A 72,089-nucleotide genomic window follows, 5' to 3' on the forward strand; every position below is an offset into this window, starting at 1 on the left:
GATCGATCCGTCCGATAGAATTGATTTCTGACTGGATATCTACGATCACAGCAACGAGTGCTCCGTTTGGAAGTAAGTATATCTTAATTCTGAGAAGTTTGAATTTTTGGACATTGTTTGAATTGATTTATATTCGGAGAGGATGATTATGAGATAACTGTGATAGTATATCTAAGACGGTTCGAAGATCTAACGACGATCGGAATTGATATGAATTTTCTAGTTATTTTTGAAAATTGGAGTTTTAAGATTTGTTGGGATTGGATTGGAAATGATATGAATTGATTTAATTGAGTTTATTGAAATGATATATTGTTGTCTGCGTTTCCGGTTTGATCAGTTTATAGCCGTTATGCCGTCAGTTTGAGTTTTGGATATCGTTTCGATGTTTTGATCGTATCGAGTTTGATTGAGCTTTTGATGTCGATATTGATCCTTATGACTTCTTCTGATAGATTGAATTGAAGTCAGCAGAGTTGTGAGATAACAGCTTTGGTCAGTTTGGAAGATTGAAGTCGGTACAGTATCGATTTTCTTTTTATCGATTGAAGAAATTGATTGAGTTTTGAATGAGTTTGATTGGATATTGATTATTATCCTTATTATTGATTTTTAGATTGAAGTACCTTCGAAGTGAATAAGGTAAAATACGACTTAGACTTGAATGGAACGATTAAATCGAATTAGACTGGATTCGAGTGTTCCAAAGAAATTACATACTTGCATGATTGAATGCTTATTTGAAATCATGATTGAATGCTTAGTTGAAATCATGATTGAATGCTTATTTGAATTGGTTATTGAATTTATGATTGAATGCATGAGATGACATATGCATTCATATTGAGCCGAATGATTATTCGTTTTGAATTAGACGATCTGGTGATTATAGTTGAGAGGCCTTGTAGGCGAATTACTACATGTGCGGAAATAACTCTCTATAATGCTCCGGAGTCTAGAGGATTAAAATATGCCTTGTCCACCTCGAGAGGGTAGTCAGTGTGATTGTTGGATATTTTAACCTCGGGATCCCAAACCGAAGAAAGAAAGAAAGAAAGAAGAATTCCATTTGATTATCTGAGTCTGATAATCCAGAAGTTTTACAGACATGCATATCATTTTAATTCAGTACTTGAATGAATTACTTGAATTATATCTGAAGTTGATATCTTTGTTTGTATGTGTACTTGGCAACAGGTGGGGCAAGATCGAGTCAGAGACGATAGGGATAGAATGAGAATGAAGATTAGAAGTGAGACTTCGAATTAGAATTGGAAATGCATGTCAATCTAGTTTATTTTTTGAAATCATGTTAGAATTAGAATGTGTTGTATTTGATTTTGAAGTATTGAATATTAGAACCGATTTCGATTGATGATTATCGATTATCGAAGATAGTTTGTATGTTGATTGCATGTTGTTGAATTCAGAATTGAGCATGTTAGATTGATATTAGATTGAGTTGAATTGTTGATTTTGAGATTGAAAGCATGTTCAGTTTTCTGAAAAAATTTTGATCCCAGGGTGCGCTCGATCCCATGATTTTCTGAGATCGAGCGCAGCCCCTGAAAATATTGAGGCAGAGACTTGCACAAAATGGTGCGCTCGATCCTGGCTTTTTGCCGGATCGAGCGCGGCACATATTATTTTCTCGGCAGAGAGTTTCAAAATATGGTGCGCTCGATCCTGGACTTTTATAGGATCGAGCGCAGCACTGTTCATCAGAATTTTTTTTTTGTTATTTATTAATGTCTTATCTTTTGGCCTTTGATTGATTATCGATAGGACTAACTCTTGATTAGATGATTAGAATCGGGGTCTCACATTAAGTGGTATCAGAGAATAAGTTTCTGGATTTTATTTCTAGAAGTGAGCGGGGTAGATCGAGTCCGCTTGAATTTAATTTCTCGCATGTGATTGATTAATTCTGTGATTGAAGAATATGTGAGCATACTTTATGATTGAGAATTATTTGAATTACTTGGATATGTGATTTAAATTTTAAAGCATGAATTAATTGAGATACGAACTGTTTCGGGTTACTGGTTACATTGGATACTCTTGAGATCGAATGAGTATGTCAAGCTGAGGTTGTTGGATACCGGATAGATGTATTTGAGATGTTGTGTCCTAATCCTCTTGAATAAGATTTTCTACTCGGCAAGTTTTGAACATGATTCAACTAGTAGCGAACCCGATTGTACAGAATTGTTCTGTGACTGAACTAATGGATGTCACTCCGAACTGATGGGAGCATTACTGATGAGATTTCAGTCTTTTAACCCTTCAACTCTGAGGAGTTCTGAGAATGAGTTTGGGTGTGAAAGCTAATTAGAATAGATCGATTAGTTGTTTGATTCTTTAGACTACACCGACGAATGACAGATTCAGTTAGTTGGTTACCAACTGCAAGACATTGCAAAAAGTTGGTGGATATCAAAGAAGAAAGCCTTAGAGAAACAAGGTTTGGTCGTTTCGTAGAGTTTGTTAAATCCGAGTTTCTGCGACAGACTTTAGTACTTGCTCTTATCGAGGATTCACAGACTCTAACTGCTCATGATGATGACGAAGCAGGGCAACCGAATTTGATTTCAGACAGTTGCCAGATTCAAATCCGAGACGATAGACAAATGGATTTCCTCCAGTAAGAATTCCTGAATTAAGAATTCCTTTCTTATTGTTTGTTGATTACCGTTTGTTACAGAAAGGTACGGAGGAATGTTAGATGTATGTAGATGATGTCTTCAATCATCCCGTGTTGGTTGATTTAACAGAGATGTTAAGGTTGCTGATGTTGTTCTAGTTGAGATTCCAGATTTGCCTCTGAGTCGAGAGGATGAGTTCAACATTAATTTTTAGATCAGACATCATCGACTGATAATCTGAAGGGAAGAGGTTTCAGAGATTGAATTCGGAATGAGGTACGACCGATTTGAATTTTAATAGTACAGATTGAATTGGAATTGCATCTGCAATGTTTATGAGTCCTTTGAACCGAATCTTCTAGAGATTTGTAGATGAGTTCTTGAGTATTCTTATCGATGAATCTCTTATCCTTCGAAGAGCTATATTGATCTTTCAGATTATTTAAGTATTGTTAGCAGATTTTCATGTCGATCAATTATGCTATTATTTTGACCTCTGAATCTTGTGAGACCGAGTTGTATTTTCCTCGATCTTTTATCTAGGAAGATGAAATTTTATTGAATACCTCAAGACTAGAGCTGTTATGAATTGATCTGGATCGACGTCCTTATCTAAATTTTAAGATTTTTGGATTTAGCGAATTCTATCGCGAATCCTTTGAAGAATTATTGTTGTTAAGAAGATGATTACTCAGAAGATTATGTTCTTCTGTTTAGTTTATATCTTTGAGACCAGTTCTTATTGAATTGAAGGAGAGATTGACCAGCACCTCAGTATTATTGATTTCTTCGGTATTGATGACCTTTCGGTGCTTTGCACTCCTTCTTATTGAGAGTTGAGACTTATTCTTGTTCAGAAGAACTCCTTGTTATCTTGAGCATCGAAGAAGTTGAAGACGCTCGAGATGCAATGTTAGTTTCCGATTTGAGTCTCACAAAGATCTTCTTGCTTGGAATATCTAGCATCTTTTTATTTGCTTGGAAGATTTCAGTAATCTGTTCTGATCTTGGAAGATAGAAGTTTTGATTGTCGCAGTCCGAACTGATTATGAGTTGGGAAAGAGAGTTATAGAGGACGATTAATCTGACTGCAAATTCTATTGTTATCCAGAGAACTGATTGTAACAGCTAAGATTTTAGGCTGAATGATCTGATCTTATTTTATCTACTTCAGTTGTCCTCTTTGATAGGTGATTGCTGCACTTCTGATAGAGTCTGGAACAGATGGAACGTTTATCTTGACTCCTTCATTCGACTTCGAACCAGAGTTGATTGAGAAGATTGAGAACGCTTTGAAATCTGATTCGACCTTTCAGAATCCAGTGAAGATAGATAAGATCTGAGTATAATCTGAGTTTCAGGTTTATATTGATGCCTTATTAGCGAATAACTTTAGTTGTGCCAGATGTTTCGGTTTGAGACAGAGTATCAGGAGATTGGCACTTTGAAGTTTATTCAGAGTTCTTCCAGATGATCGGAAGATGTTTGAGAATTGAGGAATCAGATCGAATAGAGGATGAGGAAGCATGAAGTTCGAAGTATGGATTCTGATATTTTGAACTGTCAGCAGTCAAAGAGAGAACAATCCAAATTTCTGTTGTACAGTCTATTCTGATTCAGAATGGAATTGGGATCACAATTCGATGATTTTTGTAGCAAGGCTACTTAGTGAGTCCGAGATGAGATGTCATCTGAGTATCGTTGATCGAGTGATGGAATATTCTGTTAAGAATTCTCGATTCTAAGAATTCTTGATTTATTCTGTTGAATTACTGTTGTTATATAATAGTATGAACGAACTCTCGAAGCTTTACAGTTGATTTATTGGATTGTAACCTGAACTGGTTGATGTGCCAGTGGTTATTGAACGACTGAAGTTGTTCGGAATGAACTTCTAGATTGGTCCTGATTATCAGAACGAGTTCGACACTGAATGGGGATCCAAATTTTATCTTCAAGAAGTTCGTGAAGAGAACTTTCTCAGAATCGTTTCCGAATTGAGGTATGGCCATTTTGAACTTTTGACAGGCCATTTGATTTGAAGAATAATCCTGTATTGTTGAAGAATTTTTTGTTGACCAAATCTCTCAGAAGTATTAGTTGAAATTAGGAATTGTTATTGATGAATTTCTTGTTTTCTGGTTATGAGAATTGTACTAATCGTACAGAGCTTTCTACAATATTTTCAGAATTGTACGCCGATCAGTTGTTTGCTAAATTCAATGTTTGAATTCTGATTGGACCGAATGAATTTCTTTGATCTTATTATCTGATGATGGAATTTTTGATTATCCGCTCTCGTGTATTCTGATTTTCAGTGCTGGGATTTCTTCTTATTGAGATTTTGGAATTATTCTTATTTCATCTACTGTCTGATTTTGATTGATTGATTGATAGAATCCGTTACAGTTTTCTGTACAGAATGATTTTTGATGAAGAACAGAGGATTGATATCTGGTCAGAGGTTTTCAGATGTCATGAATTTCCGAAGTCTGTCAGTCTAGACAGAGATCCTTGATGTAATTGTTCTTTCGGCATAGACTTAGAAGAGAATTTTTATTGTTGATTCAACTATTTTTGATTTGATACCCTCAGAACGACGTACAACTAGATCAGTTGAATCGAACTTTAGAGGAATTGCCATGAGTTGTAGTGCTCGACTTAGAACTAGTTGGCAAAATTCTTGATTTTTTTTATGGAAACTTCGTACAACGATAGCGATCAGATGATTATTGAAAGCACTTTCTAGAAGTTGTACGAGTAGAGATGAAGATCTCCTTCCTTTTGATATGAACTTTCTGTGTCACAGGAGTTAGAACGAAAGAAGATTCGAATTGTGACTGAAATTAGAAGGATTTTCTGACGAGGATGAGTTGACTTTTGATAGACGGATGGAGTGTTGATGAAGTAATCAACTAGAGTTTCTGACTTTCTCTATTTTTTTGAGATACCGAATTGATTGAGATGAACGATTCAAAGTTAGATTGGAAGCAGATTCTGGAATTAGTTCTGAGATGTAAATTCTTATTGCAGTCCTTGATTCAAGCCTCGACCTTGTGATAGAATCATGTTTGATTTCGAGGACAAAATCGATTCTTAGAGGGGGAGAATTGTAATGCCCCAAAACTATCTTAATGGACTTTATTTGAGATAATCAAAGATTTTAGAAGTCGAGGGCCGATTCGATTATGATCAGGGACTAGAATGCAATTTTTGGAATTTTCAGGGACTAAAACGCAATAAATGGATTTATTAGATATTTAAGCATGTATTTGACTCATTCTTCACTTCATCCCCTTCCTCCATCTCGCCTCCCACCATGGAAATCGCCCCTTTCATTTTCCAAGCTTTGGGATTTCCATTTTTGATCGATCCGTCTGATAGAATTGATTTCTGACTGGATATCTACGATCACAGCGACGAGTGCTTTGTTTGGAAGTAAGTATATCTTAATTCTGAGAAGTTTTAATTTTTGGACGTTGTTTGAATTGATTTATATTCGGAGAGGATGATTATGAGATAGCTGTGATAGTATATCTAAGACGGTTCGAAGATCTAACGATGATCGGAATTGATATGAATTTTCTAGTTATTTTTGAAAATTGGAGTTTTAAGATGTGTTTGGATTGGATTGGAAATGATATGAATTGATTGAATTGAGTTTATTGAAATGATATATTGTTGTCTGCGTTTCCGGTTTGATCAGTTTATAGTTGTTATGCCGTCAGTTTGAGTTTTGGATATCGTTTCGATGTTTTGATCGTATCGAGTTTGATTGAGCTTTTGATGTCGATATTGATCCTTATGACTTCTTCTGATAGATTGAATTGAAGTCAGCAGAGTTGTGAGATAACAGCTTTGGTCAGTTTGGAAGATTGAAGTCGGTACAGTATCGATTTTCTTTTTATCGATTGAAGAAGTTGATTGAGTTTTGAATGAGTTTGATTGGATATTGATTATTATCCTTATTATTGATTTTCAGATTGAAGTACCTTCAAAGTGAATAAGGTAAAAGACGACTTAGACTTGAATGGAACGATTAACTCGAATTAGACTGGATTCGAGTGTTCCAAAGAAATCACATACTTGCATGATTGAATGCTTATTTGAAATCATGATTGAATGCTTAGTTGAAATCATGATTGAATGCTTATTTGAATTGGTTATTGAATTTATGATTGAATGCATGAGATGACATATGCATTCATATTGAGTCGAATGATTATTCGTTTTGAATTAGACGATCTGGTGATTATAGTTGAGTGGCCTTGTAAGCGAATTACTACATGTGCGGAAATAACTCTCTATAATGCTCCGGAGTCTAGAGGATTAAAATATGCCTCGACCACCTCGAGAGGGTAGTCGGTGTGATTGTTGGATATTTTAACCTTGGGATCCCAAACCGAAGAAAGAAAGAAAGAAGAATTTCATTTGATTATCTGAGTCTGATAATCCAGAAGTTTTACAGACATGCATATCATTTTAATTCAGTACTTGAATGAATTACTTGAATTATATCTGAAGTTGATATACGAGGTGAATTGATGCATATCATGTTTGATATGTTTATTTGATATAGCATGTTGTCTCTTTTACTGGGAATTGTATTCTCACCGGATTATCCGGCTGTTGTCTTTGTTTGTATGTGTACTTGGCAACAGGTGGGGCAGGATCGAGTCAGAGACGACAGGGATAGAACGAGAATGAAGATTAAAAGTGAGACTTCGAATTAGAATTGGAAATGCATGTCAATCTAGTTTATGTTTTGAAATCATGTTAGAATTCGAATGTGTTGTATTTGATTTTGAAGTATTGAATATTAGAACCGATTTCGATTGATGATTATTGATTATCGAAGATAGTTTGTATGTTGATTGCATGTTGTTGAATTCAGAATTGAGCATGTTAGATTGATATTAGATTGAGTTGAATTGTTGATTTTGAGATTGGAAGCATGTTCAGTTTTCTGAAAAATTTTTGATCCCAGGTGCGCTCGATCCCATGATTTTCTGAGATCGAGCGCAACCCTTGAAAATATTGAGGCAGATACTTGCACAAAATGGTGCGCTCGATCCTGGCTTTTTGCCGGATCGAGCGCGGCACATATTATTTTCTCGGCAGAGAGTTTCAAAATATGGTGCGCTCGATCCTGGATTTTTATAGGATCGAGCGCAGCACTGTTCATCAGAATTTTTTTTTTGTTATTTATTAATGTCTTATATTTTGGCCTTTGATTGATTATCGATAGGACTAACTCTTTATTAGATGATTAGAATCGGGGTCTCACATATATGCTATTCAAATTAGTCGACTGCTGGATGTGTTGGGAGTTAAGCTGCTAGAGGCATCTACTCTTCATAAGTATCGAGTATTGAATACTCCATACTTAAATGACTTTCGATCAAAGTGAAGACTGATGCACCCTCCAAAAAGACAAAGACTCAAGCAAAGAAGACCACTAAGAAGAAGAGGAAAGTGATTATTGATGATAGTGAGGACACTGATCAGGAGGAGATCATCAAGCCTTTGCCAAAGAAGGCAAGAACTACAAAAGCTAAACATGTCACCTCACTCACCAAACTGATCATCTCACTAGCACCAAAATGAGCAGCCACCACAGCCCCAACTGCTCCAAGCTCTTCAGATGAAACACTCAAAGAGCAACGCACTAAAGCCAAATCCTATCCCAAAGGAAAACAACCAATGATGGTGGAACCAATTCAAAGTGTTAATACATCTAAGGAACTCCAGACTGATGAGAATCCAGAAGATATAGTCAAAGTTCATCAATTGGATGACTATATTCCTCCCAGATCGTTGAATATACTCACTCTGGGCTAGACATCAAAACTGGGCTACTTAATTCTTCAGTTTCTTCATCTTCAGATGTTGACAGACCATCCAAAGCCATTCAGGTTCAAATTGATTTGACTATGGTTGAAGTTCTGGAGTATGCTGAGCACTACACTGATACCATATATAATGAATGGTACAAGTATCGAACTTCCACTCTCGCTAGACATCTTAAGAAAAAAGGAGAATTAAGCCATTTTGTGAGCTATGAGGAGATAATTCTGAGAATTGTCAAGACCGTTGATGTAGTAACCCGTATCCAGAAATTTTGATTAATTAATAATTAATCAAGTGATCATGTTTAGATTAATTAAAACATGATTAAAGGGTTTCTTTAAAGGTTTAAGGAGTTCTAAAATGGATCCAAAACACTTGAAATATCCAAGGAGGGTCCCGAGACTTTGGAGGGATCGGAGGCTCCGAACAAGAGTTCGGAAGGTCCGAACAGACTGGAGCCACTGACCCAAGATCGGAAGCTCTGATGAGTTCAGAGGCTCCGATCAGCTATAGGGCCAGCTATTCGAAACATTATGTCATCAATGACATCACTAAGGGGACTTCGGACGCTCCAAAGGGAGATCGAAGACTCCAAACAGCTCTCGGCAGGCGTCCTCTGGAAGCTAGACACGTGGTTGGCTGAGGGAGTTCGGACGAAGGGATCGAACGCTCCGATCAGGATCAAAGGCTCCAAACGTGAGATCGGACGCTCCGATCTTCGTCTATATAAGGGGGTGCCAAGCTCATTTTCAAGTGCACCATTTCCTTTCCTCTCTTCTTTTAGTTAGTCTTTTAGCTTTTAGGGGCATTCTAGCGTCCTACTGAAGGGCCGGAAGTGGTAAGGCGCTACGGGGATAGTAGCAGAGCTGTGCCTAAGTCTTGGGGGCTATCGCCATCAGCGAGCTGACGATGGAAGCAGGTATAGCTTTGGCTTCCTAAAAATATTTAGGAGTATGCAATAGCTTAGTTAAGGCTTTGAGCATGGTTAATGATGCATGATTACTTTGTATTGTAGAGTTGATGATAGGCTTGGAATCTAGAGAGATGCTTCTAGAACTGTCTTTAGTAAGGTACGGACGTATTATCCGAGATAGCCTGGTAGAATATACAAATTCTATGTTTGCATGTTTTATGTGACATTGATTATATGTGCATTTGTTATGCCATGGATATTATGCTGCATGCATGGACACATTGAGCTTTATGCCTTTATTGCATAGCCGTAGTAGGGGTCGCTCAGCCCCGTATATGTTAGTGGATGGATTCCATGGATTTGGATCCGGTTATATCCACGGTTTTTATGGTATGGGATCCACCTCCGGATGCGATGGCTCAGCGTGCTACATACCATGGCGCCTTTGACTGAGCAACGTTCTATCTACGATAGGTCACTGGTACCTGTAAGGCCCGTGATTATTTAATTTTAATCCGAGAATATTTAATTTGGGAATATTTAGAGTTTAGACTTAAATTCTAATATTCTTAAATTATTTAGGATTGAAATTGAATTAAATTGCTTGTCCGGGACTGATTTGCAATTATGCTAAAGTCAGGGACCAAAGTGAAAATATTTGAAATTGAAGTATACACATGGCCTTTTTATACATATAAACATGTATACATATCATTTTATCATATTTCTTGGCCCAAGAACGTGAACATCAGATTTCCATTCCATTCTTCATCTTCAAACTTTCATTTCGCAAGATCCGACCATCTGATTTTAAATCCGAGCATAGTTCTGAAATCCTTGCGACAAGAGCCTCAACGTGATGTAAGTATTATCTTGATTCAGCTGGTTTCGCAATTGAGATGTCGTAGGAATATGATCGTATATATGTGGATATGTGGTTGGTTTGAATTGAAGAAGATTGATATATTGATATATTTGAGTTTCGGTTATCGATTTTGATACTGTCACGCCGTCGGCTTGAAAATTATCAAACTTGAATCCAATTTTTTGAGTTGAGCTTGTATAGAGTTTGAATGTTAATCTTGAGCTTCCTTACTTCTGGTTTTCAGAATTGTAGTGAAGTTGACGAGCTCGAGAATCCAGCCTTCGAACCGAGAAATATTGGAGAAAGGTTTGAAGTTATTTCTTTGAAGATTGAAAGATGAACTTCAGAAGATTTTGATTGATATGTGTTCTTGTTGTAGTGTTCAGATTTGAAGCACTCAAGAACCGAGAAAAGAAAAGGTATAAGATGACATCGATCATAAGGGGTTTGAAACTCGAGAACGATGATTCTTGAGTTATCCCGAAAAAATCACATACTTGTTTAGATATATGTTCTTGAACTTGAACTTGAATTGTTTAATCCATCTTAGGTAAATGGATATTTGATTTATAATTCACTTAACTTTGATGTCATGTTGGATACGAATTACGAAGAACGGATATATCCAAGTCAAGATCGGATACGAATCTTGAATACCAAGATCGGATCGAATCTTGATGCCGAGATTGGATACGAATCTCGATGATCGATTCAGTTTACAGATTTTGCTTTGCTTTTACTTTAGAATCAGAATTGATATGTTATCGTTATTGCATGTTTGTGTCACTTATACTGAGAAATATGTTTTCACCGGAGTTATCCGGCTGTTGTCTTGTTTTGTATGTGTGCATGATAACAAATAGTGCATGAGCTAGTCAGAGATGACACAGGTAGCTTGAGAGAGAGTCTTAGCATGTGGAACTCAGGTTGTAGCAGAAGTTACTTAATATAAACCTTTTCAAGTATGTTAGAAGTCAAGAGACTTGTTACAAGTTGAAGAGCATGTTGAATAACTTGTTTAGTTTAGCTCTTTTGTGTACTTTAAGCTACTATATGGATGTAATAAAGGCATGGGAACATGCTAGGAACTTGATATATATGTATGTGCATGTTTTAGACGTAAAATATCATGTATTGAAGGAGATAGAAGATCATAAAATGAGCTGCAAAAAAACAGAGCAGAAATCTGCTACAGGCAGCGCTCGAGCTGCATTTTCTTGCGCCCGAGCGCAGCCCCAACCCGAGAGTTGGGTGTTTTGGCCGCGCTCGAGCGGCAAAAAGGGGCGCCCAAGCGCACCCCCTTTTGAAAAAAAAATTTCTTGGTTAATTAAACTTGAGTGAAGTTATGTTCAACTATTATTTGCCCTAAGATTTGACTAGCAACCCGAGCCCCCACAGTACCCATTCATAGGCATTTGTATTTGCATTCATAGCATATGTATATTCGTACTCTCGTACTGAGCTTAAGTGCTCACGTCCAGCATTTTCTATGTTTTTTGGACACCCCATTCGACAGAGAAGTTGCAGGTGTTCCACCAGGACTTGGGGATTAGGTGGTGACCAAGAGGAGCTACAGAAGTAGTAAGCTAGGTTGAATATGGATTTATTTTTCATTGGGTTGTATAATTGGGATTTGTTTTATCGGTTTTATTCTGCTGGTTCAGTATTTATTTAAGTTTCCGTTGTTTATCTCTGATTATGTTTATTGCATGCTTAATTAAGCTTTAAACTCTGATTAGTAGTGGATCTAGGTTGGGTCGCTACAGTTGACATTCAAGAAGCTTTAAACAGAAGGCAATACTTCTTTGACCTTATGAGGATAAAAAAAGTGACTCAAATTCTTACTGAGCGTGAGAAGAATTACGATCCTTTGGCTCGAACTGCCTATGAGGATAGATCCGTCCTCACTCAGTTGGATACCAACTTGAATACTTTGAATCTAAGAGTTAAAATCTGAGAAGAAGATAAAGAACTTGTCATTCCAAAGCCCTACATTTCAAAGAAACATAAATCTAGATCCAAATCCAAATCTAGTCACAAGAAGGGCAAATGTAAGGCCCGAGATTATTTAATTTTAATCCGAGAATATTTAATTTGAGAATTTTTAGATTTTAGAATTAAATTCTAATATTCTTAAATTATTTAGGATTGAAATTGAATTAAAAAGAAGTTTCAAGGGCCAATTTGCAAATAGTGAAGATCTTGAGGGCCAAAGTGCAATTTTGGAATTTTAGTGGGACACATGGCTTGGATATAAGAATCAACGTGTGTGTATGTGTTTTTGCATCAGATTTACTCACATTCCATCAACCAAGAATCAAGACTTTATCTTCTTCCCTTGAATTTGATCTTCAAACTTCATTATCTCAAGATCCGTCCGGCCGATTTCAATTCCGGGCATAGTTCTGCGACCCTCTATTCAAGAGCTAAGATTTAATGTAAGTATTGCTATGATCCAGCATATTTATAAAATGGGTTGATGAAGAACTCAGAATTTGATGTTAGATATATGTTTTAGAGATGATATGTATTGTTATATCGAAACCGGATCGAAAATTGGATGTCGTTTGTATTTGATATGAATTTTCAGCATGTATGTCGATATATATAGCTTCTGATATAGCTGATGTTTGAGCATATGCTGATGTATGAAGGTGATTTGAATGTTAAAGTTGATATAGATGCGTTTCGGTTTGCCAATTTTGTACCGTTACGCCGTCGGTTTGCAAAACGATCAAGTTTGAATCTAGATTGCTTGAGCTGGACATTGTTTGAGTTCCTGCTGATGTTCTTAGACATATTTGATATATTTTCAGATTGAAAACAGGGGACGTCAAGTTAAGAATCCCGACTTTGAAACCGATCGACAAAAAAACAAGGTTTGTGACTTGTTAGCCTTGAAGATTGTGAAGAGTATGAGAAGATTTTTGATTGAGGTTTTGTTGTGCTGCATTTTGTGAAGATTTGAAGAGTTTGAAACCACGATAAGAAAGGTATAAACCAACATCACCAAAGTGGGACAATATACTCAAGATAGACTAGTTCTTGAGTTGTCCAAAACCACATACTATATTTGTATTCTAGTGTGTTGACTTGAATGTTGTTGCTTGTTTACTAGATTAGTATGCTTATATATAGTTGGTTTAGCTTAGATTACAATGTTACTAGACTTTGTTGCATTCATATTGAGCCAACTATTCCTTGAGATTTTATTGGCGAATTTGACGAAGAAAGACGGATGTTTGGAAATATATCGAAGAACTCAGGAGATAGATCGACTCCTATGGTTAGAAACTCGATATAGTGGGCCAAAGTCTGGGAAAAGAGCTCAACGCCACCTTGAAAGAGAGAGTAGGTGGGAGATTTGTTGTGTTCTTCTTCCCCGGGATCCCAAGAACCGATATAGAACTTGATAGCAGATTTTTAAAAGCATGCATTGCATTAGATTGGATTTAATACCTATAAAGATGTTTATATGGTTATTTCTGTAAATGTTATGCTATGCATGTATATGTTGTTTATACTGAGAATGTAATTATCACCGGAGTTATCCGGCTATTGCTTTGTTTGTATGTGTGCATGGCAATAGGTGGGGCTTAAACGAGTCAGGGACGCCCATGAGAAGAACAAGATCGAGTTAGATGTGGTGACTTCGGGTTTATGGAGTAGAAAGGATATCAACCTTTGCATTTGATCTTGTAGATGTCTTGTATTTAGAACTCGTGAACATATAGACTTGTATTTTTGTCAACAATAAGAGTATTGTAAGATCTTTTGAGTTTATGACATGTATCTTGTTTAGTTACTTGTTTAGCCCGTGGTTTGGCATGTTTTCTTCTAGATTTTGAAGTTTGTAGGTTGATATATGTTTTAGATGATGTTTGAGATTCAAAACAAAGGCAAAAGTTATATTTTCAACTGGTTTTGGAGGTAACCCGAGCCTTAGGCGCGCCCGCGCCTAACCATGGCACCATGGGTGCCATGGTCCGAGAGGGGCGGGCGCCCGCGCCCTTAAGAGGCGCGCCCGCGCCCTTCTAAAAAAAAATTGGGGTTGCTTCTTACCTTGTTGCCCGACTTAGATTAACATATATTATATGTTAAGAATTGAGATTAGCACCCGAGGTCCCCACACCAAGACAGTTCATCAATCAACTGAATCCTCAGCCCATACCGTTGATCAAGTATTTTAAGAACTTGAAAAAGAAAATGCCAAAGCTCAAGACTCATTTATTTCCACTATCCCTGAACAACCACTTCACAATCCATAAAGCGAGTTAGCTCTGCCCGAGCTACTTCTTATGAATTTGGAAGAAGTTGTTCATCAAGTGATCACCCATATTGAGTCAGAAGAACCACCGATGGAACAACCAAAAGAAGAACCCCAATCAGTTGATGCCATGCAAGATGCTTTAGAACCAATGTTTGATATACCTATTCTAAATGTTGAAGCATTTTAAGGACAAAATACTGAAGAGCAAAGTCTGGCTCTCATTATTTATCCACATTCATTGGTCAAGCCAGAAATCGTGTCAATACCTTCCTTCTTCTTCAAATCACCAGCTCCTCAGTTCGAGTGCACCTCTTCATCTCTTCAGTCTATCAGCAGAACCAGCAAGACCAGCAACAGCACAAAAATTGATGAATACATTGAGGTTGGATCAACCCCGCAGTCCTCACAAACTGTATCTTATTCTGCTGCAGTACCATCATCATCTCCAAAAAAAGGCAAAACTAAGTTTGATTCGGATGATCAGGACAATGAAGCAAGCACTATTGATTCAAATATTCACAAAGCTTCAAGGACCGATTTCTTGAGCACTCTCCTCCACAAAATACCATTCATACCTACTAAAGAAATTTATGCTCCAAATCAAGAAAGGATCAAAATGTCTGATCCTAAATTGGACGATGATTTGAATCACGCATTATCGGAAATGGAAGAATCTTTTATCACTCTAACCAAAGATCTCCAAGAACTCAAATCCAAATAGCATTAGTCTGGTAGTCACATTATTGCCCTTAGAGATTCGTTGACCAATGAAATGGCCAAGCTGCAACAAAAGTTTGTACTGTTGAATGATCTATTGCATAACTTCAGTCAAGTAAATTCCTCTCTGTCTCAGCTCCAACATTCTCATGAATCTCTGGAGAACAAAGTTGACCCTTTAGCTGCAAATGTTCAGTCCCTCCAGACATATGTAAACACCAACTTTCAAGGGATTTCAAGACAGATTGAATCCTTGACAGAAATTTCAAGACAAATTTTGCATTCTCCAGTGCATACTAACCACTCATCTCCAAGACATCAGGTCAATCTAGTCGTCCTCAGTCATCCAGCTATAGTCCCTACAATCAAAGACCTTCCTCAAATCAAAGATAGATTTTGTTCCGCTTAAATTATTTTATCTAACACTAATTTGCAGACCTATTTGATTGAAGCTCTCCATACTCTATTAAATCTTTTATCACGTGTGTTTCTCAAAAAGGGGGAAATGAGTCCAGTATATCAGTTCAGTTCAATGTCTTAGTTTATCAACACAAATCGGTTTATTACAATCATTTCAACATATCAAAATCGAATTTTAACTGATGACAAGGTTGCGTAATATATGTTTTGACAAACACAAAAAAGGGGAAAATTGTTGGAAATTAAGTTTTGGTGTTTTGCGAAGAAAAGAGCTAAACTGATTTTACGAATAAAAAGCTCTAAACTGATTTTACAAAGAAAAGTACTAAACTGATATCCTGAAGAAAGACAAACGCCGGAGTACTAAACTGATATCACGAAAGAAAGGTACTAAACTGATATCGCAAAGAAAATCACTAAACTGATGTCACGAAGAAAAGTGCTAAACTGATATGCTAAAAGAACTAGACTGATACGCAAAGAAAATCACTAAACTGATGTCACGAAGAAAAGTGCTAAACTGATATGCTAAAAGCACTAGACTGATACTGTAAAAGAAGGAAGAATGGAAGTAAACCGATAACAAAGCACTACTCTAAACTAAAAAAGCGCCAATACAATTGGAAGTGCTCAGGAAGTAAACTGATCGATCAAATGCCCCTCATATTACATAAGTCTACTATCGTGACTCTAAATGGATAAGATTTTCCGTACACTGACACCACTGTAACACAACGCCACAATCTTAGAGAATTTTGGATGTAGAGAATGTCGGTGAAAACGAACGAAGAAACGGGAATAATTCAAAATTTATCTGATACAATTCAAAATTATGACCATTGGAATTTGAGCCTATAAATAGGCGTATTGATCAGTAGATGAATAACTTTTGCTCGCGCGATTATTCAAAAATTCTAGCATTCAAAGTCCTTCAAGCAAGAACCTGATCAAGAAACTCGAAGCACACAACTCTTAGAGCTGTTATTCTGATCAATCAAGGATCACCTTGTGCAATTTCAAATCGAGTTGTAATACTTATTCATTTCATCAGTCGATGACTGATATTGTATTGTAACTAGGAGTTCTAAGATAGGCGATTGAGTATAAGTCCTAGTCTTGGAGTGGGATTTTGCAAATCGAGTTGTAAAATTCAAAGTCTTCTTGTGTATCCTTCCAAGTGAAAGAAGGGGTAACGTAGGAGTAATTGAAATCTCCGAACATCCATAAACATCTCTTTGTGTCTTTCATCAGTCTATCTTCACATCATCGATCTTGCATACAAACTTAAACAAAGTGTTTAGAATATGCATCTTGACATATTTCTGCACATTCATTGTTTTTCGATTTGCATAAGACATCAAGATAAGATAAGAATTCAATCACTAATCCAATTGAATTCAAAGTTAGCTCAACCGAAAGTTTTTGAAGTGTATTCACCCCCCTTTACACTATGATACCGATCCTATCAGTCTATAAAAATGGATCATATCTCAACACCATTAGACATCTCTCTTACAACCATACTATTCTCTCTCTCAAACCACTCTTCAAAATTCCTTCAACTTTTCTTCCAAACTTTTCTTCCACTTTTTTTCTCACTTTCTCTCTTTCCTTCTTCTCTTCTCTTATATTCTTCCTTATTGATTCTTTCATCTACTTTAAATACCTTCAAAGCTTGTTTATATTATACATTAAGTTCTTCAAGTAACTTGAAGAAAGTTGTAAAAACATTGAAGATTCCAAGAGTTGTATAAATTCTAAAGGTTTGTAATGAAACTTTGATTTACATTACATGGATGGTTATACCGCCTAAATATTATATTTATATATATATATATATATATATATATATATATATATATATATATATATATATATATGGCCGGTTATACCGCCTAATCGAGTCCGTTAATATTCGTGGAGTTATTTGCAAAATTATGCTCTGCATATAATCTTTGATTATATGTATCAAAAACAGGAGGAACCACGTTATTATATGAGACGTTTAAATTCTGCACTTTAAATTTCTGCAATTTAATTTCTTGCAATTTAATTACTAAAGTGGTGTTATTAAACCCACTATATTTAAATTCCTGCAATTTATTTTCCAGCATTTAAATTCCGCAATTTAGCAATGGTATTGTAAAATCCACTATATTTATTATTTTGGTGTCCTTTCAAAAGGAACCATCATTATATTCGTTGCTTTTTATTTTATGTTTCTTTATTAATCATTGTGTTCTCTATTAATTGTTTACTTTCAATATCTTTTATTATTATATTATTTTGGTGTCCTTTCAAAAGGAACCATCATTATATTCGTTGCTTTTTATTTTATGTTTCTTTATTAATCATTGTGTTCTCTATTAATTGTTTACTTTCAATATCTTTTATTATTATATCTTTGTTGTTCCTTATCCTCTTAGGATCCTATTCACGGTCTTTGGTTGATATTTTAAAATGAAAATACAGCCTTCAAATTGGTAAAAAGATAGAAAATGTAAATGGTGAAACTGTTAAAATTTAAGAAAAAAAAAAATATCGTTTTCGATTCAAGAATTTGAAACTAGTTAGGTTATGTTAGCTTATGAAAATATTTCAATAAATTAAAAGCAAATAAAGCCCAAAGATGTGCATGTACTGAAGTTACAATGGCAATGGAGACTACTCTAAGCAAAACCTCAACATTCAGAACTATCTTTTTCGTCTCGTCGAATAATTGAATAGAGAAACCTAGAAACTGGTTAATAATTCTAGCAACGGACAAGGAGTCACCAGGCTCATACGCTAAAAGATTCTCGGTGTCCATTTCTGAAATGGTGTTAAAAATTGTCTGACGAGGAGCACAGAACAAATGCTTCCTTTCCGCAAGTTCTTTTGCTAGCTCACTATGATGGTTGTCCATTAGATCCTCGTTAACCACCATGATCAGAGGTTTTCTCAGTCTCTGGGTCTCGAATATGCTCCCTGAGCCTGTCCAAATAAAGGAAAACTTGATTTTGAAAAGGTACTTCTATGATCAAAAGAGATTATTCAATTTGTAAAGCAAAACACAAAAAATTACTTACCTGCATGACTGAAAACAAGAGAGGCTGATCTCAAATGATCAGCAATACTTGATGAAAATGTGAAATAATCTACCGAGACAAACCCATCTTCTCCATCAGACTGAAAATAAGTGTCATTATTTCAAAATCGTAAATGATAGCAGGGGAAGATAACTATGTTTACAAAATAAAACACATGCACTAGACTCAATTTGGCATGTCCAAATTCTACTTTTCTAGATTCACTATGGAAAATTGAACACATAAAATTATGAAAAGTACACCTTCAAGAGTGAGGTGGTGGATAGCTCTAGCAGATGAGTAACTTAAATATAATTATTTTTCACTTCAAAATTGTGACGTCAAATTCAAGACGAAATGGACTCTTAGATCATTTTATGTGAGGCTAAACTTAAAGGAAATGAGATGAGATGACAAAGGGCTCTATCACATTGAATTGAAAACCAAAATACAAGAGGGGTGCAGAATAGATCATTCTCAAACACAAATATTAAAAATGACTCAGAGATCAGTTGTTGCAGGCATAAGATTGAAAGAATGGAAAACGTGAAATATGATGAAATGTCCAGAACAATAATCACTTTCAAAGTAATAAAAATTTAGTGCTTAAAGTGTCTCCTATAGGATATTTTCTGATATTAACATTTCATATTTAAACCTGGTAGCTACAAGATCAATGTTTAAAGGACAATTAATTAGAACTGGATGGCAGAGACATCATAAAATTTATCCACGAAGATCACCATGTTAATTAAAAAAAAAATCAATAGAAAAAACTTAATATTACCTTCATGGGGATGTACGAACCGCGCCCCATTTGAATGAGGAGATGGGTGTATCCCTTTTTGAACAGTGCTTCACTAACTTCTCGAGTGTCTACGGCTCTAACCAAGGAGTCAAAAGAATAGTCCCAACAGTCTCTAAGACAATCCTTTGCAACTGCAAACTATCATAAATGTCGCCCATTCTATATCCTCCAACACTATCTTTCACTTTCTAAAGAGCATAAGAAAATGGCTTGAACTTTTGGACAGAATCGATGCACTACAAAGTCAAGCCAAAAAATTTGATCATATGAAGACTTCATCAATAAATCACTAATGAATCAACAAATCTAGCATGGAAAGTCTTTGTATTAGGCATTTCTCAAAGAATACATATGAAGTTTAAAGGGCAGATCAAAACAAATAATTATCAAATCCAAATAAATCCATATACCCCAGCATGATGTTATAAAAACTTGGGAATAATTCTTTGATATCAGATATTCACTTCCAAACAAGTAAAGAAGAGATATTCATAATTCCCAACAAAACAAATTATCAATATTTTTGATTGTATCTTCTCTTCAGCATCCCTACACCACCCAAAACCACGGTTGAGCTCCGCCTTGGGTTCATCCAGATTCGACCTCTCTAGCCTCTTTCGATTCCACGGAATATTGAGGAGTCCAACTCCAACAAGATTGAAAAGGTAAGAAATTTTCATATTTGAATAAACCCTTTACTCACAGTTATGAAGTAAACAATTTAAATTTTCTCATCTCTCTATCAAATCAGCCTTCGTCACACATTCACATGAAAATGGAAATCAAATAAATTTTAAACAAGAATTCAACAAAAATTCCAAGAGAAAATATAGAAACTTACCAGAGTCAGTAGATTGTAAATGGATCACAGTCACAGTCGAGATGAAAAAAGGGAGCTGGGAAGAGAATGTAGAAATGGAATAAATCAATGAAGATGAGACTTGAATGTTAAAGGCAGCCCCAGTATCAGATTTTAAACACGAGCCCAATTCAATAAAAATTACAATTGAACGTAAGACCTTATTCCCCAATCTTTTTCTAAAAAATATTATATATATTATATAAAAAATTCCAAATCGGCTTGAGCGATTTTTTAAAAAAATTGAAATCGAATTGACCGATAATTTTCCAAAAAAAAACAACGAATTATCGATTTAAGTTTGTAACCGAACTAAATATTTTTATTTTGATTTATTTATATTCGATCCTTAAATCGAGAATTTGTTCAGCCCTAATAGTACGGACCTTTGGACGGTCTCTTGGTCAATTCTTATTAAAAATTTCTTGCCCAGATGAATTTGGAATCATGGCTCCTCGTTAGTTTCAGGCCTCTTGATTTGCTGAATGACCCAAATCCCTCTTATTCAGATAATCAATTTATTGCCCACGACTCTCAAATTTTTTTTTTCCCTCTGTTCTCTGGATCCCTTCTATCAGTTGACTTCTTCTCATCCTTCTTTGTTCTGGTACATTCTGCTATGAAGTGTCCTTTCCTTCCATTGTTGTAACATGCTTGATCATCATTTACTCGTTCTTTCCTTCGAAAGCTGAACTTGTTTGTGCTTTGAAAGTTCATGTGGTTCTTCCTCATAAATTTGTCAGATATTTCACAAATAGTGACATTAATTGCATCACTGTTAAGTTGATGTGTTGTCATAGATGTGAATGTGTCATCTGTCGCTGTTAGAGCTTTAGTGTCTTGTGGGATAGCTGGTTCTTCTTCAATTCTAGCACCAAGATCAAAGTTATATGCTTTGAGGTCTGAAAACAGATCATGCAGTTCAATATTGTTGAGATCCTTTGATTCTCTCATGGCAATAGTCTTGACATCCCACTGTCTTGGTAATTCCATCATAACTTTAAGAGAAATTTCTCTATTGTTGTAGCTCTTTCCTAGTGCATTCAATTCAATAATGACGCTGCTAAACCTCTCATCAAACTCTTTCCTAGATTCTCAAGACTTCATTTGACACTATCGAACACTTGAATGGTCACCATAAGCTTGTTTTATTTGGTTTTATCACTGCCTTCACACAGTTGTGTGAGTTTCTCCCAAATCTCTTTGGTAGTGATGCATGCTTTGATTTTACTGAACATGTTCTTATCCAAAGTTTTGTACAGTATGTCTTTTGCCACATTATCAAGATTGACCTTCCTTTTGTCTTCAGTCGTCCACTATGATCTGAGCTTTTATATCATCTAGGGTGCACCTTCAGTTATGGCCACTGCAGTCTTGGCTTTCATGATCTTCATTGGTCCATCAGTGATGATGTACCAAATATCATCATCTTGTGCAGATAAATGTGCATGTATACGAATTTTTATGTCATCATACTCTTACTCTGAAAACACGAAAATGTTGTTAAAAGATGTCATAGCTACCAAGAGCAGTTCAAATTAAGAAAAAATCCGCTCTGATATCACTTGTTATGATCGAATATGTGTATAAAAGGAGGGTGAATACACGTTTTAAAATATTTTTGTAAATAGTATTACAATTAAGCTGAGTTACCAGCTCGATTTTTAGAATTTTGCTTAAAAAAATTTGTTTGCAAGAACTGATCTGGTCAGGTGAAAAGTTTCTCACGCACTAATTGAACTGGATAGCTTTAGGCAAACTGAATTAAATTCTACAGAAAATAAAAGTAAGGAACAAGAGATTTTTTATGGAAGTTTGAAGATAAAACTTCTACGTCTCTCCTTCTTCTGTTTTTAGAAGTATTTCTACTACAAAAATTTGATTTATACAACGATTTGCACAAACTCTGTCCAATAAACCCTTAAAAAGAACCCATAGCAACACAATATCAATTCAGATCACGTTTTGGTTGAGTCACAAAGTATATTTAAATTATAACAATGCTTTTTCAAAACTTGACTGCTTGATCACTCTGATTGATCTGATATAAGAGTTTGTATATGATAACAGTCTTGAGATTTGATCTGGTTCTTGCTTGAATCATTTAGAAAACACTTGTATGCTTGATGATTTTAGAATATTTTAATGTGCAAGAGCTGGAGAAACTATGTGCATCAGCAAGAATTTATAGTGATGATTCACCCAACGTTCGTAAATTTATCTGGTGAGGATTTGATCCAAGAATAACCGATAATCAAGCAGAACGTGTCACGTGTGCTCGTCCTCTTTCCAAAAATAGTACTATAGGTAGTGGGATAATTTGAATGTTGCCGAGTATGAATTGCAACGCCTTTATCTCCACCAACTTGTTTTGGCTTTATCTCCAACAACTTAGATTGATTTAGCATGATGTTCAGACGACATGATTGACCTGGTCTGGTTCTATCTGATCTGGTCTGATTCTTTATAATCTGGTCTGATAATGAAATCTGATCTGGCTGTGAGAATAGATCTAAAGATTGTTCTGAATAGTCCAAAGTAGTTCTTCAATCATCTTACTTATAATCTGATAAGAGATTCTTTATTATCTTAGTTATATTTAAATATCAAATGTTTGCTTAGATTCAGATCAAATTGTATTATTGGTTTTGTTCAACTTGTTTAACTGATTTGCTCAGTTTGATTGTTGCATAAATATCATCACCAAAATTAAGATTTTTCCTTATCAAGATGTTTTGTAGAGATTATAAGCTCAGCTAAACACCATTTTAACAAACTAAATTGATTATTTTTCCTATTTGATTCTCATGAGAATTTATAGGGTTAACTCAAACCCATAGCAGAGCCGGACCTTTCATAAGGCCAAAGAGCCTTCACCTCAGGACCCGGCCATAGAAGTGGCGCAATTTTTTTTTAAAAAAAACTATATACACAGTCCATTGAATTCAAAAAACAAAAAAAAACAATGTTAAATAAAAAAGAATACCAACTTTAATATTTTTTTCAATAATTGATCAAGCCTATTTTTTTTTTCAAGTTTTGTTTGAATAATTTAAACAATATCAAGAAATTTTTTAGTTTTTTTTTTTTTGAATTTTTTTGGAAAAATTAACAAATAAACCTTAAGATTGAAGGAGTTTGTACGAAGCTTCGACTATTTTTTAGTAACAATTGAAGTTTAGACATTAATGGCGTGGAGTTGTGTTTGAAATTGATTGTTGTAAAATGTTATTAACAAATGGAAAATTTGTAACTGATATGCTATAATATTTGACAAAACTGAATGATTTATTTCTAAATACTATTATTGCCTATAAATTTTTTTAACCATTTCAGAAACAATTACATCAGCAAAAAAGCTTCTCAAGTTAAAGTAATCGAGAATTATATGGACAAAATGGTTTGAAAAATAAATTACATGGATTTGAAGGATATTATCACATCTAAAACATCTATATATGAATTTATGTAATTTTTTCAAATATTTGTTGAAAAATTATTGATGTAATATATTATTTATGGTGTATTTATGTGCAGTTTATTATACTAATGTTATTTGCGAATTGAACTGTAAAGTTACTATAATAAGATGACTCATATTTTATCTTTCGCCTCAGACCACTCGAACTCAGATACGACTCTGACCCATAGCTATGGTATCATGGCAATTTTCATATAAGTGAAACTTTCGAGACTATGTATGATATGTATCCCACGAAATTCCTACTTAGATAAATCCCAACGTCTTCATCACATAACATAGTACTTCACCTTGAAAAGGTGAAGGAGGTTGTATTGAATAAATTGGAATGAAACAAATACTTTGAAATATATAGTTTGATATTCTATAATTTTATGAGTATAATTCGTTTGGTTAAACGAAGTATTGATAAAATATCAATTGGCAAATGAACTACTGAAATGACTCATTGATACATGATCCAATTAAAAAGTCGATTTTATCATTTAATAAAATTGCTTTTAAGTCCAATCATTTTTAATAAATTCGAATACATTTTATTTTTTAAAGTTATTTTTATTGATTAAGGTACCGTTTGGTTCGATGATAGGATAAATAATACTTGAATAAGTAATATAATGTAATATAAAATAAATAAAAAATGATAGTTAATATAGTATTTGATTTTATTAATAGATTATAGTTTATTTGATTTGATTGATTGAATTTTATATAAAAATAATAAATTACCATTTTGTCCTTTTTAAGAATAAAATAAAATATAAATAATATTATTTATAAGAGTAATATAGTAATTTAAATTCAATGATTTGATTGATATAAGATAAATGATTAATGATTTGATTGATGTAAAATAAATAATTAATAGATGGATAAATAATATGACGAGAAGAACAGAGTATTGGATAAGATAAAGTATACCAGGATAAATTGTACTTGTACCAAACAAGCCCTAAAAGTATAAAAATAAATTTATATTAATTTAAAAATTATTAGAAATAATTATCTTTTTATTTTTATAATATAATTATATTTAATCATTAATAATTTATTTATTCAAATATAATATATTTTAAAATATTAATAAATATATAAAAATGATATTTTTTTCTATCTATATTAAATAATTATCCATTTTTTTTGGAATAAATTGACATAAAAAATTATATATTAATAAAATCACATCGAATAAATAAATCATATATATGACTAAAATATATTTAATACCTATAAATATATAATAAAATAAATATTTATTTATTTATATTTAAATTTAAAAAAAAATATAAACTTAAAAATTATTAAATTAAGTGGCGAAATTTTATTTTATTCGAATATCACACAAATCGAGACAATGAATGAGAATTTTTTAAAAGATTTGTTTTTTCATTATCTAAATACTTAATGTTGAACATTTCTTTGAATTCCCAACATAACAGTACCAGATTTCGAATAACTAAAATGATGATGTTGCTTCAATAGTTTAAAAACAAGATCAACGGGCTCCGTTGACATATATTTATTTTATTATATTTTCATTAATATATCGTGTTTATTTTTTGTTATATTATTTAAGTTGACAATTATTTATCATGATATAATTTAAAATAAATATGTAGTTTTAAAATTAATCAATAAATAAATTTGAAAATAAAATTTTACCTAATCAAATAATAATAATAGATTAATAGTAGTAATTGGACTTAACAACAATTTTGATTAAAGATAAAATTAAATTTTTAATTTGATCATGTACCAATTAAATCATTTACAATAATTCATGTATTAATTTGACATTTTATCAATAATTTGTAAGTTCGTGTACCAAAATGAATATTACTCATAATTTTATTATCTAAATCTTACTAGGTAGCCAATAAATAATACTACCCTAATGTAGACATGGCCACGGGCCGGGTCAAGGTCAGGATCAGGGTCACCAAAATATCAACTCTTAACCAGTCCGCTTGTGGTCGGTTCCAGTTCGGACGATTAACCGTCAGTTTCGGATCCGAGCCGACCCTTTTACTTTTTTTAAAAAATATTTAAAAAAATATTTAAAGAATAAAAAAAATAAACTTTAAATAAACTTTGCACAATCGAACTTATAAAAACTCTAAAAAATATTTCATTATTTCAACAAAAAATCTATTATATTTATTCAATAAAAAATATATAAAATTTTAATTTTCAACATCTTATATAAAAAAATATATATATATATATATCATTTCGTTATATTCAATCATATCATTTAGATTTCATTATATACCATGTATATATATAATTTTTTTAAAAAAAAACGAACTGACCCGTCGGATTTGACATTTGTAAACCGTAAATGGACCGTCTCTTTGACTTGATTAACCGGTTCTTTGACCGTGGGCCGGTTTCGGGTTAGACAAGACCCTTGGGGCGGTCTACCCTTATGAAACTAACCCACAAAATAAACAGAAAAGAGCTTCCCCCTAAAATCCCAGAAATAATGAATATTGGACATAGCTACTGAACAGTTGCCCTCTATATTTTTTCCTCTGTAATACGATACGGGCAGGTGCTGCTGGTAAGGGTTTTCTTCTCATTTTTCTCTGTTTTGCTTTTGCTTTCTCTTAATTTGTTGCCTCCGGCTTGGGGCTAGGGTAGTCGCCGCCGGGTCTGCGGAGGGATGGGGCTTGGCCGGACGGCCGGCGGCTGTATAGATTTTGGGATTTCTAAATTTGAACTTACGAACCACCTAATGCGCATACTTCCCAAAGGCGAATTTTGATGCTTATGTGTTTGTTATGTGCTGTATTGCATTAGATATATGCACATTACTGTTTGTATTTAGACCATAAATGTTGTGTTTCAAAACTTTTGAACTTAAATTTAAGTTTTGATGGTTCTATTATTCTCGCATCGATTCAAATTTTTAGTGGCTTGACTTGGCTTCTTCCTATGTGGTTAATCCATTGCTTTTCCTTTTCTTATATGGACTTTTTTTGTTGTTTTCTCTGATTTCTATTTTGTTACTTCTTAAATTGGATCAAGAATCGAGTTCATAATATATCTGATATTATTTTTTGTTGAAAAGCTTGTCTGTGTTGATTTATTAAAGACATTTATAAGGGGAGGTCATCAAATTTTTTATGGGACACCATAGAGCTGTATAATGTGTGGTGTAATACTTCCTATCTTAGTGCCGTTAGGGATTTACTGGTTTACTTGATTGTTTTGCTGGGAAGAGGTTGTTAAATTTGTGGTTCCTCATTGAGCAGGAGCAATGGACTCAGACGATAAAACTACAGTCTCTACTTCATTTGATGAGGCTTCAGCTCCAGCTTCTGACGACGAAATGGGCGTCTCTGCAATGGATACAACGTCTCTTCAACCAGCACAACCGGTAATGGCACCCACCATCTTAGCCCCGGGCTTTCCTCCTATTGCCCCAATTCCTGTTGTGCCTCTACCAGTTCCTCGCCCATTAGCGCCACTGCCCCCACGCCCTCCTGTCGTTAGACCGCCTTTAGGCCAGAATGGAGACTCAAAAGCTAGTGATTCAGATTCTGATCAAGATGAGTCTGGATATATTCGTCCTCCGACAGGATCAAATCAGGAGTATGAAATCTCTGAAGAAAGCAGGCAGGTTAGAGAGAGGCAAGAGAAAGTGATGCAGGAACTTTTGATGAAGCGTCACGCGGCTGCTATGGCAGTTCCAACCAATGATGGAGCTGTTCGAACCCGACTACGGCGGCTTGGTGAACCTATAACTCTCTTCGGGGAAAAGGAGATGGAGAGACGTGATCGTTTGAGGGCACTTATGGCAAAACTTGATTCTGAAGGCCAGCTGGAAATGCTGATGAAAGTTCATGAGGATGAAGAAGCTGCAGCCATGATGGCACCAACCAGACCAGATGAAGATATTCAGTATCCCTTTTACACTGAAGGTTCACAAGCACTTTTAGAGGCCCGTAAAGAAATTGCAAAATATTCAATAGTTAAAGCTGCTTTGCGCCTTCATCGCGCAAAGAAGAAAAGGGATGATCCTGACGAGGATTTGGATGCTGAGGTAGATTGGTCTTTGAAACAGGTAGAAAAGATGGCCTTGGATTCCAGTGAGATAGGTGATGATCGGCCTCTTTCTGGATGCTCGCTTTCACATGATGGGAAGATGCTTGCCACCTGGTAATCTATACTGTCTATTATTGTTAGCATGTGTAGGTATACATGTTTTAGTTATCTGTACGATTTCATGTGCACGTCTTAATTTTTTCACTTGCAATACCATGTACTACAGGGTACTGGCTATGCAGGTGTGGTGCATTTAGGTTGTTAACGACCATTAAATTGTACCACATTTGATGTGCTTTCCTCCTACAATCGATGTAAATTATTTCCTCCTCATGACATTATGGTCCTCTACTTTCTTTTTTTGAACTTGTTTTCATCTGTGTATTGCCTGCTTGTGCATATCATCTTTTGGATGTGATTCCAGTTTTTTCAAGAGGTTCTACTGTAAATAAATATAATTTCATAATGGCAATCAAATTTGTCTCGAGAGGCTTAATTATGTGATTCCCTTCGCATTTCCTGGTGGTATATTATAGTTTGTTTCCCTGCAAGATATCGTGTTTAAAGAATCCATACTTCTATTTATTTCCTTTTCCATAACTTCCATAGTTCTCTAAGTGGTGTTGCAAAGATATGGAGCATGCCTGAAGTAACAAAGGTTTCTTCCCTAAAGGGCCACTCAGAAAGAGCCTCAGATGTTGCATTCTCACCAATAAACTATCAATTGGCTACCGCCTCTGCTGATAGGACCGCAAGATTATGGAATCCTGACGGTACAGTCCTGAGAACATTTGAAGGTCATTTGGATCGTCTTGCTCGTATTGATTTCCATCCATCTGGAAGGTACTTGGGCACTGCCAGTTTTGACCAAACTTGGAGATTATGGGATGTGGAGACTGGTGAGGAGTTACTTCTTCAAGAAGGCCATAGCAGGAGTGTGTATGGATTGTCTTTTCACCATGATGGGTCGTTAGCAGCATCTTGTGGACTAGATTCTCTCGCTCGAGTGTGGGACCTAAGGTCTGGGAGGAGTATTCTTGCTCTGGAAGGCCACGTCAAGCCAGTAAGGCTCACTGGGATTTTGAGATTAGTTGTTCTTTGCCTCTCTTTTACTCCTGCTTTGGCTTAGTTTTTTATGATAACCATTTTATCATTATTGGCTTCAGGTTCTTGGCCTCAGTTTTTCCCCCAACGGTTATCATTTAGCTACTGGTGGGGAAGATAACACATGCCGAATATGGGATCTGAGGAAAAGAAAATCTTTGTACATTATACCTGCTCATTCTAATCTTATTTCTCAAGTCAAATTTGAACCTCAGGAGGGATACTTTTTAGTCACTGCTTCATATGACATGACTGCTAAGGTATATACATATTCTAACGACTACTTCTGGGAAGGTTTTTTATTGTCCGCTTGGATTTTTTCCCCCTTCTCTTTTGGTTGTATACTTGTATTCGTGAAACTCATCATAGCACTTCATTTCAGGTCTGGTCCTCGAGAGATTTCAAGCCCGTAAAGACTTTGTCTGGTCATGAATCAAAAGTTACCTCACTTGATATTGTGGGAGGTCTGTCTCTCTGGCTCTTAACATCCGAGGCTTAGGTAGTGTTTGGGAGAGCTTCTAGAAAGCATTTTTCAGCTTTTCTTTCACAAAATTTTAAAATTTTGTGAAATTTTGTGATGGAAAAGCTGAGAAAGTGCTTCCTAGAAGCTCTCCCAAACACTACCTTAGTATTGTTTTATGTTTACAGTTGCCTATTGTTATTATCTTTTCAGGTTTTTCTTTATCGGCCAGATTTTTCAAAGGGAAATGTGATCAAAACCTTTTTTTTTCTTTTAAGTTGGAATCTTTTCATCATGTCACATTTCTTTGGCTTACTTTTGATTTTTGGAAGGCGGATGCATATCATTAATTTTATTGAAATTAATAAATACTTCAGGAACTAAATGATTAATCATCCAAATCTGTTGTGTCATTTTTTGCAGATGGACAATGTATTGTGACTGTTTCACATGATCGAACTATCAAGTTATGGACAAGTAAAGAAAGTGAGAAAGAAAAGGCAATGGAAGTTGACTGAACCAGACCCAAATGAGATTTGGTTAGCTGTTCTGTTCGGTCGGGCTTACATGATACAGTTAGGTCGCGTGTCCTTGACTGTTTCCTTTGAAACATGTTCGTGTAATTTTGGTCTGGGACCATAACCTGATCAGCTCGGATACAAGTGTCGTTCATCTAAGTTAATTTGTCCCAACAAACTTGCGGCACCTTTTACTCAAGGTTTTATTATCTTGTATTTTGGGCCTGTTCCTTCTATTTGAGGTTTACCCGAGAGAACCATGATAATTTTTACTATACCAGCTATCAGCTGCTGCTGGTTTGACTTGGGATAGCATCTTTTATAATTAAAGGTTTACAATATATATATTTTTAATTAGGCTAGTAAACAAAAAGCTATGCAAGGAGACGGTTGAGAATTTGTATTATTGTGAACCCGAAAAATGCCGATGTGAATTTATTTGGTGGGAGTAGTTTTACGTTAACGTGTGAATCTGATGCATCAATCACCTCGTTTGATTCACAGCATCCACATTTCGAGTATTACCTAACAACTAACGTTCCCTCTGAAATCACAAAATAGTTGCTTCAAAAGAATTTGACCTCTAATTCTTTAGACCTTGTGTACATGGCATTTTCCTTTCTTTATCATTATCAGTATCAAATCTAGGTCCGTTCTACAACCAGAACTGAAAACAATTTCTACTCCCCACATGTACTTGAGCATAGAGTCGTAGTTATTCGAACCACAACAGTTGTGCGGGTAATTTTACACTTAACATGACATGGTGAACATGTAAAACGAACGTTACGTGTGACGCACAATGAAAAATTTTCAAATTGACAATCACTGTGTTACTAATTGGAAACGGGTCCAAAAAAATTACAACAAAGGACTTATAGGGGGCATTGGTACGCGTTCCCTGTAAATGAATATGGGTTGTCATGGCGAAACGCAAGCACTCAAATTTAGCCTTTCACCATTTTCCTGCTCAGGCAGGATCATAGCCACAAAAAAAGGAAAAATCGAAAGAACCGACCTCAACATAATCAGAGGGAGGTATGCAAAAATGGCACCTCACTTGAGATTCAAGATGGATCGAAGACAACCAAATCGCAATTTACGGCTGTTTTAACTTTTAAAGGGTGAGATTTAAACTTGGAATCGCAGTCTTTCTCAGTAGGAGTTACATCGATAGCTATGTTTCGGACTCTGACCTCCATTGCTTCCCTTTAAACTTGGAATCACAGTCTTTCTCAGTAGGAGTTACATCGATAGCAATGTTTCCGACTCTGACCTCCATTGCTTCCCTTTCATCATTCTCACATTTCTTGTCGGAACCACCGTTGTCAATCGCCTTTGAAGACAGAGAGGACGTAAGCTGTCGAGGCCGTCCTACAATCCATGGATGATTGAGACATTGTGCTGCAGTTGGTCTCTTCTCAGGCACGAATTCTAACATCTGGACAAGAAAATCTGCCATCTCATTCGCGTCTTGTTCAGAGAACTCATATTTTTCCACCAGCAACTTATTAAGAGGCCAAAATTTTAACCTTTTAATATGTCTCAGATCTCCAAATCTGTTAAAGAATTCGCGTGAGTAACGCCCGCCTAAGGCAACCTGCAGATTATGTTTATCAAACAACACAGGTGACTTCAGAAAGCATATAACTAAGGGCAGCAAGCAGCACAGCGAATGCCACAAACACTTTCAAATAAGATTTTATTCGAGGGTAATGGGGGATTTGCTACTTAATAAGCAAGCAGTAGTGCTCACCTTGCGCGGCATCATTCCGAGAAGCTCCATCATCAAGGCCAAATGATCCTTCGGAGTCAATAAAAAGTATTAGGAATATGACATTAACAGATGAGCATTAAAAAATTTGAAACTTTGTTATATTGTATGCATACCAAAAAAGGATTTCTCAGTGGCTATTAATATAAATGGACATTTCAAACAACTACCCACATGTTATCAGGAAGGTTCCGGTCCCAACAAAGGTTATCTGGAAGGTTCCGGTCGCAACAAAGGTCCAAGTATTTTCGTGGACCGTGGTGGTGGGCAAGTTGCCGACTTCGGAGATGATGCAAAAGGGGTTGCCCACATGTGCTCAATGCCCAAGTTGGTGTGTGCTGTGTCGGAAAGAGAGGGAGACGCAGGACCACATGTTGATTCATTGTACTTTTACGAGTGGGTTGTGAGCTAGGGCTTTGACAGAGATGAGGTTGGTTTGGGTGGTTTCAAGATCAGCGCAAGAATTATTCGCTATAGAACTTGGACATCTTCTTGGCAAGAAGGGCATAATTTTTTTGGACAGTGGTAATTCATGGCATATGTTGGTCCGTGTGGTTGGAGAGGAATAAAAGAATTTTCGACAACATTGAAGAGTCGATTGACATGTGCTGGGGAAAGATCAAAATTCAAATATCTATTGGATTGGGTCTCATGTAGAGTTTGAGAATGTCTCAATCTCATATTTATAAAGAGATTGGGCTTTTGTCTATTGTTGATATAAGGGTCATGCTTAGACTTTTGTTGTTAGGGGATCACTTGTCCACCTATTGTAATTAATAGTTTTCCTGTAATTAATATAATATTGTTATTTATTAAAAAAAACTACCACACAAAAACGAAACAATGTATTTCCCTTTGGTAATATAATAACCGCCATATTTTTGGAAGTCCAAGCAACGAGTTTTCAGGCCCACTACCTAGATTGGATGTGTAAATAAACATTTTGGAAGTCGAAGCAATGAGTTTCGTAAAAATAGAGGCCCACTACATGGATCAGATGAGTAAATAATTATGTAATAGAATCATGGAAGAACAAAGATTAAACCAAGACATGCCGACTAAGCTAGTTGAATAGCTATGCTGGTGGGACACAGAGATAAAATGTATACAAGCTAGAACAAAGAAGGGGGGCCACATACCTCATCACGATCATAATTATCACCGGTATGTGGATCAAATAAAACATCACCGGTAGCCAGTTCAAAGCAAATACAAGCAAGTGACCACATATCAGCTGATGTTGAGTACTTAGATCCTAAAATAACCTCTGGACATCTATATTGCCTCGTCTGAATATCACTTGTGAATTGTTTGTATGTCCAACATGCATTTCCAAAATCAACCAACTTGCACTTTAGGTCAACCTCAGCCAAGAGCTTCTGCCTCTCTGATCGACTCCCTCTCTTACGAACCTTGGTTCCTTTACATTCAATATTTGCTCCATTATTAGTTTCTGCTTCTGCAACTGAAGTAATCCTTTCTTCTTCAACAGACTCTCCATTGGACTTACCATACCGCTGAGAAGCTTCAGGACTACTTGCTTCATCATCAAGCTCAGCTCTCGTGGAACCTTCTGGCCCAACACATTTATGAGCCGCTCGCTTGGCTTTTCTTCGAGATTTCTTTTTCTGGTTCTTAGTCAGGCCACTATATGAACTATTATGATCATTAGAAGGCTCAAACTTGGGCACAATTTTGCTTCTACTGGATGGGAGAATAAGAGGGGCTCCTGACTTTCTTGGATCCTTAGCTGGATCTATCATAGACAGGAGTAGTATGTTCTCCGGCTTCAAATCTGTATGTATGATTGATAGCTGACGATGAAGATAATCCAATCCCACCAAAATGTGGAAGCAGATTTCTTTAGCCATGTGAAGAGGAACACCTCTGTAGTCTGCATATTTAATCAGTGTCAACAAGTTGTCTCCCAAGTATTCAAAAACCATACACACATGCTGTCCATTTGGTCCTGAATGCTTGAAGTGGTCCAAAAGCTTCACAACACATTTATTGTCTTCTGGATCACCTTCGGCAATCTGTTTTAATATTGTCACCTCATCCATTGCAGCTTCTGTGTAATGTTCAGCACTCTTTTGAACTTTCAGAGCTACATAAATCTAGTGCCAAATACATAAAAAGAAAAAAAAAACATACGAAAATCAGTTCCTCTTTCAATTACACAAATCGAGAAATAATCAGCTACAGTGTACTTCTACCCTTACTCACAAAGCAGAGAGTTTTTTATCCAACCAATTTTTGAACTCAAGCATAATTTTTCCTCCAATAGAACCACACAATTAAGATAACCAAGCTGAAAAAAATCAATCTCACCCGCTACCCACCTAAACACAACTATGAGTAACAAGGTCTTGTTTTCTAAAAAAGCTTTTAACATTGATAAAAGAAAGAACAACCATTTGGAAGTCTTTGCTTATTCATAGAATTTTCAAAAGGGTTGAAGAACAAATGAATCCATGAACCTAGAAATACACTCCAAAAACGGAAAATTAACATCAATCGCAAGATTCATTCGCCAACACAAGGAGCAAAATATAAAGTGAGCCGAAACAGGAAAATAACGAGAAAATGTACAGATTTATTCGAGTCCCAGGCCAGCCACACAGTGGAGAAGTGTCCCCATCCAAGCTTGGTCTGAACAACGTATCTCCCGTTCTTGAAGGCATCGCCGATCCTTACAGCGTGATAGCCGCCGCGCTTGTAATCCTCGATACCCTCATCCTCCGAGCTGTACTCACTGGTCTCGCTATGGTATTCGCCATTGACCCTCGCGGCCGCCGTATCCTCCTCCGCCATAGATCGATTCGATCAATAGTACTAGAACTCCGATAATTCGCAGAAGTGATGGACCGTGATGTCAGATCGATTAGGGTTTATTTTCTCAATTTGAACAACGGAGAAGAAGGTGAGTTGTCTTCGAGCTCTTCGGGCAAGTATTAATACATACACATATATGTTATATGTATGTATATATTGATAAAGTTCATATATTTTAAAAACTTTTTTGTTGAGTGTTTAGGAATTTTTTTAGTTGGCTGATTAATTTTATAACGATTGATATCTTTCATTAATACAGTTGCAAGATTTTTGTCAAAAAATGCGTTTTTAGATATTTTTATAATGGATAGTAATGTTGAAAATCAAAACACATTATTTTTGAAATATTAAATTTTTTATATAAATAGTAGTTCAAACACGTATATATTTATTTTTAAAAAACTTTTAAAATATTTTATAAAAATTTTAAAAAATATATTTTATAAGTATTTATCCAAACGAAATCTGAATGATTTATTGTTGTTATTATTACTAATACTTATTCATGATTGTTCAATTTGTTTTTTAAAAGAAAAAATAAATGATTAAAATAATAAAATATAATGTTTTCGTAAACAAATAATCATAAAAAAACAATAGATTTTCATCAAAAACAAAAATTTATATCGTTGGAATAAAAATGGATTATGAAGGGCTTCTCTTTGTGCCTGGCGTCAATAATGGGGGTTGAATCGCTCTGTTCTGGAAACACAAACATATGGCAACTCTCTTGGCCTATGCTTATAATTTCATAGATGTGGTTGTTTCAATTCAGGGTATGGCTAATTGGTTAATTGGTGGTTGACAGGATTCTATGGCTTCCCTGAAAGGAGTAGAAGACGGGCTTCTTGGAATTTATTACACACTTTAGCTCATCGCTCATCCCTTCTTTGGTCTTGTATTGGAGATTTCAATGATATCTTATCTCAATCAGGAAAAAAATAGGTAGGTTACGTCATCCAACATCTATTATCAACGACTTTAGAGAAACTCTAAATGTTTGTGGTTTATTTGATCTGGTGATGAAAGGCCATTGGTTTACTTGGGAACGTAGTCGGGGCACAACGCATTTTGTAGATGAGAGACTTGATAGAGCTCTTGCTATCTCATCGTGGTTGGGGGTATTTTCTACTTCTGAAGTAATTAACCTAGATGTGGTGTCCTCTGATCATAATGTTATTTTGTTGAAGCCATCATCTACGGTTTTCTGTCGCAATAAGCGCTTTAGATTTGAAAATTCTTGGCTATTGGAATCTAAGTGCAAAGCCATTGTCAAGCAGGGATGGTTGAATTGTAATGATGAGGATATCCGAAATAGAATTGCAAGTTGTGGGAGAGTCGGAGAGATCTTCAGATTTTGGGGGATAATGTGAAGCTTAATTTAAAAAAAGCTATCTCCTGTTGTAGAGAGAGCCTCAAACGTCTTAAGAGGATGCGAGTTGAATATGCAGATGCTCAGATTGAGGATACAAAAAATAGGCTCACGAACTTACTTGCCCATGAAGAAAATTTTTGGAAGCAACGAGTAAAGATTTTCTGGTTAAAAGCAGGTGATGCCAATACAAAGTTGTTCCGTAATTATGCTTCATCCCGTCAACGCAAAAATCATATTGTGGCGCTTCAAGATGATGCGGGGAATCCTTGTTTTTTGGAGAATGGTCTCCAAGATCTCATTCTTAGGCATTTCAACGATTTATTCACTTCCAGACGTTGCGATGATCACCATATCATTTCTAAGGTTCCGCATCGTATTGATACAAGACAGAATGAATCACTTATTCGTCCCTTTGATGATAAGGAAATTTGGGGGGCTCGTCGCTCTATTCATCCTGATAAATCACATGGACCGGATGGTATGAACCCTGGTTTTTACGAGAGATTTTAGGATATTACAAGGAATCATGTTACATCAGCATTTCTACACTTTCTCAACCAAGGTTTTTTGCCACCTTTGTTTGAATGATATTTCTATTGTGCTTATTCCCAAGACTAAAAGACCAGAAACAATTTTTGATCTTCGTCCTATATCTCCCTGTAATGTTATTTACAAAATAGTGTCAAAAGTGCTCGCAAACAAACTTAAGAGAGTTATCAACAATATTATCTCGCCCACGCAAAGTGCTTTCACTCAAGGTTGTTTTTATTATTGACAATGTCATTATTGCATTCGAAATTGGGCACTACTTAAAGAGAAAAAGGCAAGGGAAAAAAAAAAGGAGAGGTGGCTCTGAAGATTGACATGTCGAAGACGTTTGATCGAGTAGAATGGTCTTTCCTTACATGATGCTGTAGTTGGGTTTTGACAGGAAGTGGGTCGATCTTGTTATGATGTGCATTACTTCTGTGCGCTATATGGTGGTTCTCAATGTGCAAGAGATTGGTCCCATTACTCGAAGACGAGAGCTACGGTAAAGAGATCCTCTATCTCCATATATTTTTCTTATCTGCACCGAAGTTTTATCATCGCTACTCCATTATGAAATTAAGAGAGGAAACCTTCATGGTGTTAGAGTGGCTCGTACAGTGCCTTCTATATCTCATCTCTTTTTTGTCGACGACAGCTTCCTATTTTTCAAGGCTTGAAGGAAAAATGTGCACTTATCATTGAATGTATGCGGATTATGAGAGGGATTTGGGCCAATTGGTGAATTTATTAAGTCCTTTGTTTCCTTCAGTTTGAATGTAACTTCGGAGATGAACCATAAAATCAGTTGCTAAGAGTTCGATAAACCACTGATCATGGCAACTACCTTGGCCTACCCTATTTAATTGGACGTAGCAAACATGATGTGTTCGCTTTTATAAAAGAGAAAGTTTGGAACAGAATGAATGGCTGGAAGCATCGGTTTTTATCTCAGGTAGAGAAAGAAATCTTATTAAAGTCGGTTGTTCAAGCTCTTCCCTCATATGTTATGAGTGTTTTTGCTTTGCCTTTAATATTGTGCGAGGAACTAGAGCGAATGATGAATTAATTCTGGTGAGGTAAATCAGGAGATATGAGAGGCGGTATTTGTTGGCAAATTTTGGATAAGCTAAGTCGTCATAAGACAAAAGGTGGATTGGGTTTTCGTAAAATTCGTGAATTCAACTTGGTGTTATTGGCAAAGCAAAGTTGGAGGCTCGTTTTTTATCATGACTCTCTGATCTCTCGAGTGATTAAGGCTCGATACTAGTAGCCCTGTGGTTATTTTTTTTATGCTAAGATCGGGCATAATCCAAGTTATGTTTGGCATAATATCCTGGCTACCCAAAATCTTATCCGTAAAGGTGCTTGGTTGCGTATTGGTTCTGGATTACATACGAAAATTTGGGGTGATCCATCGTTGCCGAATAGAGAGTATCCTTATTGTAGTAACCCGACTATTAATTTAACTAATTCATTTCTTAAAACAGGATTAAGGAGTTCTTAAATGAGTTTAAGGAGTGGAAAATAGGATTTAAGACGTTCGAAAATGGTCCGGGAGAAGTTTCAAGTGGTTGGGAGTTCGAACGATCCAAACTATACAGGCCAAGCGATGGGACCATCCGAACAAGTTCGGAAACTAGGTTGAAGGTTCGGACGCTGCGAAGAGATCGGACGATCCGAAGTCAGGATTGAAAGATCCGATCGCGTTCAGATAAGAGATATGGATTTTATTTGACAAAATGCAAAGATCGGACGATCCGAAGGTTGGGATCAGATGATCTAATCTCTTGTCAGCAGCTGGCAGGACACATGTTCAAAGGGGGTTGATTGGGGGAGATCGGACCATCCGATCTATGCCTATCTATAGGGGCCGAGATCAACCATTTCATTTGCTCATTCAAACTTTCCCTCTCTCGATTCTATCTAGTTTTTAGGGTCTTTTAGGCGTTTTTCTCGAGGTTCAAGGGGTGACAGAGCGCTGCCGGAGTTGTAGCGGAGTTTTGCCCAAGTTGTGGGGCTATCGCCATCAATGGGCTATCGACGGATGCAGGTATAATACTAGACTCAGATTAGCTTAAGCGAGTATCTATTAGTCTAGTTAAGGTTTTTAGATAATTTATAGTGATACAATGATTGTCTGCTTATAGGCTTGGACTATAGAGCTTGTATCACTAGGTTGCTTAATTTGAGGTACGGACGTACTATCCGAGATACTCTGGTTGATTATGCATGTCCTATGTTTGCATGTTTATGTGGCATTAATTATATGTGCATGGATTATGTCACATATATTATTGTTGCATGCATTATACGTTGAGCATGTATTATTGTTATAACCAGTTGAGGGGTCCCTAAGAACCGTTATATTTGTGGATGGATACCATAGTTTTGGATTCGGTTAGTCCACGGGTTTATGGTATAGGAGTGTCTCCTGATGCTACAGCCCAGCGTACTACATACCATGACGCATTTGACTGAGCAATGATTTCTTGATAGGTTTTCGGTACCCTTCATTTGCTTTAGCATTCATAGAACTTGTATACTCATGATTTCGTACTGAGCTTGTTATGCTCACGTCCTTGGTTTTGTTCTGGACACCTCATTCCATGGGGTAGGACACAGGTTGGACGGACCAACTGTCGTTGAGCTGCAGCAGGGTGCATTTGTACTGTACGAGTTTTTCTATGTTGGGATTTTAGTATTGTTATTCGATGGGGTTGTATAAAAGATTTATTGGTATTTTTATTTAGGAACCGGTTGTATTCTGCCGGTGATTTTTAGTTGTTTTCATTAAGTTTCTGTTGGATTTCTGATTACTGATTTTTAGTTTATTTTCATGCTTGAAGCTTTGGTTTTTAGTGATTTCAGGTTGTGTCACTACACTTATATTGAATTTGAGAGGCCCCCCCCCCCCCCCCCGAGTTGCGATCTAAATCAGTGAGTTCTCTGCGTCTTAATGAGGTAGGCAATTGGGATGTGGATCTCATATGCGAGCTTTACAGTGAAAGAGATCAGAATCTAATTATTTCTATTCCATTGAGAAATCGTGTGCATGATGATTTTTGGATTTGGGGCGATGATGGAAGAAGAAATTACAGAGTGAAAAGTGGATACACCATGCTAATCAGGAGCCAAGTTCAGACTTCTTCCAGTATGAGTGTCAATTGGAGTCTGATTTGAAGTAAGGTTCCAACAAAAGTTCTTAACTTTATTTGGATATGCTTATCGAATAATCTTCCAACCATGAAAACACTTTGTCGTCGTCATATCGAAGCTCCTTTGTGGTGCCCTCTATGCTGCCATAGCGAAGAAGATGAATTACATGCGTTGATCTCCATCCCCTTCCATGCGGGAAGTGTGGAAACTTACCTCCATTGATTGCAATTCAGGGTCCTTGACTTCTATTTCAGATTGGTGGCATAATCTTATTAGTACCAAAGAGCCAATTGATATCGATAAAGCGGCAGTGATATTGTGGTGAATTTTTCAGAATCGTAACGATGTGGTTTGGAATGGTGTCAGCAAATCAGCGATCTTATTATTTTCATTTGCTATGGACATTCATTCTCAATGGCTTGGAGCACATCTTAGGACAGAACAACCTACTGTACACCTCAACCAGTAGCGTATTGTGCAGTGGAAATCTCCCCCACATTTTTTTGTTAAGTGTAACGTCGATGCGGAGATGTTTAGTAATCCTTCTCGAATGAGTTTTGGATGCATACTCAGGGACTCTTGCGGGACTATATTTGGAGTTTTTCAAGTTAGCATTTTGAGAATTCAAGACCCCACCATATCATAAGCTCTTGGAATTCGAGAAGCTTCGAACTTGTTAAAAGATTTTCACTTTCATCACATATTGATTGAATCAGATGCTAAGATTGTGATCGATGCTTTAAATGTTTCAAGTTCTGATTTTTCCAGCTTAGGTGTAATAGTTGAAGATTGTCAATTACTTTCTAAGGATTTTCAATCTTATTTGTTTGTTTTTGCGTATCGGTCAACGGATTAAGTTGCTCATGCTTTGGATAGAGCATTAGGTTCTATGTCTGGTCTGGAAGGCCAAGTCACTCATTCGCCTTCTATTATTTCAGTTGTATCTTTTTTGACTCTTTTTAATCAATTACCTTCTTTTCAAAGACAAAAGGTGATATTTTGATAAATAAAAAGAATAAAAAATCTATATATATATATATATATATATATATATATATATATATATATATATATATATAGTTTTGACATTATGGGCAACCACCATGGGCACCTACATGGGCAACAACTGACATGGCAATCACTGATTGGATGTACAAGGTGTCACGTCAGCTGTTGCTCATGTAGGTGCCCATGGTGGTTGCCCATAATATCAAAACTCTATATATATATATATATATATATATATATATATATAGTCGTAGAAATATACCAAATCCCCTCACAAGTAATATATAAAATTATTATTTATCTCATTCATATTGTTTTATTGATACCTAATATTTTGTACACGTCATGAAAAATAGGGGAATAAATCCAGAGCTATATTTGGTGCTCCAAAACGTATTACATTTTGCTCAAATAAATCTTGTTTGTACAAATTATTAAAAATTACATGCAATAAATACCATTGATGATCAAAATACAATGATCATTGATAAAACATTCAATTAATCTATTTTAATTAAAAAATAATCAATATATTGTTTTCATCATTTATCGTGATTGAGACATGTTAGAATTTTACATAGTTTTGATATTTGCGAAACTGACCAGTCAAAGTCGTTAAAGTGTACTCGCTCAACTGCACTCACTCGACAAGAAAAACCAAAGAGTAAAAATGGTCAAGTCACGGAACTAAACTGAAGATATCAATTAAGTTGACTTTGACCAAGAGCTAAACTAAAGACTATCAAGCTATCAAGTGGTTTCAAGAAGTCGAGTAAATAAACTATCTTTACATAGCAAACTGCATCAGTTTAGAGAGCTAAACAGAGTGAATTCTATAAGGACAAACTGCATCAAAGCTCTACTGAAGATTGGAAGTAAAATGCATTCAGTTTACGAAACTAAACTTATGCCCGACTCAACTGACCAAGAGACTTAAGAAAGATTGAATCAACGCAACCCATTTGGATAGAATTTTTCGTACAAGACCAAACGCCGCATTTACAGAACATATCAGTGTATTTTGATGATAGGGAATGTCTGCGAAAAATACAACTTAACGACCATTGATTTGAGTTCGAAAGAGTCGTTGCCCTCCCAGTATAAATAGCCTTCAAGGGCATCATAAATGTCATCCAGCTTCTTAGAAAAGTAATCGCACATATATCTTCATTATCAAAGGTAAACTAAATACCTTCAGTTTACCCACACACAGTCAGTCGAGGAGCAAAGAGCTTATTTCAAGATCATATTAAAAGAGCCAAAGAACATGAGCGAGCATAGCATTATATCAGATCAATTAGGATCATATATTGCTCAAGTGTTGAGTTGTAACAAGTGTTGTATCTGTAATTTATCATTTGAGGTGCTGCAAACTTCGTTGTAACAAGTATCAGTCGAGAGCTGAGTTCTTGAGTGTCTAGGATTTCTGAGATAGGCGATTGTGTGTAAGTCCTATTCTTGGAGTGAGATTTTGCAAGTTGATTGTAATAGTCAAATTCATCTAGAGTGAATCCTTCTGAGGTGGAAGAAGAGGTGACATAGAAGTTTTTGAAATTTTCAAACATCCATAAAACAAACCCTTGCGTCTTTCATTTTCAGTCTATCCTTCTCACCCACTCACGATTTCATTTGATCTATGTTCTAATCTGTTAGTCGATCTCATTCTGCACTTTATAAGTTGATTGATTAACATAGACACGCGAGAAGAAAAAGATTCAGTTGACCAACCTCAACTGAAATCTATCTTGAAGTTTAAGTGATCAACTAGTACAATGATTTACCCCACTGATCCCCCTCCCCCCCCCCCCCCCCCCCCCCCCCCAAACAAAAAAAAAAAAAAAAAAAACGATCCCATCAAGTGATATCTAAATAGTTCACCTCACCCAACAGATCCTAACAAGACACAATTTATTGTCGGTTTCTTTATTTTTTTTTTTAAAAAAAACTATTCAATGCTTAACCAGCTATTAAACATTTCAAACTTCAAAATTAAATGTCATTTAAATGAGTTTTATAATACTGATAAAAATTAACATATACATTAATTTTCTTGTACTATGGAATAATTTTATCCCTGCACATAATAACTAAAGAAAAATCCAATCAAGTGGAATTTTTTGTGATGCTGACTTATATAGTGTAACATTAGCACTATTGATGGTGGAATGTCCTAAAAGTCATAAATTCACTCACGAGAATTTAATTAATTATTATGAAAAATTATGTATTTAAATGTTTAAATTATGAATTTTATGTAAAAGTTAGTTTTTTTTTTTTTTTTATGTGTATGAGTTTAATTCTTGTGACAAATAGAATCAGACTAGCCTATGAGCAAGGTTTAAAAATTTAAATCAAGTATGTTTTGTGCAGAGAATGGCTGAGTATAATATAAACGCTCGGTCCTAAAATATAACACAATTGTTATAATTTTGGGATTCGATGGTGAGTATAATATAAGTTTTAACTATGATCTAAGAGTTAACAATATATATTTTTAGAGTACATTTTTCTGTAAGAAGATGCAAGTAGCGTAGGATTGATTATTGGAAATTGATGTAAGCAATAAAATATTGGTAATGGTTTTGGGATTGTAGGAACTTATATCTTTAAAAATCTTGTAACAATCATGATATTTGGAAGTAAATCTGCATGGTAAACGTCTAGAATTTAGTTGTTACACCTTATAAAGATGTGGACACTTGAGGAATTGTCGAAAGTCATTAAGACGAGGGTTCTAGAGTTTAGGTCGTTGATAATTTACTACAATTGTTATTGGTTACAATTGAGAATTAGTCAAGATTCAATGTAAGGATTGGAGAGTACAAATGTTAACATGATACTTCTTTTTATTTTTGGATTAAGTGGATACATGTTCTTGGATCATACTCTTTAAGGCTCTTTGGATTTTGTAACTTTGAATTACATGATTATGAGATAGGTGTGTTCGACATGTGTTACCAATGAACAAGTATTAGGTTCTAATAAGTAAGTAATTTTGTACCTTAATTTTGAGGAGTCTAGGTTCCAAGGACTATAAGCCTTCACATTTCGTTTTAAGTTGTGGTTCGCAAATAAATGTTTATAAAGGCTAATCTCGATCAATATGGGGAAGGTACATAAGTCCGATAAAATATATATTATTATCAGAGTGCGTAGCGGAAGCATGGATTGACAGGATACTAGAATTTAGTAGACAAACATGTAAGTAAGGGTCTTATAAATTAGATTGGATGAGAACTTCGGTTGTTAGAATTTGGAAAGTCAAATTTCTAGGACGAAATTCTTTTATGAAGGGAAGAGTTGTAATGTTCGAAAATTCATAAATCTACTAACGAGAGTTTAATTAATTATTATAAAAAATGTTATGCTTAAATGTTTAAATTATGAATTTTTATGCAAAATTTATTTATTTTTTAATGTTTTTCAGGCATGTGTTTAATTCACGTGACGAAGGGAATCGAGACTAGCCTAGCTATGAACAAGGTATAACAAGTTTAAGTCAATTATGTTTTGTGCATATTTTTATTTTAAAAATGGTTCATAATATTTAATTTTTTTTTGAAGTTTAGGAAGGAATATTTCAAAAGGATGTATTTTTTTAAGTTTCATGGGCCAACCTTCGGCCCATAGGTTTTTTTATTAAAAATGTTAGAATCTAAACTTTAGTTGCTAAAAAATTTAGCGTGGAAATATTTTCTCCTTTATCTCCTTTTCACGCTAGCAGCCACGATCTCTCCTGCCCTAGTTTCAAAGTTTCCTCTCAAAGTTTTCAAGGATTTTACCTCATTCAATCATGAGAAGGGTAGAATCGCATTTTCAGAGTCCGGATTTCTATACCAAGCAAAGAAAAGACAAATTTTATTCAATCTTTGAACCATTATCCAAGCAATATCATGCATTTTTTTTATATTGATGTGTGTATTCTAATTATATGATATTTTCTAGCGAGAAATTAATTCCCATGATTTTCAAAGGAACGAAGTGTGATGACATGTATCAGATAATCGTAAGTTGTTTTCATATCATGGTTTTTTTTAAAAGAGTAAAAATATATTTTTGATAATAACTTAGGTTTCGATGTGTTTTTAGTTTCGTGTTCATGGGTACGAGTTTTTAGCACGATGTTTTGATGTGTATATGAGGTTTATCTCATGGGGTTATCACGTTTCGATGTGTATTTTTAATTATATATTATATTAAATTAAAAAATATCTACAATATACACATATATAATAATTTTTTTTAAAAAAAGTTCTATTTTAAATTTCAAATAACAAGCAATCATGTATGAAATATTTTATATGCATCTTTTTAAGGGTTTCGAAAGAGTCCAAAACCTGATTTTTTATGTTGAGTTGATGTTTTGAAGCGCCTTTGGATTCAAATCTTGAGGACGAGTTGTTAGAAGATTCTTATGATGTGTTTTTAAGGTTTATTGATGGCAGATGTCGATTTATAAGCATGGGTATGCGTTTTGATCGAGCGTGTGTGCATGAAAAAGTTTTTGAAAAAGAAAAATAAAAAATCCATGTAGAATTTTCTGCCCAACTTTTGTTGGGAGGCACGCACGCACGCACGCATGCCCCTAAGCGTGGGGTCTGGGCGTCGTGGGCACCCAATTATTTTACCATTTATTATATGATTAAGTCCTATCGAATCCATGTATGTGTCCAAGTGAAATTTTGCGTACTTTATGCATGAAGTTATCATCGAGAACGAGGAGAACGACTTACGTAGATCTTTAAATATACGTATATAATGCATGATGGTCCAAGCATTTCTATCCATGAAAGTTATTTTATATATGAAAACGTGATATTTACGAAAAGTTAAAGGACATGTGTTTACTTTCTTTTTAAATAGCATGGATGATTTTCAAGCATGAAAGTTTATGAGCATGATATGGATGAGAATGAAATGAACGATAATTATATGATGAGATGAAAATGTTATTTTGATGTTTATGTGTACTTATGGTGAAAGTACGAGATTGGTGCATCGGGATGATCTCCGGGAAGGGTCTTTCCAAACCAAGAACAAAATATGTGTATATTGACTTCGGATAGTATGGTACGATATGCATATTGACTTCGGTTAGTATGGGTTGTACCAAATTATATACCTAGGCTGCGCAACTATTTAAATGACCATGAAACTCGATGAATGTGCTCTAATGGTTATCACATTTCCATTCAATTCGTCATCCAAAGAAAATGATGTTATATTTTTATGTCATGATCATGTTCTACCAGGGGCGGCCTAGGCCATGGACAGCCAGGGCATGTGCCCAGGGCCCTACCTTTGTATGGGGGCCCTAAATTTTTTTTTATAATTATATATATATATATAAATATTATATATAATACTTTCACACAAAGGACAAAATCCATCCACACAAAAGAAGGGTTTGAGTTTTTTTATTTTGAGAGTTCCGATAACACTTTGTTCTTTCTGTCAATTTGTGGCTTTGTGCGCGTCTGATTTGACTATTTATAGTTTCTTGTTTCATAATTCTTAAAACACATATGTACAAAACTCACGAAATACACAAACACATTTGGCAATACAATCCAAATTCCAAGGTAACAAATTACACGCTCTTGTTCAATTTTTTTATTTTTGAATTTCGATATATTGTTTAATTTTATTTTGATTTAATGCTTTTTGTTCATATTATTTTTTGTTTAATGTTAGATACTTAGATGTTAATATTTTTTGTTAATTTCTTATATGAAAATTCGAGGATTAGAGGTCTGAATTCCAAAAACGTATTTTGAAAATTGGGGGTTTTGTTGAATTTGAATTTAAATAGTTAAATTAACCGATCATAAATTATATTAGTACCTGAATTGTGTGTTTTGTTAGTTCATTATGAATTATTTTTGGATTATTTCATAACTATGAGATATGAAGGATAATTTCGTATAGCTCAATTGTCTGTTGTGTTTGTACTTTCTATAACAGCACTTGAAGAAATATGATGCCTAGAAAATACCCCTCTGGAAGTACTAAAAGAAAAAAAAATATGGAAAAGAAGATGACTCAATCAATGAAAGGTTCTATGGATAAGTTTGTTTTGAAAGAAACGAATATAGTGGAAGAAAATTTGATTGACAATTTTGATTATCAGAACACAGAATAAAACCGTTTTGAAGTACAAATAGAAGAGGTGTATGTTGAAAACACTGTGGATATTGATGAAGACAAAATTAATAATGAGAAAAATAAAAAGCATACATCATTCTCTGAATATATTTGATCCAAGATTTTGGGATAGCCTTGATACAAAAATGAGGGATTTACTCGTTGAAAAAGGTCCAGTTAGAGATGTTAATTTTGAATACACTTATAATGAACTTGGTAGACATTTTTTCGCAGAGAATTATAATAAAATTCTTCCAAAAAAAAAACTAGACATGACAGAAAATGGCTAGTTTATTCAAAGGAGTTTGATAAAGTATTTTGTTTTTTTTGTAAGCTTTTCAAAACACTGCAATCACGAAGTCAATTAGCAGAAGAGGGATCTAGAGACTGGAAAAATCTAAGTGAGAAGTTAAAGAAGATGAAAAATGTCGTGAACATCTTGCTAATTTGAGATCTATGGTGGAGTTACAAGTGAGATTGAGGAAAAATAAAACAATTGACAAAGAATTGCATAAATAGATTAAAAATGAAACACACCGTTGGAGAGGAGTTTTGACAAGAATTGTAGCAGTGGTAAAATGTTTAGATAAAAATATTCTGTCCTTTCGTGGAAAGAATGAAAATTTGAAGGATGATTCAAAAGGTAATTTCTTGGGATTGTTTGAGATGATTGTCGAGTTTGATCCTATAATGCAAGAACATATTCGGCTAATTAAAGAAAACGAAATTCATCATCACTATCTCAGTCATAAAATTCAAAATGAGTTGATAAAAAATATGTCATTGAAAGTGAAAAATGTTGTCATTGAAAAGGTAAAGAAAGTCAAGTATTATTCAGTGATACTTGATTGTACTCCTGATGCAAGTCACATGGAAAAATGACTTTAAAATTACGGTGTGTTGATGTGTCATGTATTCCGGTAAAAATTGAGGAGTATTTTATAGAATTTTTGAATGTTGAAAACACGAGTGGATTGAGCCTTTTCAATGAATTGTGTGCTGCATTGGACTCTCTTGGACTTGATATTGATAATATTAGAGGACAAGGTTATGATAATGGCTCCAACATGAGAGGGAAACATCAAGATGTTCAAAAAAGATTGCTTGATATAAATCTGAGAGCGTTTTACATGTCATGTGGTAGTCATTGTCTTAATTTGGTGATTTTTGATATGGCAAACTCTTGTGTTAAGGCAAAATCCTTTTTTGGAGCACGTCAATGCATGTATACAGTGTTCTAAAATTCTACAAAACGTTGGATTCTACTTGAGGGTTTGGATAATTTGACACTAAAGTCATTGTGCACCACAAAGTGGGAAAGTCATATTGAAAGTGTCAAGGTCATTAAGTCATAAGTTGGGCAAATCAGAGAAGCTTTACTTAAGGCAGTAGATGTAACCGATGATGCAAGATTGTCGAGGGATACTAGATTGTTGGCAACACATGAACTTAGCAGCTTTAAATTTTTATTAAGCTTGATAATTTTGTATGATATTCTCTACAATATAAACTCGGTTAGTAAATCCTTACAATCTGAAACGATGCATATAGATGTTGCAGTGAAACAATTGAAAGGACTTGTTTCTTTTTTTGAGAATTACAGGAAATGATGCATATAGATGTTGCAGTGAAACAATTGAAAGGACTTGTTTCTTTTTTGAAAATTACAGGGAAGAAGGATTTTCATCTGCTATAAATTCTGCTAAAGAAATTGCTTGTAATATAGGAGTTGATTCTGTAGTTCCTGAGCGCAGACAAACTTCTAGGAAGAGACAATTTGATGAGATTGCTAATACTGAAAGAGAATCACAAACAGCTGAAGAACGCTTTAGGACGGATTACTTTGTCCAACTCTTCGACGATCGACTGCCACTAACTCAGGGCTTGACAAACTCCAAATGGATCTGTACGGAGGCAAGGAAGATCAACAACGACGATCAAAACTCAATAGCCAAAGTTCTACGATTCAAACGGTTCAAAATCTCAAAACTCAAACCGGCGGCATAACGGTTATAACTGATTAAACCGAAAACGCAGACAATAGTACAACAATGCAACTAACTCAAAACAATGCTAAAACAACAATAACAATCTGATTCCAACAAATCTCAAAATCTCCATTTTCAAATTATGCTTCCGAAAATCATAACAATTCTGAACGACGCTCTATTTCAAAACCGAAAGAGAATAAAAAATCAGAACTCTGTCAAGAACAACATACTCGAAAATCAATCGATTCTAAAAACATCCAAAAAATAGAAAGAATCTAATCGGAGAAATACTCACAAAAGCTTTCCTCACACCCTGAGGACCACTCGAAATCAACACCCTTACGAGTGAGCTGAGTCATAGGTCGAGCTAGCTGAGAGAAATTCGCAATGAAGCGACGATAATATCCTACTAGACCCAGAAAACTGTGGATCTCAGCAACCATCATCGGACGCGACCAATTCAACACAGCCTCAATCTTACTTGGATCAACAGAAATCTCATCCCTGGATATGATATGGCCAAGAAAGACCACTCGATCCATCCAGAACTTGCACTTACTCAATTTGGCTTTCAACTGCTCATCCCGAAGAGTCTGTAGCACCAACCGCAGATAAAAATCATGCTCATCCACATCATGCGAATACACCAGAATGTCATCAATGAAAACCACAACGAACTTATCCAAAAACTCCCTGAAAACACGGTTCATCAGATCCATGAATATAGCCGACACATTAGTCAGTCCAAAAGGCATCATTAGAAACTCGTAATGCCCGTAGCGAGTACAGAATGCAGTCTTGGCTACATTTTGATCTCGGACCCTCATCTGGTGATAACCTGATCTCAAGTCAATTTTGGAGTAAATCGAAATACCCTGCAACTGATCAAACATATCATTAATATGAGGCAAATGATACTTGTTCTTCACAGTAACTAGATTCAGTTGCCGATAAGTCAATGCACAACCGCATAGACCCATCCTTCTTCTTCACAAAGAGAACAGGAGCTCCCCAAGGAGATACACTAGGACGAATGTACCCCTTATCCAAAAGATCATGTAACTGATTCTTCAATTCTGGCATCTCTGATGGAGCCAGACGATACGGTGCTCGAGAAATAGGCGAAGTATCCGGCATCAACTCTATGTCAAACTCGACTTCCCTAGCAGACAAAAAACCCGGAATATCATCATGAAATACATCTGGGAATTCACTCACAACTGGAATACCTTCTATACCAATGCTCTCAACGGACAAATCAATTGCATAGATAAGATAGCCTTCCCCGCCAGACTCTAGAGATCGACAGGCTCTCAAAGCTGACACAAACGGCATCGGAGGTCGCGCTCCCTCACCATAGAAAAACCAGCTATAACCCTGAATCGGATGAAAGTGAACCAACCTCTGATAGAAGTCCACTGAAGCTCGGTAGGTAGTCAATACATCAATCCCCAGAATACAATCAAAATCTTCTAGTGCAATGCATGACAACTTATGCTTCTTAACAAAACGTGCAGAAATAAAAGAATGAGATGCACCAGTGTCAATGAGTACAAAATCAGGTATGCCATATAACAGAAATGTACCTGCGATGACCCTCTCATTCTCCTCCACTGCCTGATCATGCTTCAAGGCAAACACCTGACTAGATGTCCGCGGCTTCAGATGAGAACTCCCAGCAGACTCTCCCTGCGATCTCTGTTGAACGGTAGTATGAGAACCCGATCCTGAAATAGAACCAGAACCACCTCCCCAGCTAGTGGACAATCCCTCCGGAGATGACCAACCTCTCTACATCGAAAGCACGCTGCAGAAGCTTTACGACATTTGTCCATCGGATGATTCTTTCCGCAATTGTCGCACTTCTCTTTCTTCCCAAAATGGGTGACGCCACCAGAACCAGAGGAAGAAGAGGATCCATACTTCTTAAAAGACTGCGCACGGGGACTCAAGGAACTCGCAGGCCTAGACTGAGAGAAAGACCTATTACGCCGAATGTTATCCTATGCCTGGTGACATCGGCTCACCAGCCCCTCGTAAGTCATGTCATCACCAACCGCCATCCGGTCATGAATCTCTGGGTTAAGGCCTTGAAAAAACAGATTATACTTCATCTCTGAGCTGTTAGCAATATCAGGGCAATAAGACAACAAGTCAAAGAACTTCTGCTGGTACTCGTCAATCGACATAGCTCCCTGACGTAGACTCAACAACTCACTCGTCTTCGTCTGACGAAGTGCAAGAGGAAAATATAGCTTCTAAAAAGCTGTGTGGAACTCGGCCCAAGTAGCAACTCATCTCGCAGCAATGAACGGTGCAGAAGTGGACCTCCACCACTTACGGGCTCGTCCCTCCAAGAGATAACCAAGTGTCTCCATCTTCTGCTCCTCGGTACAGCGGTATGTCTGAAAACAACTCTCCATGGGCTCTAGCAATTTCTCAGCATCCTCAGGAGTCTCGCCTCCAACCAAGGGTTTAGGACCCATCTGCATGAACCGATGCATACTGAAACGACGATGGTCGTCACGATGACGATGATGGCGCTCCCAACAACGATCCTGATCATCATCTCCCCAGCATCCACCTCCACTATCATGGCTACTCTGGTCATCATAATTCGCCATCTACAAAAATTACCCCATGGTTATATTATGCGGAATCTAAATCCCAAGATTACTATGCATGATTTGATACCAAAAATATAGTGACCCTTGCCGAGATCACCTACTAATTAGAAACTTAAGTATGAAATTAACTTAATTAAAACAGTAAGCCAGTATAAACTGCGGAAGCAATAAACATTATACAATCCCAAGGAAAGGAATCTATAAATATCCAAATAATTATACAACCAAATCGAACAGTGTATAATCCCAACTACATCAAAATAAATCCCTAGGCAAAATCCCAGCTGGCCATCCACTGCCTAATCCCTCCTGGATCCACCGCCTCATCCAAACGCAAACCTGCCCCTTGAAATAGGATGCCCAGATATACAAAGTACGAGACGTGAGCATAAAACGCTCAGCACAAGAGTATGAGCATGCTGTATCAAATAATTGCATGAATGCAAGGGCACCGCCTACTGAAACTAGAGGCCAAAGATCAGATAACAAAGACAGGCTGGGACCTTGTATGTAGCATGCTGTGTCATCGCATCAGGAGGTGGCTCCCATACCAAAATACCAGTGGATACTCCGGACCCAAATCGATGGAAGTTCATCCACTAACAGGATATGGTGTAGTGGCCCTACATTGAATCACCTACTAACTGGCAACTAATAGCATGCATTAAACTTAATAAACAATAATGCTTAATAGAGTAAAACGTGCGGAAACATAATTCATAATTTACATATCAGCTTAGTAAAAGATATCCAGGCTTAATACTGTAGTGATACAACTATATCAAAAAACTTAGAATAGAACTGTCTAAAATATTTATACAGCTAAACAAATCCTACTGTATAAAATCCTCTGAAAAGCTCCGGCTCTCTAGTCCTATCTCGAACTACTGGCTCCGTCCATCCTGCGACCTGCCCCGTGGAATAGGGTGTCCAAGATAACAACTAGGACGTGAGCGCTAACGCCCAGTACATAAACATGAGTAAACGTATATATATGATGCATGCAACATGATGACTAGTAAAGGGTCATCTAAAAAGTCATGCTCAGTACCGGCACCACATGAGTGTTGCCACCGCACGGATCAACCTCTGGGTGCAACCACACTCGTCTAGTATACCAGGGTAGTCAGACATACATGTCCCCGCCATCGCGGTACTCTCAGTGACAGACTATTCTAGTATAGAGTTGAGCGGCTCTATAATCAGGTATAACAAGGTATAGGTTCAACGTGTATGTGCACATGATATATGAATATAGAAAGCGGTAAAACATACATCATGCCACATAATAATGTCAAATAAATTCAACATATAAACATGTATACTCGCTGACAATCTCAGTCAATGTGTACGTACCTCTAGGCTAGTTCGAGTCTAATAGGATCCTAGGTTCCAAGCCTTCGTCTGTAGTAAGCCCTTTGGAAATGCTGCTCGGGTTCCCTCTATATAGTTCAGTTTGGGTCGGGAATATCAGTTCGGGTCGGTAATATCAGTTCGGGTCTTTTCAATATTGGCTTGGGTCGGATCTCTCGATCTCTTAGTTTGGGTCGGGAAATTGTAGATCGGGCCGGGATTCATATCCTCACTTGAGCATGGTATCACTCTGAAAAATGTGTTTTGAAATGAATATGCGACCCCCTATTTATAGGAAAATATCTGGGGTGTTCGAGATTCTCGAGCCGATGTCGAGATGTCCAAGCTCCTGCATTCACGCCACGTATCAAATGCTTGAGCTGAGTCATTACCATTTTTGATACCTCATGCTTAGGCGCCAGCTGTCACTCATGAAAGAGTCCACACACCTGCCTGCCTGTCCTTGAGGGTTCGGGCTTCCCTAATAGCAGTTCGGGATTCCCTAGCAGCAGGTCGGGATTCCCTAGCAGCAGAATTCCCTAGCCATAAAATTCCTAGCAGGAGAACTCCCTAACAGCAGAACCCCTAGCAAGAGAACTCCCTAGCTAAAGAATCCTTAGCCGTATAATCCCTAGCAGCAGATTCCCTAGCTGCTCATGTTTCCCTAGCTACTCGAATTTCCCTAGCTGCTCCAATTTCCCTAGTTGCTCATATTCCCTAGCTGCTCCAATTTCCTTAGCTGCTCATCAGTTCAGCAGTTTAGACCAGACCCTTAATCATGATTATCATATTATTATCTTAAAATGAAATCTGGGTTGCTACATTCTCCCTACCTTTAGATATTTCGTCCGCAAAATAAAATCTAAAGACAAATTAAGATAACAATATAAAACAGAAAACCATGTTTTATTACAATAAACGGTAATTACATCATTACATGGTAATCAAAAGTACAAAGCAAACAACTCAGGATATTCTGCTCGCATACGACTCTCGGTTTCCTAAGTTGCTTCTTCGACGCCTCGGCGCTGCCACTGTACCATCACAAGTGGTATAGTCTTATTCCGAAGAACTTTCTCCTTCCTGTCTAGGATACAGAGTGGTCGTTCGACATACGACAGATCTGATTCTAGTTGAACATCAGTAGGCTGGATAATATGAGATTCATCAGCTATGTACTGTCGAAGTAACGACACGTGAAAAAAATCATGTATACTGAAAAGATATGGCGGTAACACCAAACGATAAGCAACATCTCCAATATTCTCCAGTATCTAGAAAGGCCCAATATAACGAGGTGATAACTTGCCTTTCAATCCAAACCTCATCACCTTTCTGAAAGGTGATACTCGCAAGAACACATATTCACCAAGCTCGAACTGAAAAGGCCTGCGGTGAATATTAGCATAACTGGCTTGCCGATCTTGAGCCACTTTGATCCTCTGCTTGATCAAATCTACCTTGTCTATAATCTGTTGCACCAAATCAGGACCCTCGACTTGTCGTTCTCCTATCTCATCCCAAAATAACGGAGTACGACATCTTCGACCATACAATGCCTCGAAAGGTGCCATATCAATACTACGATGATAACTGTTATTGTAGGTAAATTCGATCAAAGGTAACTGATCCTTCTAAGACAAACCAAAATCCATGACAGAAGAACATAGCATATCCTCCAACATACGAATCGTCCGTTTCGACTGTCCATCAGTCTCCGGATGATATGCAGTACTTAAACTCAGAGTGGTACCCAACGCTTGCTGAAAACTACCCCAAAAACGTGAGGTAAACCGCGGGTCTATATCACTGACTATGCTCACCGGAATCCCATGCAATCGCATTATCTCCTGGATGTATAAGCGTGTCATGCGATCAAAAGAATACTCTCGGTTATAAGGAATAAAGTGTGTGGATTTCGTCAAACGGTCAACAACGACCCAGATAGGATCACACTGACGTGAAGTCATATGCAAGTGGGTGACAAAATCCATAGTCATGTGCTCCCACTTACATTCGGGAATCTCAAGATTATGAAGTAATCCACCTAGTCGTCGGTGTTCAGCCTTAGCCTGTTGACAAACCAAACATCGAAAAACAAATTGATATACACTTTGTTTCATCCCCTTCCACCAGAATCTGGTTCGCAAATTCTTATACATTTTCATGCTTTCAGGATGAACTGACAATCGACTCCTGTGAGCTTGAGAAAGAATATCATTCCTGAGCTCCGCAACATCAGGTACAACCACTCGATTCGATAAGAACAATAAACCATTTGTCTGATAATGAAATCCAGATGTATTAACTCCATTGGTTAGACGTGCCAAACGCTGAGTATTATCATCAGATATATGAGCTTCTCTGATTCGAGAGTACAATGCTGGCTCAGATAAAATAGTATACAACCGAATCCCATTTCTTCCTTTCTTATGCTTGAGCGTAAAACTCAGTGAATAGCATTCCTGAATCATATGAGATAAATCACTAGTCTGAAGTGCAGAAAATATCACCTGCCGACTCAAGGCATCAACAGTAAGATTAACAGAACCTAGATGATACTTGATCTCGCAGTCATAATCAGTAAGTCCATCAAGCGTCTCTGTCGCATATTCAGCTCCGCCTGAGTGAATAAATACTTCAAACTCTTGTGATCCATAAATATCTCAAATTTCTCGCCATAAAGATAATGCCTCCAGATCTTGAGTGCAAATAAAATGGCGGCTAACTCGAGATCACACACTGGATAATTATTTTCATGTGTCTTCAAATGTCGAGAAGCATAGACAATAACATGCCCATGTTGTGTCAGAACACATCCTAGCCCCTGACCAGAGGCATCCGTGTAGACAACATAACCTCCTGACCCAGAAGGCAGAGCTAGCACAGGTGCAGTAGTAAGATGTCTATGCAGCTCATGAAATGACTCCTCACAATTCGAGGACCATATGAAGGCAACATCTTTCCGTGTAAGCTGAGTCAAAGGCCTGGCCAAATGTGCAAAATTCTCGATGAATCGACGGTAATAACTCGCTAGACCCAAGAAACTTTGAATCTCAGCAACCGTCATCGGACGAGACCAGTCTAGCACTGCCTCTATCTTACTTGGACCAACAGATATTCCTTCACTTGAAATCACATGACCGAGAAACACTACCCGATCAAGCCAAAATTTGCACTTGCTCAATTTCGCATATAGTTGCTTATCTCGTAACGTCTACAGGACAATTCTCAAATGTTGTGCATGTTCATCCCTGTCATGAGAATAAACAAGAATATCATCAATGAAGACGATGAAAAATCTATCCAGATATTCCCGAAATACTTGATTTATCAGATTCATAAAGACCGCCGGTGCATTTGTCAAATCGAATGGCATCACCAGAAAGTCATAATGCCCATATCTGGTCCTAAAAGCAGTCATAGAAATATCTGAGTCTCGTACCCGCATCTGGTGGTATCCCGATCTCATATCTATCTTAAAGTAGACAGAAGTACCCTATAATTGATCAAACAAATCATCAATCCGCGGCAGAGGATACTTAGCTTGATGGTGACACGATTCTGCTGCATGTAATCAATACATAATCACATCGATCCATCCTTCTTCTTGACAAACAACACAGGTGCTCACCACGAAGAAACACTTGGATGAATATATCCCTTATCAAGCAGATCCTGCAACTGCTATTTCAATTTCCTCATCTCTGACGGTGCCAGACGATAAGGTGCTTGGGATATAGGCGTAGTTCCTGGTACTAGATCAATACCAAATTCAACCTCTCGAACCGGAGGAAAACCAGAAATCTCATCAGGGAATACATCAGGAAACTTGCTGACAACCGATAACTGATCAATACGTGGACTACTCGTGGACATATCAACTGCATAAATGTGGTAGCCCTCTGTAAGGACCGAAAATATTAAGTTATTCATTACGGGATTTAAGATTTAAATTTAAAATATGAGAAAATATGAATTTGAGAAATGTCAAAATTAGAGATTTACATGTCGGGTCGAAAATATTTAATTTGTGAATTTTTCGGATTTTAAGATTTTAATAACCGAAATTCTTAAATTAAAAAATTAAAAATATTTGAATTGATATTTATGAAATAAAATATGTAAATTCCAAGATTAGAAATATCAAGGATTTAATTTGAGTATGAAATCCGAGCAAGGATCAATTTGCAAATATGGAGAAGTTCAAGGACTAAATGCGATAAGGTCCGAAATGATTTAATTTTTAATCCAAGAATATTTAGAGTTTATAATTAAATTCTAATATTCTTAAATTATTTAGGATTGAAATTGAATTAAATCGCTTGTCCGGGGATTAATTTGCAATTTTCCAAAATCTCAGGGACTAAAGTGAAATTTTGCTAATGGGACACTTGTCATTTCCTATCAAATATATATGCATATACGTGTATTAGAGAGGAGATATCAGAATGGTTAAGGAAAGGAACGGGAGTTATCAGATTTCTTTTGATTCCGTCACTCCAAATTTTATTTAGACACAATTCGCCCGGTGGAATTCAAGATTGATCGTATATTTGCGATCACGACTCCGAGTGCTACGTTTTGACGTAAGTTTTACAAAGTTCTACCATGTTTGAATTTTATGATTTTGTTAGAATTAATATGTGATTGTATAAACATGTTCTAGTATATACGACGATAGCATATCTAAGATGGATTGAGAAAAAATCGTCGTTTGAGACTGTTTATGAATTTTGGACGATTATTTGCAATTATGAAATTTAGGGGCTATTGTATACGTGTATGAAGTGTTAAGGTGGTGATGATATTGATGTTAATGTGTTTGGAATTTCGGTTTCGAACCGTTACGCCGCCGATTTTGATTTTGGATTGAATAATCAAGTCTTATAGTGGATTCAGATTTGATGAGATCGAAATGATATTGAACGTGGATATTGAAGTTTATATCAATGTATTTCAGATTTGAATTGCAAGATATCAAGTTCGAGTCGGCGAGCTCGAGTTAGTTGAAATTTGAATCAAGTAGAGTTTGAACAATCTTGATGAGATTGAGCAGATTTTGAAGAGCAAAAGTTTGGTAACTCGTGATTGATCAAGACTTGCACAAGTTCAGATATTGGAATCAGAATATAGGTATGATTCGACATTATCCTCTCCAGGTAGAACAACTCGAGTACGTGGTGGTTTTCAAGTTTTCCTAAAATCACATACTTTCTTGTTTAGATGCTCTTATGTGATTTACTTTTTATTATTGACTTGCATGATTCTTGAATGGTGTGTTCAAGATATTTATCAGTATTTGTACGATTTAATGCATCAAGATTATGTTGTATTCATCTTGAACCCTACCTTAAAAGCATAGAGGGCAGATTGGCCTAGATTGCAAAATGACGTTTGGAGAACTATAGTTGAGTAGCATGGATTGTAGATTCGCTTCCAGAGTTAGATGACTCACTATAGTTGCACCAAAGTCAGAGGACTTGAGATATTTGACGCCACCTCGATTGGGAGAGTCGGTGGTTAGTTAAAGATTTTATTTCCCCGGGATCCCAAGAACCAAGATTTATTCGTATCAAACTTGATAGCCTATTCAAACATGCATTGCATTTATGCATTAGCCTAGAAATTTATATAGTTTAGAATATGCGTTTATAAATGCAAGCTTGTTATTATATGTCATTCAAGATGTGAATGTTTTTATATGCTTGATATGAGATTGCTAAGATGAAAAGATATGTTATAAGAAATGAGTATGCTTTTATGAATTTACATGTTCTTACATATTGGAAAAGAAGATAGCATATAGATTTATGATGCTTAAATGAATGTATATGTATGTCTTTCATACTGAGATTTATTCTCACCGGAGTTATCCGGCTATTGCTTTGTTTGTATGTGTGCATTGCAATAGGTGGGGCAAGAGCTGGTCAGAATTGACGTGGAAATATCAAGAGAGAGTTTTAGTATGTGGTGACTCGGGTTTAAGCAGATGACATGTTGTTTAGATATTGAGCCTTGGATAACCATGTTAGAACTAATACAAGAACTTTGTATATATGTTTCATTGGTTGGATACTAGTTCCTATTATAGCTTGTTTTGTATTTGAATCACTAGATAGTTGTGATATGAACTTGTGCACATGTTTAGAACTTGATATTAATGTATGTGCATGTTTTAGATTGAAAAGAGCAAGTGTTGGAAGAGATTTATCAGAGCAAAGGCTAGCTGCAGTAAACAGGGCTGAGCACTGCCTCTGGCAGCACCCGAGCTGCAGAAAATAGCAGCTCAAGCGCAGCCCACAAATTTCAACCCGTAGGTTGTGTTCTAGGGAGCGCTCGATCGGCCAAAAAGTGCCGACCGAGCGCAACCCCCTCCGAGTAAAAAAAAATGTTCTTTTTGCGATGTGATTTTGCATCGCCAAATGTATAGTTTTGCGTCGCCAAATATTCTGGTTAATTTTATTCAGATTGAATTATTATTGATTAATTACTGATTCTTATTTATTAATTGCCCTTGAGATGAGATTAGTACCCGAGGTCCCCACAATAGGTGGTATCAGAGCATAAAGTCTTGGATTAAGAAAGAAGTTGAGCGGGGTAGATTGAGTCGCATGCATTTATAGTATTGCATGATTATGCTTTACTTGCTTTACAGCATATGATTGCTTGATTGAACACTGCTTGCTTTACTGAGATGAGAATTACATGCTTATATGCTGCTATGTATGCCTGATTTAATGAATTCATTAGAATAAGTGAATTCGTTGCAAGCATGTATTATTGGCAAAGCATGAGAATTTGCAAGTATGTTGTTCTATTCAGAAGCATGAGATTATATGTATGTTATACTGAACTGTATTTTATATTCTTTGTATTATTTATTACTTCTGTTCTAGCGTAAGACAGATTTTGCAGATAGAATGAGAACCTCAGAAAGAACAGAGCAGTATTATGGTACCTTTGTGAACAACCGCTGGATACGATGCTTTTACTGAGGAGTATGTTAGTTGAACATCTCCAGAGATATTATTCATCAACTCAGAAAGATACCGAATATGCTAAGGCTTGAAATGGGTTGAGTTAAAGAGTTGGATCAGTTGTTCAAGAGAAGAAAATTCAGATGAACATAGAACCAGCCTGATTTTATACCAACTCCATGGCTTAGTAAGAAGTTGATGGATTGTGCAAAAGAGCTTATTGAAAAGCCGAGCTACTGAAATGTTTTGGCAGGTAAGTAAACAAAATTATTTCTTTCTGTATGTAATAAAGAAGATAGAAAAGCAGAATTTGCCAAACAGAAGCATAACAACTTGAATTAGTTGATGGAAGCCAATGACAGAATAAAGAAACCATGAATCGGTAATACGAGGCAGAGTTGAATTTTATTCACGTCTCCTTAGTTGCGACAACTATGATCATCATCTTCACTACAGATTCCATAGCAGTATAGCTATAAAGGAAGAGATAGCGACAACAGCAGCAAAGATTGATTCAGCTTAAAATCCAGCAGATGAAGAAATATGAGAATAGCTCCCCTAGCTGATATGGATCAAGAGGAAATTTGAATGGTATATAATCTCATAGGCAATAAGAAAGTACAGAAGATTGGGCTCAAGTTGTAACAGATAATCATATTACAAGTAAGTAAGTTAATTTTATTTAACCTGCTTATTTAGTGATTGTATTGCATACATTCATAGATCAGTGATTTGATATGCTACAATCTTGATCTGTTGAGCCTTTAGTAATTGTATTTGCTGAGATTTTGCCTTTGAGTAGATGAAAAGCATTTGAATGATTAGATAGAGAAGATTAAATACTGATTTGAGGAAATAAGATTGAATATGATATATAACTTTGGGATCTTAAGCTAGAATGCATTAGAGATATGAATGCAATAATTGAGTATTAGTTAATAGTGTATTGAATTTGGGAAATAATTACGTTAGATCAGCAATAGAAATGATTAGATATTTATTTAATATGAGTTTCATAAGGTACGATTCCTTTTATGCGGTACTGATTATATAAAGATTAATGTAGAAGTGTGTCGGAAGAATTCTAGTAGATGTACTAGACCAATATAGAAATAACCGAGAATTGACAGATCTGTCGGTGGTTAGACTATACAGGAAATATTCAGATGAAATATTCTGACCTTTCTACGACATGAATGACGTTCGATATAGAGTGGTGTCTTGTACGAAGGTCTTATGACAACTCGTATAGAAAAGCACTACTTGAACTGAAGAACTCCAGACATAGCTAGAAGAGTGATGAATGAAGAATTAGCCTAGTACCAAAGTGATTATTAATTCCATGACAATAATTAAGTCGAAAAGATTCTTTTCGACTATTTTCATCTAGAAATTAATAAATAAACTCATATCAATCGAGAATACGAAAAATCTGTTACAGTCGAGCTTTTTCTTCAATTTTGCTGAAGCTATTACGTCATAGAAATCACAACTCTTGAATCTCTTGCTATCGATTCTGAGGTTTGTTCTTTGACCTCGATTACTTTTGATAGACTCTTATTTCTTTGCTAGAGTCTTACTTGATTCACTCGATGTCATTCAGAATATTTGATTTTGACTGACATTTATTTGAGCGAGTTTCTTTGATTGGAAATTCAAGAGTCATTGATTATTTGATGTGTATATTCAGTAGATCTTGAAGTATTTTTCTCGTAACTGATAGATACACAAATTCAGAGTACCAGCAAGATTTGTGGGTTGATTGCATGATGTACCATTCACTTGGAAAATAGAAAGAAGAAACTAGATTAATGTTTGATCAAAGGAGTATAAATTGTATTTTATTTTCTAGAAAGATACTCCAACAATCAGAATTGTTGCATTCCAAACGAAGTTAGACTAGTTTGGAAAGATTCAGCAACATTTATAATAGATCAAGCAGTTAACTATTTGATTGAGAATGCTAGATTAAGATATAAGATAAGACAGTAGATCAGAACAAATGAGTTTTGAAGTGAATAATCGTTTGATTATGTTAGATATTCTAGATATGGATTATCAGATTTTGAAAAACGCATATTACAACTGAATTTAGATCCCTTCAGTTGTTTAAACATGTATGAATTACTTAGAATGTGGTATTGGTAAAATAAAAAGAAAGCAGAGACAACATAATTGCAATTGCCGATACTAAATTGCCAGAATAAAGAAGCAGAAAAGAAGAAAACAAATGGTTTATGTAACATATTAATTACTTAAAAGCCGAAATAAGATCAACTGTTCGAAGAACTTTAGTTCAAAACTATAGAAATTGTCATGATTTTGCTATTTAGATGTAGTAGATTTCGACAGATTCAAGAATATGCTGTATTAGATATGATACAGACATAAAGAGATATTTTTTAAGGAGGTAGCAAGATGATACGATTACAGGAATTCTTAAAATCTATTGTTGAGATAGAGACTTTAGATTTGTTAGCTAGATTGTGGAAATGATTGTCAGATGTTCTGAGTGTTTGGTTGCATGAGATTTTATTATACCATCATCTGATTTATGCACTGTCAGATATGACTATCTAGATTTTCGAGGATATGCTTAGAACTATAGTACTAGATTCGGTACTAGCTGTTTGACTTTCTGCCACATGCTTACGATAATTCCTGTGAAAGTTATCGGATAGATATAGAGACAGTGTTTTGATTCTTAGATGATACAAAATGCAGCATTGTCTTTATATTGAAATGATATGTCAGAAGTATCAGCTATTAGATCAGATATAAGTCAAGAAAAGATAGAGAAGGTGAAGATTGCTTTGAACAAAATAAGAGCAGAGCAGCATAGACAGAGGTAAGACATGAGCAACATATATAGATTTTGAAACCTGAACAGAATGATCAGCAAGGAAGTTCTTTTTCGAGCATCATTAGGTTCAGAAAGAGATTTCAAAAGTGAATCAATAATTGATCCCTGTGAGTATTTGATCTAGCTTATTGATTAATACTCAATTTAGAATTGTCAGATAGATGAATTGTTATCCATATGCATCGGCTGAATAATATCAGTTAGACTATGTATGTGCATTCAATTCAGATAAAGCAGAAGCCGATAAGATTTTACGCAAGGCAGCTTAATCGATGCAGAGTTAGATCACGAGAAAGAGCAACTTAGATATAAGTTGACTTCGTGATGTTAATGAGAATAGATATGATTGCAGAAGCGATCAGAAAGAAAATTAAGATACGATAGAAGAGAAGTTATCAGAATAGATATCTACAGATCACAGAAGTGAAGTAAGTATTACTTCAGTTAGCTATACAGCTTACGAGAATCAGCAGTAAAATCGAATGCGATTTCGAGGACGAAATCATTCCTTAGAGGGGAAGAATTGTAAGGCCCGAAAATATTAAGTTATTCATTACGGGATTTAAGATTTAAATTTCGAATATAAGAAAATATGAATTTGAGAAATGTCAGAATTAGAGATTTACATGTCGAGTCGAAAATATTTAATTTGAGGTTTTTTTGGATTTTAAGATTTTAATATCCGAAAATCTTAAATTAAAAGATTAAAAATGTTTGAATTGATATTTATGGAATTTAAGATGCAAATTCCAAGATTAGAAATATCAAGAATTTAATTTGAGTATGAAATCCGAGCAAGGATCAATTTGCAAATATGGAAAAGTTCAAGGACTAAAATGCGATAAGGTGCGAAATGATTTAATTTTTAATCCAAGAATATTTAGAGTTTAGAATTAAATTCTAATATTCTTAAATTATTTAGAATTGAAATTGAATTAAATCGCTTGTCCGATGATTAATTTGCAATTTTCCAAAATCTCAGGGACTAAAGTGAAATTTTGCTAATGTGACACTTGTCATTTCCTATCAAATATATATGCATATACGTGTATTAGAGAGGAGATATCAGAATGGTTAAGGAAAGGAACGAGAGTTATCAGATTTCTTTTGATTCCGTCACTCCAAATTTTATTTAGACACAATCCGTCCGATGGAATTCAAGATTGATCGTATATTTGCGATCACGACTTCGAGTGCTATGTTTTGAAGTAAGTCTTACGAATTTCTACCATGTTTTAATTTTATGATGTTGTTAGAATTAATATTTGATTGTATAAACATGTTATAGTATATACGACGATAGCATATCTAAGACGGATTGAGAAAAGTTCGTCGTTTGAGCCTGTTTATGAATTTTGGACAATTATTTGCAATTTTGAAATTTAGGGGCTGTTGTATACGTGCATGAAATGTTAAGGTGGTGATGATATTGATGTTAATGTGTTTGGAATTTCGGTTTCGAACCGTTACGCCGCCGGTTTTGATTTTGGATTGAATAATCAAGTCTTATAGTGGTTTCAGATTTGATGAGATCGAAATGATATTGAACGTGGATATTGAAGTTTATATCAATGTATTTCAGATTTGAATTGCAAGATATCAAGTTCGAGTCGGCGAGCTCGAGTTAGTTGAAATTTGAATCAAGTAGAGTTTGAACAATCTTGATGAGATTGAGCAGATTTTGAAGAGCAGAAGTTTGATAACTCGTGATTGATCAAGACTTGCACAAGTTCAGATATTGAAATCAGAATATAGGTATGATTCGACATTATCCTCGCCAGGTAGAATAACTCGAGAACGTGGTGGTTTTCGAGTTTTCCTAAAATCACATACTTGCTTGTTTAGATGCTCTTATGTGATTTACTTGTTATTATTGACTTGCATGATTCTTGAATGGTGTGTTCCAGATGTTTATCAGTATATGTATGATTTAATGCATCAAGATTATTGTGAGATCTCGGTTCTAAACAACTAATCACGGATTAAACAACAATTAAGCAAACAAGATCCAAGATAAAAAGCAAAGGAATTTTTTTTTTTAAATTAACACATGCACGGACCCCGTGCATACATCCATGCACGGGTCCGTGCATGAACATTTAGGCGACCCGGACCCCGTGCCACCTCTGGAAGAGGGTCCGTGCATCCAAAATACACTAAATGTCCAATTCTCTGCCTGCTTACATGGACCCCTACACAAACAGGGCACGTGGTCCGTGCATGCACAAAAACAAACTGACTAAAATTCGAGAGGGCACAGACCCTTACACAAAAGGGGCACGAGGTCCGTGCTCTGCTAGACCAGAAACATTTCAGGAATTTACAGAACCAAAATCATGCAATACAACTCCCTAAATCAATCCAAACATAAATCATGCATTAAATCACAATCTCTCAAATAATACATGAAGTCCTAAAGTTGATCAAATACTCAAAAGCATAGAACATGCACCGGTTCTAGATATTACAATCCAAAACGTATAACATAACAAGTTCGAAAGCTAAACATGCTATGAAACATAAACTAGATTGGCATGCTGTTTTTCGACTTCTAAACCAAGTCCCACTACTAACTCTCCCTCTTGATGCTAACCAGGTCTTCGCTGACTTGATCCTGCCCCACTTGGCTTGCCAAGTACACATACAAAACAAAGCAACAGCCGGATAAATATCAATAAACTTGCTTCCAAGGCAACACGTAATCAATATCAACATAATGAAATGCAATTCTTTAAAACAGGGATATCAACTCTGATAATCAAGGGGTTGCTGCTCTGCTTTTGGGATCTCGAGGATGAGATCACGTAAACAACCCACCGACCCTCCCAATAGAGGTGGTGCTACGTATCCCACTCCTCTAGACTTTGAGCAACTATAATGAGTATGCTAGCACTAGGCGAAATGGTTACGACCTAGGCCACTCGATTATAGCTCCCAAACGTCCAACAAAAGGGCTGTTTTGCCCGCTGAAACAATAATGCTGGCTCAATATGAATGCATATGAAAACATAAAACTTTAAGCCATATAATAACATTCAATAACAACAAAATACAAGTTCCTTATGCTAGAACGAGTATCGATGCAATATGTGATTTTTTAAGGGACACTCGAAGACCAACTGTCCGAGTATGCTATCCCGCTAACGATGACTGCTTTTACCTTTCAAATGCAGTAGCTCCAACGCTGGAAACGCGGTCTTCGTCCAACTATTGATGATCGACAACGGTTAACCCCGGGCTTGACAACTCCAACAACAGGTAGAACGAAGCTCTCGCAGCTGTGATCGCTAATCTGCCTTCAGAAATAAATTTCAACGGACGATTGATCGAGCTCGAAAAGAATTCTGGAAGCTTGGAAGCTCACGTTGGTTCTCCAATGGAGGGAGAGAGAGACGAGAGAGTGAGAGGAAGGAGATGGAGTGCAAAGAACAATTCAAACTCCCTTAAATATCTAACAATTCTAATATTTGCATTTTAGTCCCTGAAAAATCCAAATTTTGCAAAAAGAACCCTAATCAAAATCAAGTCGGCTCTTGAACTCTGGAATCTCCGATTATCTCAAATAAAGTCAATTAAGATAAAATCGGGGCGTTACAATTCTCCCCCTCTTAGAAAAGATTTCGTCCTCGAAATCAAACACGGTTCCAACACAAACTCTGTCTCTCAAGTTACTCCTTCAAGTCCGTCAATTAAAAGTCGACTCATTATCGTCAGAAAATCCTTCTAATCTCATTGACAAATAGAATCATCTCTGGTTCCCACTCAAGCATAACATCTAAAGTCCGACTCGTCTGATCTGGATGTCCGTCGTTCTGAGGATATCGAACTGAAAAAGTTGAAACCAGACAACAAAATCTCATCGAAGTCCTTGCCGAAAGAACGAGTGCATCAAGGATCTCTGTCTAAACTGACAGACTTCGGCAAAAACATGACACCTGACGACCTTTGACGAGATATCAATCCTCTGGTCTTGACTGAAAGTCATTCTGTACCGAAAACGGTAGCAGATTCCAACAATCGGTCAATCGAAATCAGATAGTAGATAAAATAAAAGCATCTCAAAACATCAGTTGTTGCATAAAATTCTTCAGATAAAGATTCGCAGTCAGAAATTTCGTACAATCTAATCCTCTTCTCTTCCTCCAAATCAGTTCCGTCTGCCAAAATAAATACTCCAACTCTTAAGATTAGAAAAGATCGCGGAAATTCCCTCGTAAGACAATAGATAACATATCTTCTAATCAATAAGATCGCTGCGAGCTCAAATTCCAGATTCAGACATTGAGTCTCGAGCATCTTCAGCTGTCTCGATGTCTAGACTAGAGCGCGATTCCTCTGAATAAGAATACATCCCAAAATCTCGATAAGAATAGAGCATTGATCGGCATAAATTCCATCATCAAATCATACAATCGAAGAAGACCATTCGATCCAAAAATAATTCAGACATCGAAGAATAGTATACAACTGCTCGGCACAAACATCTGCTCTAAGATTCTCAAAATCTCTGAAATATCAGTACAATTCTCATTCCAAAAGGATAATAAATCAACGATAAAAATTCCTAGTCTCGACTAATTCTTCTGGAAGATCCGGTTAATAAAAATTTAACAACACTACAGGAGTGTTCGTCAATTCGAACGATTCAACCAAAGTTAAAAAGCACGATAAACACTAAACAAATTCTTCAATAAGAGGCAAGAGACTCGCCAGTATCTAACAGTCCAATAAGAATGGAAAACCAAAATCGAACGTTACCTGATCTGTCATTATCGGGTGCAACCTGAGTCTGCGGATCCTCAGACAGAGAAAAAACTCGTGCCTGCTTCTGGGAGGCTGGCTTGCATACTGATTATCTTCCTGCCTAATTTGCTGCTAAGGTTGGAAAGAGTGGACAGTAGGTGCTTGCTGCTGGGGCTGAGCTATCTGTCTCGAAGAACTTCCACTCTGAGCTTGCTCAGGGACACGCTGAGGACACGTTCTTGCAAAGTGCCCCGCCTGGTTACAGATATGACAGCTTCCAAAAATACCCCTACACTGATCACTGGAGTGACGCCCTCCGCAATTGGCATAAGACATGCCTGACTGACCCGAACTTTGTCCCGATCCATACTGCCTCGAGCTCTAGCTCGAAGAACTGCCTCCGTGCTTCTTAAACTGCTTCCCCCTCGGAAGATAGTAATCCTTCCTATTACCTCCACTGATACCACCTTCAGAACTCGGTGGTTGATTCTGAATCTGAAAAGATTGATTCTGGTATTGGGACGGTTGGTTCTGATATTGATAAGGTTGTGCTTGGAATTGTCCTTGCTGCTGCTGAGGCACAAAATGACCTCCTCTCTGTCTCCACAAACCTGCTTCAGCTCCTCTTGCATGATTCATGGAATCCGCAAAATTATCTGGTCTAACAGTGTTTACCAGCGTGAAGATATCAGGGTTCAGACCATTAATGAACTGGACGGCTTTAGCTTCTTCATTGTCGACAATGTGCGGTGCAAAACGCAACAAGCTATCAAACTTGTCTACGTACTCCTCAATGTTCAAATTCCCTTGCCTCAAATTGACAAACTCGGCTCCCTTGTCCTTTCGGTACGAAACTGGGAAAAACCGCTTATAAAACTCAGACTTAAACAGATTCCAGTTAATAATTGTACCTCGGTTCTCCACGGATCTCTTCGTCGTGATCCACCAGTTCTTAGCAACACCGCGAAGCTGATGAATAATCAACCTGGTTCTGCGGTCATCAGAATAGTCAAGGGAATCGAACAACTGATCAACGTCATCCAACCAACTCTCATAGTCAACTGGATTCTCTGTAACCAACAACAAAGGAGGGTTAAACGATTGAAACCTCTTCAGCAAGGTCTCCATCGGCGTTGCTGTGGCATCCAACTGATCGACTTCAGTACTAGCTTGCTTAGTCGCAGGAGTAACTGGCGGTGGGTTTCTGTTAATAACTCGTCGAGGACTCATATGATAATCAAAGGTTAGGACACAAGATATCTCAATCGCTACAATTCGGTGCCCTTACAACCGCTGAAGTATCGGATACCAGTCGATAATAAAAACAATTCTATCTCAAGTAGTTCATGCTTTATAAATTAAATCACAAAATCATGTAATTCAATTAATTCTCAAATAATAAAGCAGGCTCGCATGGAATTAAATAAACAATTAAAATAACTCAATCACATGCGAGAATTCAATTCATGCGGACTCGATCTACCCCGCTCACTTCTAAATTCAGTCCAAGAATCTTATCGCTCTGATACCACTTAATGTGAGACCTCAGTTCTAAACAACTAATCACATATTAAACAACAATTAAGCAAACAAGATCCAAGATAAAAAGCAAAGGAATTTTTTTTTTTAAATTAACACATGCGTACATCCGTGCACGGGTCCGTGCATGAACATTTAGGCGACCCGAACCCCGTGCCACCTCCGAAAGAGGGTCTGTGCATCCAAAATACACTAAATGTCCAATTCTCTGCCTGCTTACACGGACCCCTACACAAACAGAGCACGGGGTCCGTGAATGCACAAAAACAAACTGACTGAAATTCGAGAGGGCACGGACCCTTACACAAAAGGGGCACTGGGTCCGTGCTCTGCTAAACCAAAAAAATTTCAGCAATTTACAGAACCAAAATCATGCAATACAACTCCCTAAATCAATCCAAACATAAATCATGCATCAAATCACAATCTCTCCAATAATACATGAAGTCCTAGAGTTGATCAAATACTCAAAAGCATAGAACATGCACCGGTTCTAGATATTACAATCCAAAACGTATAACATAACAAGTTCGAAAGCTAAACATGCTATGAAACATAAACTAGATTGGCATGCTGTTTTTCGACTTCTAAATCGAGTCCCACTACTAACTCTCCCTCTTGATGCTAATCAGGTCTTCGCTGACTTGATCCTGCCCCACCTGTTGCCAAGTACACATACAAAACAAAGCAACAGCTGGATAAACCGGTGAGAAGATATTCTCAGTAAAAACAACATAACAAGTAATGCAATCAATAAACTTGCTTCCAAGGCAACACGTAATCAATATCAACGTAAAGCAATGCATGTCTTTAAAACAGGGATATCAACTCTGATAATCACGTAAACAACCCACCGACCCTCCCAATCGAGGTGGTGCTACGTATCCCACTCCTCTAGACTTTGAGCAACTATAATGAATATGCTAGCACTAGGCAAAACGGCTACGACCTAGGCCACTCGATTATAGCTCCCAAACGTCCAACAAAAGGGCTGTTCTGCCCGCTGAAACAATAATGCTGGCTCAATATGAATGCATATGGAAACATAAAACTTTAAGCCATATAATAACATTCAATAACAACAAAATACAAGTTCCTCATGCTAGAACGAGTATCGATGCAATATGTGATTTTTTAAGGGAAACTCGAAGACCAACTGTCCGAGAATGCTATCCCGCTAACGATGACTGCTTTTACCTTTCAAATGAAGTAGCTCCAACGCTGGAAACACGATCTTTGTCCAAATCTTGATGATCGACAGTGGTTAACCCCGGGCTTGACAACTCCAACAACAGGTAGAACGAAGCTCTCGCAGCCGTGATCGCTAATCTGCCTTCAGAAATATGGAAGCTTGGAAGCTCACGTTGGTTCTCCAATGGAGGGACAGAGAGACGAGAGAGTGAGAGGAAGGAGATGGAGTGCAAAGAACAAGTCAAACTCCCTTAAATATCTAACAATTCCAATATTTGCATTTTAGTCCCTGAAAAATCCAAATTTTGCAAAAAGGACCCTAATCAAAATCAAGTCGGCTCTTGAACTCTGGAATCTTCGATTATCTCAAATAAAGTTAATTAAGATAAAATCGGGGCATTACAATTATGTTGCATTCATCTTGAACCCCTACCTTAAAAGCATAGAGGGCAGATTGGCCTAGATTGTGAAATGACATTTGGAAAACTATAGTTGAGTGGCATGTATTGTAGATTCACTTCCAGAGTTATATTACTCATTATAGTTGCACCAAAGTCAGGGGACTTGAGATATTTGACGCCACCTCGATTGGGAGAGTCGGTGGTTAATTAAAGATTTTATTTTCCCGGGATCCCAAGAACCAAGATTTATTCGTATCAAACTTGATAGCCTATTCAAACATGCATTGCATTTATGCTTTAGCCTAGAAATTTATATAGTTTATAATATGCGTTTATAAATGCAAGCTTGTTATTATATGTCATTCAAGATGTGAATGTGTTTATATGCTTGATATGAGATTGCTAAAGATAAAAAGATATACTATAAGAAATGAGTATGCTTTTATGAATTTACATGTTCTTACATATTGGGAAAGAAGATAGCATATAGATTTATGATGCTTAAATGATTGTATATGTATGTCTTTCATACTGAGATTTATTCTCACCGGAGTTATCCGGCTATTGCTTTGTTTGTATGTGTGCATTGCAATAGGTGGGGCAAGAGCTGGTCAGAATTGATGTGGAAATCTCAAGAGAGAGTTTTAGCATGTGGTGACTTGGGTTTAAGCAGATGACATGTTGTTTAGATATTGAGCCTTGGATAACCATGTTAGAACTAATACAAGAACTTTGTATATATGTTTCATTGGTCGGATACTAGTTCATATTATAGCTTGTTTTGTATTTGAATCACTAGATAGTTGTGATATGAACTTGTGCACATGTTTAGAACTTGATATTAATGTATGTGCATGTTTTAGATTGAAAAGAGCAAGTGTTGGAAGAGATTTATCAGAGCAAAGGCTAGCTGCAGCAAACAGGGCTGAGCACTGCCTCTGGCAGTGCCCGAGCTATAGAAAATAGCAGCGGGCGCAGCCTACAAATGTCAACCCGTAGGTTGTGTTTGAGGGAGTGCTCGATCGGCCAAAAAGTGCCGACCGAGCGCAACCCCCTCCGAGTAAAAAAAAATGTTCTTTTTGCGACGTGATTTTGCATCGCCAAATGTATAGTTTTGCGTCGCCAAATGTTCTGGTTAATTTTATTCAGATTGAATTATTATTGATTAATTACTGATTCTTATTTATTAATTGCCCTTGAGATGAGATTAGCACCCGAGGTCCCCACAACAGGTGGTATCACAGCATAAGTCTTGGATTAAGAAAGAAGTTGAGCGGGGTAGATTGAGTCACATGCATTTATAGTATTGCATGATTATGCTTTACTTGATTTACAGAATATGATTGCTTGATTGAACACTGCTTGCTTTACTGAGATGAGAATTACATGCTTATATGCTGCTATATATGCCTGATTTATTGAATTCATTAGAATAAGTGAATTCGTTGCAAGCATGTATTATTGGAAAAGCATGAGAATTTGCAAGTATGTGTTCTATTCAGAAGCATGAGATTATATGTATGTTATATTGAACTGTATTTTATAATCTC

At 36.2% G+C, this 72,089-nt stretch overlaps 4 protein-coding genes and 1 pseudogene across 4 annotated transcripts; 3 read left to right on the forward strand and 2 right to left on the reverse strand.

Moving 5' to 3' along the window:
- Positions 1-15,367: 15,367 nt before the first annotated feature.
- LOC140877316 (uncharacterized) lies at positions 15,368-20,410 on the reverse strand (annotated as a pseudogene).
- A 5,933-nt stretch (positions 20,411-26,343) lies between these two features.
- LOC140882419 (U4/U6 small nuclear ribonucleoprotein PRP4-like protein) lies at positions 26,344-30,382 on the forward strand. The gene is made up of 6 exons (XM_073288410.1): positions 26,344-26,459; positions 27,154-28,060; positions 28,556-29,009; positions 29,113-29,310; positions 29,433-29,514; positions 29,934-30,382. Exons 2-6 carry the CDS (start codon positions 27,159-27,161, stop codon positions 30,026-30,028), a joined length of 1,731 nt encoding a protein of 576 aa, XP_073144511.1. The 5' UTR covers positions 26,344-26,459; positions 27,154-27,158; the 3' UTR covers positions 30,029-30,382.
- Positions 30,383-30,817: 435 nt separating this feature from the next.
- LOC140880050 (uncharacterized) lies at positions 30,818-34,742 on the reverse strand. The gene is made up of 4 exons (XM_073284134.1): positions 34,395-34,742; positions 32,942-33,919; positions 31,785-31,832; positions 30,818-31,628 (listed from the first exon to the last, which is right to left on the reverse strand). Exons 1-4 carry the CDS (start codon positions 34,614-34,616, stop codon positions 31,206-31,208), a joined length of 1,671 nt encoding a protein of 556 aa, XP_073140235.1. The 5' UTR covers positions 34,617-34,742; the 3' UTR covers positions 30,818-31,205.
- A 535-nt stretch (positions 34,743-35,277) lies between these two features.
- Positions 35,278-36,010, forward strand: LOC140877318 (uncharacterized). Its single transcript, XM_073280855.1, has 3 exons — positions 35,278-35,323; positions 35,446-35,530; positions 35,572-36,010. Exons 1-3 carry the CDS (start codon positions 35,278-35,280, stop codon positions 36,008-36,010), a joined length of 570 nt encoding a protein of 189 aa, XP_073136956.1.
- An 11,719-nt stretch (positions 36,011-47,729) lies between these two features.
- On the forward strand, positions 47,730-48,547 carry LOC140877319 (uncharacterized). Its single transcript, XM_073280856.1, has 3 exons — positions 47,730-48,076; positions 48,221-48,365; positions 48,455-48,547. The coding sequence occupies exons 1-3, from the start codon at positions 47,730-47,732 to the stop codon at positions 48,545-48,547; spliced, it is 585 nt and encodes a 194-aa protein (XP_073136957.1).
- The last annotated feature ends 23,542 nt before the right edge of the window (positions 48,548-72,089 follow it).

The sequence above is a fragment of the Henckelia pumila genome, chromosome 2 (genome assembly GCF_033568475.1).
Source record: "Henckelia pumila isolate YLH828 chromosome 2, ASM3356847v2, whole genome shotgun sequence".
NCBI classification, from domain to species: Eukaryota; Viridiplantae; Streptophyta; class Magnoliopsida; order Lamiales; family Gesneriaceae; genus Henckelia; species Henckelia pumila.

Excerpts from the sequence above, each read along its gene's own strand:
- LOC140882419 (XM_073288410.1), top strand. The coding sequence starts at position 27,159 with ATGGACTCAGACGATAAAACTACAGTCTCTACTTCATTTGATGAGGCT. Across the intron at positions 28,061-28,555 it reads GGGAAGATGCTTGCCACCTG|TTCTCTAAGTGGTGTTGCAA; the intron begins GTAATCTATACT and ends TAACTTCCATAG. Across the intron at positions 29,010-29,112 it reads TGGAAGGCCACGTCAAGCCA|GTTCTTGGCCTCAGTTTTTC; the intron begins GTAAGGCTCACT and ends TATTGGCTTCAG.
- LOC140880050 (XM_073284134.1), bottom strand. The coding sequence starts at position 34,616 with ATGGCGGAGGAGGATACGGCGGCCGCGAGGGTCAATGGCGAATACCAT. Across the intron at positions 33,920-34,394 it reads CCTGGGACTCGAATAAATCT|ATTTATGTAGCTCTGAAAGT; the intron begins GTACATTTTCTC and ends ATTTGGCACTAG. Across the intron at positions 31,629-31,784 it reads TCGGAATGATGCCGCGCAAG|GTTGCCTTAGGCGGGCGTTA; the intron begins GTGAGCACTACT and ends CATAATCTGCAG.
- LOC140877318 (XM_073280855.1), top strand. The coding sequence starts at position 35,278 with ATGGATTATGAAGGGCTTCTCTTTGTGCCTGGCGTCAATAATGGGG. Across the intron at positions 35,324-35,445 it reads GCCTGGCGTCAATAATGGGG|GATTCTATGGCTTCCCTGAA; the intron begins GTTGAATCGCTC and ends GGTGGTTGACAG. Across the intron at positions 35,531-35,571 it reads CATCGCTCATCCCTTCTTTG|GAAAAAAATAGGTAGGTTAC; the intron begins GTCTTGTATTGG and ends TATCTCAATCAG.
- LOC140877319 (XM_073280856.1), top strand. The coding sequence starts at position 47,730 with ATGACTTTAAAATTACGGTGTGTTGATGTGTCATGTATTCCGGTAAAA. Across the intron at positions 48,077-48,220 it reads TTTGGAGCACGTCAATGCAT|AGAAGCTTTACTTAAGGCAG; the intron begins GTATACAGTGTT and ends TGGGCAAATCAG. Across the intron at positions 48,366-48,454 it reads TTCTCTACAATATAAACTCG|GAAATGATGCATATAGATGT; the intron begins GTTAGTAAATCC and ends TGAGAATTACAG.